Source organism: Moschus berezovskii, chromosome 10 (assembly GCF_049115385.1).
Source record: "Moschus berezovskii isolate FMDL1 chromosome 10, NW_MosBer_1.0, whole genome shotgun sequence".
In the NCBI taxonomy this organism is placed as follows: domain Eukaryota; kingdom Metazoa; phylum Chordata; class Mammalia; order Artiodactyla; family Moschidae; genus Moschus; species Moschus berezovskii.
The window spans coordinates 14,522,832-14,594,920 of NC_142469.1; the positions used below are offsets into that span (position 1 = coordinate 14,522,832).

Here is a 72,089-nt window from a genome sequence, read left to right on the forward strand (position 1 = left end):
ACTCTATGACCTTCGGAGTCTGGTTGCTTTCACTGGCAATATATGGGAAAGTCGTCAGTGTTGTCACCATAGTGAATAGTTCAGTCCCTTTGACTGCTGAACAGGTGACACACCTTGTTCTTCCATTCACAGATGAGGAATCATTTGGGGTGATTCTGAATAGAGGTAGGAGAGGTGTTTGTGTGGACACAAGTTTCCAGCTCTCTTGGGTAAATACCTAGGGGATTTATTTGGGTTGGCCAAACATTCATTCTGGTTGTGGAAAGGCCCAAATGAACTTTTTGCCCAACCCAATGATATTTTCTTCCTCTTTGTGTTTCAGTTTATGTAATTTCTGCTGATCACTCATCAAGTTCACTGATTTTTTGTTAAGTTTACTGACGAGCCCATTGAAGGCATCTATTGTGGTTTCATTTCTGTGGTTTGCATTTCAGTGGGTTGATTCTTATACTTCTCATCTCTCTGCTGACCTGACCCCTCAGATCTTTCATGCTGTCCTCCTCTCCTCTTTGAGATTTTTCACATTACTCAGAGTTATTTTAAATCTCCATCAGGTAGTTCTCACATCTCTTCATACCTGAATCTGGTTCGGTTGATTGCTTTAATTTTTGACAGGGTGTTGTCTGTTCTCAACTTTCTGCATGCCTCATAATTTTTTGTTGAAAGCCAGACACCTTGTTTAGGACTCTTGAGATGAGAAAAATAGCTTTTATGCCTGGAACTTTTGAGAGTCCCTTGGACAGCAAGGAGATCAAACCAGTCAATCCTAAAGGAAATTTACCCTGAATATTCATTAGAAGGACTGATCCTGAAGCTGAAGCTTCAATTCTTAGGCCACCTGATGCGAAGAGCTGACTCACTGGAAAAGACCCTGATGCTGGGAAAGATTGAAGGTGGGAGGAGAAGGGGATGACAGAGGATGAGATGATTGGATGGCATCACTGATTCAATGGGCATGATTTTGAGCAATCTCCAAGAGATAGTGAAGGACAGGGAGGCCTGGCAAGTTGCAATCCATGGGGTTGCAAAGAGTTGGACATGACTGAGCAACTGAACAAAAACAAAAATGCCTGGGAATGTGTGCATTTGTCCTTCTGCTAGAATTTCAGCTGTGTGACTTTGAATTGGGCTTGGATGAGTCTGAGATTCCCTCCTTGGTGTGCCCGCAGGCATCAGACACCTTAGCAACTTCTCATGTTTCCATTGAGGGCAAGTTGCTGATAGTTTTTGCCCAATGTCTTGTTTGCTCACCCTCTGCTCTAGATCCCCATTTGCACTGCCCCTTGGGGAAGGTCTGTCTGCAGCCTCAGGCCCTATTCCAGCAGCAGCTTGTCCCTCAGGTTGTGAGCCTGGTGGTGGGGAAGAAGTTCTTTGCTGTGACGCCTCCGTGTTTGACAGGCACAGTATCTGGGGCTGTGGTGTCCAAAGTGCTCAGCCACATGGTGATCCTTCACCCCAAAGGAGTTCTCGGGCCTTGCCCAGGCTTAGGGTAACTGTCTCCTCCCAGTTTGCAGGGACTTCCCCAGTCTTAGTGCTGAAAACCTCATGTCTGTCCAAGGTGAACTGAAACTAGGGGTGGAAGGATTATTTTCTGTTCCTTTTCTCAGCTGCAACAGTTTTTCACACACATCCTATGGGTGACAACATTTGATGTCTGACTCTCTTGGGGATTCCCTGGTGGCTCAGATGGTAAAGAATCTGCCTGCCAATGCAGGAGACTGGGGTTTGATCCTTGGGTCAGGAAGATCCCCTGGAAAAGGGAATGGCTACCCACCCAGTGTTCTTGCCTGGAGAATCCCATGGACAGAGGAGTCTGGAGGGCTACAGTTCATGGGATTGCAAAGAGTTGGACACAGCTGAGCGAGTAACACTTCACACTTAGACCTTAAGGCTTTTGTCGCCCAGGCAAGATGAGGGTGAAAGGTCCTGGAAGGGTGGATTTACTCCTCCAGCAGAGACTGCTGTTCTGGTTGTCAGAACTCCATGACCAGGGCGCTTTCTCAGTCCCCTCTGAGGTCTGTGGAGAAGAACCTGTAAAGATGCACACCCTCTTCCACTCGCAGTTTTCAGAGGCTCCATGTCACTCACCAGCTCACGCTCAGCCTGTACCAGTTTTCTGACTGGTCTGGCTGAGGGTCTGGTTGTGTCTGCCCTGGAGAAGCAATGGCCATGGCTCACCCCTCCAGGAGAAGCCTGTCAGTCCCTAGGTTTGGGGCTCGTTGGTGGCCTGCAACCTCAGCTCTCAGATGGGCTCTAGAAAAGTGCTGGACTTGCAGTCGTTTTGACAGTTTTATTTTTTATCATGAGTGCTGAAGAAGTGACATTCTTTTAAGTGCTCTACATCCCTGAGCCAAATCTTTGATTTGTAACAGTTGTACTAATACAAAAATTTCAGTTGCACACACACTGCATGCACCACAGACTCCACTCACTCAGTTCATCATGGCCGTGGGTTGGCGAGTGGGCTCGTAGTTGGCCTCCATCAGGCATGTCCATCTTGAAGCAGGCAGGTTTGGCTGTAGTTTCACTGGATTATCCTGAAAAAGAGTCCTATCCATGTCTCTTTTACATGCGAACCAGGAAGACTGTGGATGGTTCTTTGGCATCTAGAAAACAGTCACCATGGTGATGGCCTCTCTCTCAGTACATCAGGACCTGTTTTTTCTGCCACAAATTCGATTTATATTGTTTATTTAGCTTTTTAGTCGCTGCAGTAGATTAATTCAAATGTATTCAATAAATACATACTGAATGTCTTACACAGAGAAAGGTGTATTAGAGATATGAAGTATATATTGAGTTTTTCTGGAAAATCTTTTGGGGATCAAGGGTGATATTTTGTGATTTTCAACTCTGTGCAAGTCTCTGTATTGGGAAGACTTGTAGAAGAAAATTCATATAGATTTTTCTGCTATCTGTATCACCTGGTACTAAATATATTCATTTTTTAAATAGCAAAACATTCTAAATAACCTAAATAACAATTGAGATGGCACTAGAATTATATGTAGGCACAAAATTTAAGTTTTCATTATTTTATTGCTATTAAAATTCTGTTAAACTAACATACCATAAAAATAACTCTTTTGCTATACATCTCTGTGTATTTTAATTCGTGTTTTTGTGTGTGTGCATAGTCATATCTGACTCTTTGTGACCTCATGGACTGTAGCCGGCCAGGTTTCTCTGTCCAAGGGATTTTTCCCAGAAAGAATGCTGGAGAGGGTTTCCACTTCTTTCTCCAGGAGATCTTGCCAACACAATGATCAAATTGGTATCTCCTGGGTCTTCTGCATTTCAGGCAGATTCTTTACCACTGAGTTACCAGGGAAGCCCTAATACATGTATAGATTCAAATAACCACTAACCCAATCAAGACAGAGAACGGTTCTATAATTGACAGAATTTCTCTAATATTAACACAATCTCTACTCACTACTTCCCTCACCCCTAGCCCCTGCAGCTCCTCATCTGTTCTTCCTCCCTGTGAAAACAGGGAAAAAGTTATTGATCGCTCAGTTGTGTCTGACTCCTTGCAACCCCGTGGACTGTAGCCCGCCAGGCTCCTCTGTCCACAAAATTCTCCAGGCAAGAATACTGGAGTGGGTTGCCATTCCCTTCTCCAGGGGATCTGTCCAACCCAGGGATCGAATCAGCATCTGTTATGTCTTTTGCAATGGCACATGGGTTCTCTACCACACACAATGGAATATTACTCATTGTGGAGTAATTCACAATGGAATATTCATAAAAATGAATGAAATTAGCTCATTTGAAGAGACGTGTATGGACCTAGAGACTACCATACAGAGTGAAGTAAGTCAGAAAAAAAGAGAAACAAATATTGCATATTTTTGCATGTAAGTGGACTCTGAAAAAATTGTTATAGACAATCTTATTTACAAATAAATAGACACAGATGTAAAGAACAAAGGTATGGATACCAAAGGGGAAAGGGTGGGGTGGGATGAACTGAGAGATTGAGATAGTCATATTTACACTACTGATACCATGTATAAAATAGGTAACTAGTGAGAAACTACTGGATAGCGCAAGAAACTCTGTCGACTCAGTGTTCTGTGGTGACCTAAATGGGAAGGAAATCCAGAAAAGAGGGGATAAATATTCACATATAGCTGATTCACTTTGCTATACAGTAGAAACTAATGCAATGTTATAAAGCAACTATACTCCAATAAAATTTTTAAAAGATTGGTGATTATGATTAAAGTTGCTAGCTTTTTTTTTTTTTTTCCTGTGAATATAAGTGTTTATTTCCCTAGGTTAAATGGGATTGCTGGATCATATGGTAAGTGTGTTTTTAACTTGATAAGAAACTGCCAGCTTGTTTCAGAGTATCAGTCATTTTGGATCTCCATCAACAATATGTGAGAGTTCCAGCTGCCCTGTATCCTCATCAATACTTGGTATTGTTAGTGTTTTTGCTTTATTGTTTTTTTGCTACTTTCCCAAGTAGGTAGGTGGCTTCCCAGGTGGCACTGGTGGTAAAGAACCCACCTGCCAATGCAGGAGTTATAAGAGAAATGGGTTCGATCCCTGGGTCAGGAAGATCCCCTGGAGAAGGGCATGGCAACTCATTCCAGTATTCTTGCCTGGAGAGTCTCTGGACAGAGGAGCCTGGTGGACTATGGTCCATAGGGTCACAAAGAGTCGGACCTGACTGAAGTGATTTAGCACATATGCATGCATGTAGTGATATCATATTGTAATTTTATTTTTATTTTTTTTAATTTTTATTTTTATTGGAGGCTAATTATTTTACAATATTATATTGGTTGGTTTTATCATACATTGACATGAATCCGCCCCGGGTGTACATGAGTTCCCCTCCCCGAACCCCTCTCCCACCTCCCTCCTCCCCTTATCCTCCCTCTGGGTCATCCCCGCATACCAGCCCCGAGCGTCCTGTAACATGCATCGACCCTGAACTGGCGATTCGTTTCACATAGGATAATATACATGTTTCAATGCCATTCTCCCAAACCATCCCACCCTCACCCTCTCCCACAGAGTCCCAAAGACTGTTCTATACATCTGAGTCTCTTTTGCTGTCTTGTATACAAGGTTATCATATGCATCTTTCTAAATTCCATATACATGCGTTAGTATATTGTATTGGTGTTTTTCTTTCTGGCTTACTTCACTCTGTATATTAGGCTCTAGTTTCATCCACCTAATTAGAACTGGTTCAAAAGCATTCTTTTTAATGGCTGAGTAATACTCCATTGTGTATATGTACCAAAGCTTTCTTATCCATTCGTCTGCAGATGGACATCTAGGTTGCTTCCATGTCCTGGCTATTATAAACAATGCTGCAATGAACATTGGAGTACATGTGTCTCTTTCAATTCTGGTTTCCTCGGTGTGTATGCCCAGGATTGTGATTGCTGGATCATATGGCAGTTCTATTTCCATTTTTTTGAGGAATCTCCACACTGTTCTCCATAGTGGCTGTACTAGTTTGCATTCCCACCAACAGTGTAAGAGGGTTCCCTTCTCTCCACACCCTCTCCAGCATTTATTGCATGTAGGCTTTTGGATAGCAGCCATTCTGACTGGTGTGAAATGGTATCTCATTGTGGTTTTGATTTGCATTTCTCTGATTATGAGGGATGTTGAGCATTTTTTCATGTGATTGTTAGCCATCTGTATGTCTTCTTTGGAGAAATGTCTGTTTAGTTCTTTGGCCCATTTTTTGATTGGGTCATTTATTTTTGTGGAATTGAGCTGCAGGAGCTGCTTGTATATTTTGGAGATGAATCCTTTGTCAGTTGCTTCATTTGCTATTATTTTCTCCCATTCTGAAGGCTGTCTTTTCACCTTGCTTATAGTTCCCTTTGCTGTGCAGAAGCTTTTGATTTTAATTAGGTCCCATTTGTTTATTTTTGCTTTTATTTCCAATATTCTGGGAGGTGGGTCTTGGAGGATCCTGCTGTGATTTATGTCGGAGAGTGTTTTGCCTACGTTCTCCTCTAGGAGTTTTATAGTTTCTGGTCTTACATTTAGCTCTCTAATCCATTTTGGGGCTTCCCTGGTGGCTCAGAGGTTAAAGCTTCTGCCTCCAATGTGGGAGACCCGGGTTCGATCCCTGGGTCGGGAAGATCCCCTGGAGAAGGAAACGGTAACCCACTCCAGTATTCTTGCCTGGAGAATCCCATAGATGGAAAAGCCTGGTAGGCTACAGTCCACGGGGTTGCATAGAGTCGGACACGACTGAGCGACGGAACAGAACAGAACAGAATCCATTTTGAGTTTATTTTGGTGTATGGTGTTAGGAAGTGTTCTAGTTTCATTCTTTTACAAGTGGCTGATCAGTTTTCCCAGCACCACTTGTTAAAGAGACTGTCTTTTCTCCATTTTATATTCTTGCCTCCTTTGTCAAAGATAAGGTGTCCATAGGTGTGTGGATTTATCTCTGGGGTTTCTATTTTGTTCCATTGATCTATATTTCTGTCTTTATGCCAGTACCATACTGTCTTGATGACTGTGGCTTTGTAGTAGACCCTGAAGTCTGGTAGGTTAATTCCCCCAGTTCCATTCTTCTTCCTCAAGATGGCTTTGGCTATTCGAGGTTTTTTGTATTTCCATACAAATTGTGAGATTATTTGATCTAGTTCTGTGAAAAATATCGTTGGTAACTTGATAGGGATTGCATTGAATGTATAAATTATTTTGGGTAGTATACCCATTTTTACAATATTTATTCTTCCAATCCACGAACACGGTATATTTCTCCATCTATTAGTGTCCTCTTTGATTACTTTCACTAGTGTTTTATAGTTTTCTATGTACAAGTCTTTTGTTTCCTTAGGTAGATATATTCCTAAGTATTTAATTCTTTTTGTTCCAACAGTGAATGGAATAGTTTCCTTAATTTTCTATTCTCTCATTATTAGTGTATAGGAATGCAAGTGATTTCTGTGTGTTGATTTTATATCCTGCAACTTTACTGTATTCATTGATTAGCTCTAGTAGTTTTCTGGTAGTCTTTAGGGTTTTCTGTGTAGAGGATCATGTCATCAGCGAACAGTGAGAGTTTTACTTCTTTTTTTCCAATTTGGATTCCTTTTATGTCTTTTTCTGCTCTGATTGCTGTAGCCAAAACTTCCAGAACTATGTTGAATAGTATTGGTGAGAGTGGGCACCCTTGTCTAATTCCTGACTTTAGGGGAAATGCTTTCAGCTTTTCGCCATTGAGGATAATGTTTGCTGTGGGTTTGTCATATATAGCTTTTATTATGTTGAGGTATGTCCCTTGTATTCCCACTTTCTGGAGGGTTCTTATCATAAATGGATGTTGAATTTTGTCGAAGGCTTTCTCTGCATCTATTGAGATAATCATATGATTTTTATTTTCCAGTTTGTTAATGTGGTGTATTACATTGATTGATTTGTGGATATTGAAGAAACCTTGCATTCCTGGGATAAAGCCCACTTGGTCATGATGTATGATCTTCTTAATGTGTTGTTGGATTCTGATTGCTAGAATTTTGTTCAGGATTTTTGCACCTATGTTCATCAATGATATTGGCCTGTAGTTTTCTTTTTTTTGTGGGATCTTTACCAGGTTTTGGGATTAGGGTGATGGTGGCCTCATAGAATGAGTTTGAAAGTTTCCCTTCCTCAGCAATTTTCTGGAAGAGTTTGAGTAGAATAGGTGTTAACTCTTCTCTAAATTTTTCATAGAATTCAGCTGTGAAGCCGTCTGGACCTGTGCTTTTGTTTGCTGGAAGATTTCTGATTACTTCCTCTAGTTCTGTGCTTGTGATGGGTCTATTCAGATTTTCTATTTCTTCCTGGTTCAGTTTTGGAAAGTTGAACTTTTCTAGGAATTTGTCCATTTCTTCCAGGTTATTCATTTTATTGCCATATAATTGCTGATAGTATTCTCTAATAATCCTTTGTATTTCTGTGTTGTCGGTTGTAATCTCTCCATTTTCATTTCTAATTTTATTGATTTGGTTCTTCTCCCTTTGTTTCTTGATGAGTCTGGCTAGTGGTTTGTCAATTTTATTTACCTTCTCAAAGAACCAGCTTTTGGTTTTGTTGATTTTTGCTAAGGTCTCTTTTGTTTCTTTTGCATTTATCTCTGCCCTAATTTTTACGATTTCTTTCCTTCTACTAATCCTGGGGTTCTTCATTTCTTCCTTTTCTGGTTTTGTTAGATGTTGAGTTAAGTTATTTAGTTGACTTTTTTCTTGTTTCTTGAGGTGTGCCTGTATTGCTATGAACTTCCCCCTTAGCACTGCTTTTACAGTGTCCCAGAGGTTTTGGGTTGTTGTGTTTTCATTTTCATTCATTTCTATGCATATTTTGATTTCTTAACTGTGGAACATTCTTAAAGAGATGGGAATACCAGACCACCTGACCTGCCTCTTGAGAAACCTGTATGCAGGTCAGGAAGCAAGAGTTAGAACTGGACATGGATCAACAGACTGGTTCCAAATAGGAAAAGAGAACAAGGTTGTGTATTGTTACCCTGCTTATTTAATTTATATGCAGAGTAAATCATGAGGAACGCTGGGCTGGAGGAAGCACAAGCTGGAATCAAATTGCCAGGAGAAAGATCAATAACCTAAGATATGCAGATGACACCACCCTTATGGCAGAAAGTGAAGAGGAACTCAAAAGCCTCTTGATGAAAGTGAATGAGGAGAGTGAAAAGTTTGGCTTGAAGCTCAACATTCAGAAAACGAAGATCATGGCATCTGGTCCCATCACGTCATGGGAAATAGATGGGGAAACAGTGGAAACAGTGTCAGACTTTATTTTTTTGGGCTCCAAAATCACTGCGGATGCTGATTGCAGCCAGGAAATTAAAAGACACTTACTCCTTGGAAGGAAAGTTATGACCAACCTAGATAGCATATTAAAAAGCAGAGACATTACTTTGCCAACAAAGGTCCGTCTAGTCAAGGCTATGGTTTTTCCCGTGGTCATGTATGGATGTGAGAGTTGGACTGTGAAGAAAGCTGATGGCCGAAGAATTGATGCTTTTGAACTGTGGTGTTGGAGAAGACTCTTGAGAGTCCCTTGGACTGCAAGGAGATCCAACCAGTCCATTCTAAAGGAGATCAGTCCTGGGTGTTCATTGGAAGGACTGATGCTAAAGCTGAAACCTCATGGTTCATTGGAAGGACTGATGCTAAAGCTGAAACCTCATGGGATGAGTTGACTCACTGGAAAAGAGTCTGATGCTAGGAGGAATTGGGGGTGGGAGGAGACGGGGACGACAGAGAATGAGATGGCTGGATGGCATCACCGACTCGATGGACATGAGTTTGAGTGAACTCCGGGAGTTGGTGATGGACAGGGAGGCCTGGCGTGCTGTGATTCATGGGGTCGCAATGAGTTGGACATGACTGAGCGACTGAACTGAACTGAATTGATGATTTCTTCATTTTTCAGCAGCGTGTTTTTCAGCCTCCATATTTTGGCATTTTTAATGGTTTTCTCCCGTAATTGAGATCTAATCTTACTGCATTGTGGTCAGAAAAGATGCTTGGAATGATTTCAATTTTTTTTAAATTTACTAAGGATAGGTTTATGGCCCAGGATGTCATCTATCCTGGAAAAGGTTCCATGTGCACTTGAGAAAAAGATGAAATTCGTTGTTTTGGGGTGAAATGTCCTATAGAGATCTATTAGGTCTAACTGGTCTATTTTTTCATTTAAAGTTTGTATTTCCTTGTTAATTTTCTGTTTAGTTTATCTATCCATAGATGTAAGTGGGGTATAAAAATCTCCCACTATTATTGCATTGTTGTTAATTTCCCCTTTCATACTTGTTAGTAATTGTCTTACATATTGCGGTGCTCCTATGTTGGGTGTATAAATATTTATAATTGTTATATCTTCTTCTTGGATTGATCCTTTGATCATTATGTAGTTTCCTTCTTTGTCTCTTTTCACAGCCTTTGTTTTAAAGTCTATTTTATCTTGATATGAGTATTGCTACTCCTGCTTTCTTTTGGTCTCTATTTGCATGGAATATCTTTTTCCAGCCCTTCACTTTCAGTCTGTATGTGTCCCTCGTTTTGAGGTGGGTCTCTTGCAGACAACATAAATGAGGGTCTTGTTTTTGTATCCATTCAGCCAGCCTTTGTCTTTTGGTTGGGGCATTCAACCCATTTTTGTTTAAGGTAATTACTGATAAGTATGATCCCATTGCCATTTTCTTTATTGTTTTGGGTTCGAGTTTATACACCCTTTCTGTGTTTCCTGTCTAGAGAAGATCCTTTAGCATTTGTTGGAGAACTGGTTTGGTGATGCTGAATTCTCTCAGCTTTGCCTTGTCTGTAAAGCTTTTGGTTTCTCCTTCATATTTGAATGAGATCCTTGGTGGGTACAGTAATCTGGGCTGTAGGTTATTTTCTTTCATCACTTTAAGTATGTCTTGCCATTCCCTCCTGGCCTGAAGAGTTTCTGTTGAAAGATCAGCTGTTATCCTTATGGGGATCCCCTTGTGTGTTATTTGCTGCTTTTCCCTTGCTGCTTTTAATATTTGTTCTTTGTGTTTGATCTTTGTTAATTTGATTAATATGTGTCTAGGAGTATTTCTCCTTGGGTTTATCCTGTTGGGGACTCTCTGGGTTTCTTGGACTTGGGTGATTATTTCTTTCCCCATTTTAGGGAAGTTTTCAACTTTTATCTCTTCAAGTATTCTCTCATGGTCTTTCTTTTTGTCTTCTTCTTCTGGGACTCCTATGATTCGAATGTTGGAGCATTTAACATTGTCCCAGAGGTCTCTAATATTTTCCTCATTTTTTTAATTCGTTTTTCTTTTTTCCTCTCTGTTTCATTTATTTCTACAATTCTATCTTCTAACTCGCTTATCCTGTCTTCTGCCTCTGTTATTCTACTGTTTGTTCCCTCCAGAGTGTTTCTGATCTCATCTATTGCATTATTCATTGTATATTGCCTCTTTTTATTTCCTCTAAGTCCTTATTAAACCTTTCTTCCATCTTCTCAATCCTTTTCTCCAGGTTATTTATCTGTAACTCCATTTTGCTTTCAAGATTTTGAATCATTTTCACCATCAAAATTCAAAATTCTTTATCAGGTAGATTCCCTATATCTTCCTCTTTTGTTTGTGTTGGTGGGCATTTAGCATTTATCTTGTTCCTTTATTTGCTGGGTATTTCTCTACCTCTTCTTCTTGCTTATATTGCTTTGCTTGGGGTGGCCTTTCCCTCTTCTGGCCGTTTGTGGAATTCTCTTTATTATGTAGTTTCCTCGCTGTGTGTGGGGCTGGACGGGCAACTTGTCAAATTTCCCTGGTTAGGGAAGCTTGTGTCGGTGTTCTGGTGGGTGGAGCTGGATTTCTTCTCTCTGGAGTGCAATGTAGTGTCCAGTAATGAGTTATGAGATGTCAGTGGGTTTGGAGTGACTTTGGGCAGCCTGTATATTGAAACTCAAGGCTAGTTTCCTGTGTTGCTGGAGAATTTGCGTGGTATGTCTTGCTCTGGAACTTGTTGACCCTTGGGTGGTGCTTGGTTTTAGTGTAGGTATGGAGGCGTTTGATGAGCTCCTATCAGTTAATGTTCCCTGGAGTCAGGAGTTCTCTGGTGTTCTCAGGATTCGGGCTTCAGCCTCTTGCCTCTGGTTTTTGGTCTTTTTCTTGGAGTAGTCTCTAGACTTCTCTTTCTGTCATTTCCAAGGTGGTTCCCTCTGTTTTAGCTTCTGTTTGCTGGTCTCGTCAGTGTCTAATTTCCGCCCTGATACTAGGGGGCGGGTGGACACTTTTTAAGGCTCAGTTGTTCAGTCCTGTTCTGGGAAGGGAGGAATGCTGCAGACAAATATCTCTGGCGTCTGTGGGGAGTGCTCGCAGCGTCTCGGCCACACTGGGTTTGCCCCCGCTCACAGAGCGTGTGTTGTCCCAGTCTACACTGCACAGGCTCTAGGTTGCTCTGCCGGAAACTGTCCGAGGCCGGCGCTGGGTTTTATGCACTTCCCAGGTCTGAGTGTCTCAAGTTCAGTTTCTTGGGTACTCCACAAAGGCACAGACTTGGCTGGGCCTGCGTTTTGTGCCTTCCCTGGTCCGAGCAGCTCAGGTGACCAGGTGTTTGGCGAGTGCGGTCGCTGCGACTTATCGCCTCCCCAGTCCCTGCCACTGGGTTTTCCGGGTGTACAACCGGCGCACGTTCTCAGTTGGATATCGACCGGCCTGAGCCCAAGAAGTCTTGATTAGCAATAAGCCTGCCTGCAGTTTGTATCGGATGCCTTTCTGGGGCCGCTGTTGCCCCCTCTGGCTCTGGCTGACCTCCCTGCCTGTCTCAGCGGGGGATGGGGGATGGGCTGACTGCAGCCGGCTCGCTCTGCTCAGCCCTTTGTTCTGTGAGCGGGACTGGTGGAGTTTTAGGTTAGAGCTTTCTGCCTTTTCGTGGGGAAGCTATTCCAGTCTGCTTTGCTATCCCCTGTTAGATCTCTCAGATTGTTCTCACGGCATTCAAGCCCAGTCCTCTCTCTAAGCAGTTCAGCCGGCTCCTCCCTGCCCAGACCCCGCTTGCTAATGGCGTATGCAGGCGTCTGCGCTGCTTCTCCGCTGGGAGTTACCTTTTGGCGGGTAATCTGTGGGTTTTAATTGTTTCTTTTTCCTCCCAGTTATGTGTCCCTCTGAGGCTCCAAGGCTCGCCACAGATTCATCAGTGAGAGTGTTTCCTGGTGTTTGGAAACTTCCCTCTTTTTAAAGCCTCCCTTCCCAGGGTGGAGCTCCATCCCTACCTCTTTTGTCTCTCTTTTTATCTTTTATGTTTTTTCCTACCTTCTTTCGAAGACAATGGGCTGCTTTTCTGGGTGCCTGATGTCCTCTGCCAGCATTCAGAAGTTGTTTTGTGGACTTTACTCCGCGTTCAAATGTTCTTTTGATGAATTTGTCGGGGAGAGAGTGGTCTTGCCGTCCTATTCCTCTGCCATCTTGTTCCTCCCCCCATATTGTAATTTTAATTTGCATTTTCATAAATGGCTAATGTTATGGGACATTTTTTCATGTGCTCATATGTCTTTTGGCCATCTGTATATTTTCTCTGGTGAAGTGCCTGTTCAAGTATTTTGCCCATTTAAAAAATTGTGGTTCTTTTCTTATTGTTTAATTTTGAAGGTTCTTTATGTATCCTGTCAGTTCAGTTCAGTTCAGTCGCTCTGTCGTGTCCAACTCTTTGTGACCCCATGAATCACAGCACGCCAGGCCTCCCTGTCCATCACCAACTCCTGGAGTTCACTCAAACTCATGTCCATCGAGTCGGTGATGCCATCCAGCCACCTCATTCTTTGTCGTCCCCTTCTCTCCTGCCCACAATCCCTCCCAGAATCAGAGTCTTTTCCAGTGAGTCAACTCGTTGCATTAAGTGGCCAAAGTATTGGAGCTTCAGCTTTAGCATCAGTCCTTCCAGTGAACACCCAGGACTGATCTCCTTCAGAATGTACTGGTTGGATCTCCTTGCAGTCCAAGGGACTCTCAAGAGTCTTCTCCAGCACCACAGTTCAAAAGCATCCTGTAGACAAGTAATTTTTTGATATACAATTTGCTAACATTTCCCCCAATCTGTAGCTTGTCTCTTAATTCTCCTAACAGAATCATTTTCAGAGTAAAGTTTTAAATTTTGATCAAAAATGATTTATGGCTTTTGAAAAGGTTTATGAATTGTGCTTTTGGTTTCACACCTGAAAGTTCATTGACTAACCCAAGGAATCCATGAGAAGACAGATGGGCCAGATCTCTCAGCTTGAAGAGAGATGAAGACAGGTCAACAAAGTCAAGAGCCCATCTTAGCCAGATGGGCAGGGAATAAGGATCTTTAAATGGATTCTCAGGGATGATTATCCTGGCAATGATAAACTCCATGGGTTAGAAGAAGGGGAGTGTGTAGAACGGTAAAGAGCAACTGCTGCTGCTGTTGCTGCTAAGTCAATTCAGTCGTGTCCATCTCTGTGCGACCCCATTGACGGCAGCCCACCAGGCTCTGCCATCCCTGGGATTCTCCAAGCGAGAACACTGGAGTGGGTTGCCATTTCCTTCTCCAATGCATGAAAGTGAAAAGTGAAAGTGAAGTCGCTCAGTCATGGCTGACTCTTATCGACCCCATGCAACTGAGAGACTATTAAATCCGGGCTTGCAGGGTCTGTGGCTTAAACTAGCATTGTGACAATAGGTCATGGAAATGTAAATGAATAGATGGGTAGGGCAACCATTTTAAAGTGGAAAATGAACCCAATATGAAGATTTATCAGTATGAGAAATAAGCATGAAGAACTAATCAAGTGTGAGGCCAAGATTTTTAACTTGGGTGAGAAGTTGAGACAGTCTGTGGTTTCAGAAAAGAAAGGTCATGAGTTTGGATTAGGATGTCTTGAACAGGGCTTGTGGGTCATTCATCTTTTTGTCCAGCCCCTAATACAGCACCTGATACTCAACATTTGTTCTTCAGATAAATGTCCCTGAGAACTTGAGATGGTGGAAAGTATCCCACAGGATTATGTTCTCATCATTCAAAGGTACAGAAGTATAGGATGGCCTTGGGGTCTGGAGACATAGCAGTCATGCGTAATATATCAGTTAGGGTATTGTGATACACACAGTGACATGAATTACATATTCATTACATTGCTCCTCTTGAGAAGTACACGTTCAGTGCAAATGGCAGTGAATGTGGCACAAAATGTAGACTTTTCATCAATGCATGTGTACCTGTGATACCTCTCCCTAGATTGGTGTCTCTGGTGTTCATAAACAAACCTGTAACTTACTCAGGAAGAAGTGATTGGTAGAGTTCAACTTGTGAAAAAGTTTTAAAAAATTAAATAACCAGGTTTCTTTCTCTACTTTTGAAACAACAATAGAACCCTCATGAGAAGACAAAGGTGAAGGTATAGAATAGTGACCCTCAGCAGAGAGGTCAGATTTTTAGAGCTGATATTGTGACAGCTGATGACTTTCTCAAGGGAGTCCATATAAGGAGAAAAGAGTCAGAGGCCAAGGAAAGGTTGGGAGGTGGTGTGAGGAGAGCCTGGACAGTGGGGATCCTGAACATGGGTAAAGATGGAGCAGGTCACACCGTGGTCACTGCAGCAAGCAGAATGACTTGTCACAGAGATTTCAAAGCTTATGCAGTAACGTCTTCCAGTTTCAGTGGAGTGGTGGGGGATGGAATACCGCGTTGGAGGGAGTGAATCATGAGGAAGTGGAAACATGTAGATCACTTGGCATTTGTGGAGGACTTTGGTAGTGAATGGAAGGTGAAGACTGGGATAGTATCCACAGCAGCATCTGCTTAAGTTTAGGACTTTTTTTGAAGCTAAGGAAGACCTGTGTGTGTGTGTGTGTGTGTGTGTGTGTGTGTGTGTGAGAGAGAGAGAGAGAGACAGAGAGAGAGAGAGAGAGAAGCACACTCCAGGAAAGAGGGAGAGACTGACAACCTCGGAAGAAGAGTGGGAGGAATTAAATCAAGGTCCCCTAGGAGTTGGCAGGAAGGAGATTGCAGCATTCTATTTTCTACCTCAATCTTCACCTCTGTCTTTGTAACCAAACTGTAAAACTGTTAGAGCATTTACATTCTTCTGAAGGACTACTGAAATACTCTAGGATATAACTGACTTAATAAGTGGAATTAACACTTCAAGATCGATTTCCTCTATTAAGTTTACCCAGGTTTGCTTCTTCTCACCTTAAAAGAGTTCATGTAATATTCTGTCACTATCAATTAATATTCTTTGAGAAACTCCTGTATCAGGGGTTAAAGACAGTGCAGACTGACTGGTGTCTACTATAAACTCCTGGGAATGACATTTTACTTATTACGGTAGAACTTTGAAAATGTTGTCTTAGGAATTATTCCATATAGATTTCCATGACTCCAAAGTGCAAGCCCAGAAATCTATTACACTCTGAGTTTTTTTTGTTGTTGTCATTCCTTCTATCTTACAAAACATAAAAGAAGAAATTAGAGAAGAAAGTTTCCACTTAAATGGATTGCTAGATGAAGTGCTACATGAATAGGAGGTTAGTCACAACCAATGATTTGTGTCATTACTTTGGGAAGAAAAATGACAAGATGGCATAATAATTATTTCAAAGTTAAAAAATACATTTAAAAATATTTGGCAGTTGTGGTTCATTGGTCCTTGGGGTCAGACTGGGCTCTGTGATCCCTCCAAGGATTTCTGAACGATCAAACCTATAGCAAGACACATTAAATGTTTATGCCTCATTTAATTTTTGTTACACTTCTGAAACTCAAAACAAAATCACCCGTTTCTGTGTTTTGTAATGGCAAAGATATCATGTCATTACAATCACATTGCATGAATGTATTGTAGTGAAGGTAATGACTGACTGTTGAAATCCATGAACTGCTGCTGCTGCTGCTAAGTCACTTCAGTCGTGTCCGACTCTGTGTGACCCCATAGACGGAAGCCCATCAGGCTCCCCCGTCCCTGGGATTCTCCAGGCAAGAACACTGGAGTGGGTTGCCATAAGAGTTCCCAAAGAGAAAGAGACCACTGAGCTATCTTTGTATTAATACTCTATTTGTTAACAAGTTTTGATGAAAGTCATAGATATCAGTTTGAAGGAACATGCTGTTACTGGGTTAGGTTGGTTTGTTCATTAACCTAAAAATTCATCAGAGAGCATTTAAAAGTGCCTTTAATATGTCACCTACTGTGAAGGGCTCTGAGGAAGAAAAATATCAACCCATTGTAATTTGCTGCCTTTTATTAGAAATAATACCTGGGGCAACAATGGCATATCTTCAAGAACTTATAAACTGAGCTTTCCTCTGAGAACTACATTTTGATTCAGCATTAAATAGTTTGGGGTTGAAATGAGCAATTACCACAAAGACAAGGACATCTGAGGGAGCCTATCCCACAGAAACAAAGACTTCTGAGGGAGCCTGTCCCAGTCAAGGTGTTCACATACACAAGAAAGCTGACAGCCAGCCTGTCAGGAGCTGAAAACTGAGGCAGTCATGACCGCCGCCCCCAGGAGTCCTGCTCTTTCCCAGCCACCCTGGAGCTCCCCAAACCCAGCAGCTGGCAGGGCAAGGGGACTCCAGCCCTCCTGTGGGCATTCAGCTTGGCTAGAGCCTGTTTGAATGGGTCCTTAGAGACTTCCCTGGTGGTGCTAGTGGTAAAGAACCCACCTGCCAAGGCAGGGGACACAAGAGATGTGGGTTGGATCCCTGGCTTGGAAAGATCCCCTGGAGGAGGAAATGGCAATGCATTCCAGTATTCTTGCCTGGAGAAACCCATGAACAGAGAAGCCTGGCAGGCTACAGTCCATAGGGTTGCAAAGGGTCAGACACGACTGAAGCCACTTAGCACGTGCACATTGGAGACTTGGAATAGCCTCCCTGAATAATGCAAGCTATGAACAGTGGATCACTTGATCACTGATGGATCTGCAGATAGAACCAGAGTCCCAGAGGCACAGGGGGCCTAACAGAACAGTGCCTGGATTAGAAGGTGTCCCGCCGTGCCCCCATCACACACAAGAAGAGGCTTCAGACTTTGAATCCAATACACAGTGTCCCTGTCCTGATTCATGCTTACTCCGTCAAGTGCTGGCTGCTTAGACCGAGTGGCCTCAACAACAGACTCTTATTTCTCACAGTTATAGGGGCTAATATGTCTGAGATTAAGGTGTGATTTGAAACCTGGTGAGGGTCTACTTCCTGATTTATAGGCTTCCATCTTTTACTGTGTCCTCATGTAATAGAAGGCGCCAGAGAGCCTTCTGGGGTCTCCTTTAGAAGGGCACTAGTCTCTTTCCTAACAGCTCCACCCTCAGGCCCTAATCAGCCCCCAATACCCACCCCCCCACAGTATCATCACATTAGGGGACGAATGTCCACCTACGAATTCTGAGAGGCACTCACCGGGCCCGGTGGGCAGACACCGGTATATACTAGGAACTGTCAGTTACGGTTGCGAGAACGAAGACCAGGCCTCCTGGGTTTAGGGACTAATCTCTTGAGAGCCCTGGAAATGAGCAAATGCCCTCAAGCGAGGTCGACTGGGTGATGCTGACAAGAGATTCTGGGCCTGGGCTGAGGGGGGCATCTCAGACTTGCAGACGCTGCCTGTTCCCCCTCGCCCATTCCTGGGAAGTTCTCACAGTAAGAGCCAATCGACCTTTCTGATCATCTCAGCCTGCTGACTGCGAACAAGAGACGGGGATGAAACCCGCAGAGCAGGTGGAAACCAGGGTGCAGGCAGGAAGAAGAACCAGGCTGTTGACCTCACTCTGTTCCTCTGCCACTAACACTTTTGGGGGAGAAAAATTCTACACCAACAGCCTCAACTTCCTTTCTTTTTTCTATGGTCTGTTTTCACCACTCTGCAGAGACTGCTCTCACTGAAGTCACCATCTGCCAAATTCAACTACCCCATCTCCACTTTCTTGTGACGTTTCCTCTGCCTGTGATGTCAGCCTTGAGAGCCAGAATGAACGTTTCCATCAGGGTCTATTGCAGAGCACAGTGACTGACTCCCAGAAAGCTTGAAACACATTTGACTGAAAGAGTGAATGATTGTTACTGAAGAAGGAAAGACAAGCATCACCTCTTCTCTGGACTCCCATAGCATTTTGCTTAAGACCTTCTGTGGTCACTTACGCCTCATCTGTGTTCCCAAGGGGTGTAGAGCATCCACTGGCTCCTGGCCTAGCACAGGGCTTGGCATATAATAGATGCTCAGGAAAAGTCTGCGGCATAAATGAAGCTGGGAACTGGTGTGACTCAGCAACGGTGCTCCATTTACTCCAGTGATTTGTAATAAATCACCCCAGGACATAGTGACTTAAAACAATAATCACTTATTATTTTTCCTTGTGGTTCCTGCTTTGCCAAGAGTCCAGGAAGGCTCGCTCACACACTGACAAGTCTGTGCTGCCTCTTGGCTGGGGTCCCTTGTTCCCCTCCTTGTAGGCCTCTCCATAGGGCTGCTTAAGCATCATTAGGACCTGACAGGTGGCCTCCTCCAGGCAAGTGCTACAGGTCAGGGTGCAAGCCCCAGTGCCTCTTGTGACCTAGCCTCAGGAGTCCCATGCTATCCTGTCCCCATATGTTACTGACTGCACATGGCCAGTCCTCATCCGGCATGGGAGGAGACTTTGCAGGAGACCGAATATCAAGAAGCGACGATCATCAGAGCGTCTTGGAAACTGGGCTGAGTACACGATTAGCCATTGGGAAACAAAGTTTCAAATTGAGACAAAGTTACTCCCTAGGCATTCATCTAAAGGCGGTTGTGATCTCTGAAGCCTGGAAGAAACTTGTGGCTCTCTGTGAAGAGATGGCCATCTGGATGGAGGGGACCTTGCCACCAACACCCAGGCCCAAGTTCTCTTCCCATGGAGTTGCGAACAGTCTAGGAGAAGTGACTCTTTAACCTCACAAACAGCACAGCCATCTCCTGGGAGGCCAGTCTGCAGTCTGGGGTCGGTGAAGACTTGAAGACAACTCGTCTTTGGGCAGAAGCGAGACTTGGTTCCTCTGCTGTACTGAGGCTGCCTTCAAGACCTGGCCTAGACTGGATGCCTGTCTCCGGGTCTCCCTGAGCCTCTCTAGCATGTCCCTGGGCTCAGTGACAGCACCGCTGCTGGTTCTGCTGTGTCCTCCAGGGGCATCTGTGCTTTGAGAAGCCTGGAGGAGACCCACTCCTACAGCATGCCTCGGGGAGTCTTTTCACAAGACGAACAGGAACTGTCAAAGAGAGGGCAGAAACTGAGGAACCCACAAGAATCGCATATTCCCCGGCTGTGCGTTTAATAACAAGCATCCTTTGGAGCTGGTGAACAGTCCACAATGTGTTTACATACCCATTTCTCACTGTCACTGTACTGTTTTTAGGTGATCAGACAAATTTAAAGGGCTACAAACAAGAATTATATAAAATAATAACAAATACTTCAGTTCAGTCGCTCAGTCGTGTCCGACTCTCTACGACACCACGAATCATAGCACGCCAGGCCTCCCTGTCCATCACCAACTCCCGGAGTTCACTCAAACTCATGTCCATCGAGTCGGTGATGCCATCCAGCCATCTCATTCTCTGTCGTCCCCGTCTCCTCCCACCCTCAATCCCTCCCAGCATCAGACTATTTTCCAGTGAGTCAACTCGTCGTATGAGGTGGCCAAAGTATTGCAGTTTCAGCTTTAGCATCAGTCCTTCCAATGAACACCCAGGACTGATCTCCTTTAGAATGGACTGGTTGGATCTCCTTGCAGTCCAAGGGACTCTCAAGAGTCTTCTCCAATACCACAGTTCAAAAGCATCAATTCTTCAGTGACCAGCTTTCTTCACAGTCCAACTCTCACATCCATACATGACCACGGGAAAAACCATAGCCTTGACTAGACGGACCTTGGTTGGCAAAGTAATGTCTCTGCTTTTTAATATGCTATCTAGGTTGGTCATAACTTTCCTTCCAAGGAGTAAGCGTCTTTTAATTTCCTGGCTGCAATCAACATCCGCAGTGATTTTGGAGCCCAAAAAATAAAGTCTGACACTGTTTCCACTGTTTCCCCATCTATTTCCCATGAAGTGATGGGACCAGATGCCATGATCTTCGTTTTCTGAATGTTGAGCTTCAAGCCAACCTTTTCACTCTCCTCTTGAGTTCCTCTTCACTTTCTGCCAAAAGGGTGGTGTCATCTGCATATCTGAGGTTATTGATATTTCTCCCGGCAATCTTGATTCCAGCTTGTGCTTCTCCCAGCCCAGAGTTCCTCATGATGTACTCTGCATATAAATTAAATAAGCAGGGTGACAATATACAACCTTCACGTACTCCTTTTCCTATTTAATTTTCCAAATACTTAATGGTAATAATTGGAAAAAGGAAATGTGGAGCTACATATCTATTTTTAGTCACAGAAAATAAAAAATAACTTCGGAGATGATAGGCAAAATTTCTTTTCCTTTTTTGATTGAAGTACTATATTTAATAGCTTTTATGCAAATTTTCTTTAAAATTTTTGAATGTTTTGTTTTCTTAAAGTGTGGCTAGAAAAGATCTTTTCATTTCTATTTTCAGTACAGTGTCTGAAATGAAAACCCAAAGTATAGGTCTAAAAGCTGTTGACTTGTTCAACTAAAGACTCCAATCACTGTTATTGAACAAATGGTATTACTTTTTAAATTTAAACATGACTCTAATTTTAGTCTACAAGCTGAATTTATTTGCATATTCATGCAAATGATGATTTACTACAAATTCTTATCAGGTTAATTTCAACCTGCCTCCACTGATATCTTATTATACACTAATTAAACACTCATAAATTCTATGAACATTTACTTTTGCTTTATTAATTATTTTCATGTGATTGAACAGAGGGCTTTAAGCTATGAAAATACTCAGTACTGTATATGGATCTAGACTTGGCCTTTGAATTGTAAACTGTTTCTTAGAAATAAATGAGTCCTTTAAAAATGTTAAACTTCTCTTTTAGCAAACCACCATATTGCATGAATTGTAGAATATACAGTTCTTCACATCTAAATATCTCTGGAATAAGATGCATCATAGAATCTGTTGCTTCTTAGACTCCTTGAATACGTTGTGTTCATACTTTGGGATTTTAGCCAAACACTCCAGCGGCCTGAAAATGGCTGCAGAGGACGCGTGATGGACACAGCCAGGGCAGCTGACTTCCCAGGTCTACCAAGGATGTCAGTTGCTTCTCCCTGCACTGTCCCCCGCCCAGGGACTGAACCCAGTTCTCCTGCATCTCAGGCAGATCCTTTACCATCTGAGCCACCAGGGAAGATTTTTTCCTCTTAAAACAATATACCAAAAAAGTGTCCCCTTGGAAATAATGGCAATGGAGTTGCTTCTGTTAAAAGAGAGTGATTTTATTTTTTATAACTTTTTTTTTTTTTTTCTCCATGGGTGTTCAATTCCCAAGAGCTACTGAGACATTAACTCCTGAGGTTGGATAAAATGGAATTTGGTCTGCCTTTTCCTTTTATTTGAAAAGCTTTTCAAGGAAATGTATAACAATAAACCTTCTCTATTAAAGTCCCTAAGACACAATTCACTATTAAAAAAAAATATGGCACATATGTCTTGGATTCTAGTCAAAAAAGTTTAGATCTTGAAGTAGTGGGTCCTCCCGATTGTTGCCCCGCCCTTCAAGGACATGGCTGAAACCATGACAAGGTGCAAAACAGCTACCCTGGAACATGGCTGTAGTATCTGGAGAGCTTAGGATAGCTTCTGGGTGCAGGGGGTCAGAAGTTATGTCATGGCCATCATGACAGTAGTTTCTGCTCATTGCATGTATGTTTATTTAATTACTGAACTCAATACTCTTTGAAGATTCACTGGGTGAATACTGATTAGAGTTAATATACATCTATTAAAAATTAATATGTGCATGGCAGTGGGTGTTGAATTTTTTCCTATGAAACAAAGACATGCTTCTTTGGTGTCAGTGAAGGAATGTTAAATACTGTCAAAGGTAGGAATAATGAAAAAGTTTAGGTTTTCAGGTAGGGTAATTCCTGTGTGCAGAACCTAAAAGATGAGAGACCTCCAGAATTAAACTTCCTTAAACACATGTATTGGACACAATGTGATCAAGCATTGCTTCCAAACTTACTTTTAAAAATCACTACTTAAGGTTTTTGGCAACAGTTCATGTAAATTACATTCTTTAGAAAATATACTGCACAATGGCACAAAATCTACAGCCCCATAAAAACTGATACATTTGCCAAAAGGCGGTGGAAAAGGTAAAGACTTAATTGCAGCAGTTACATATACAAATATATACAGGCTTTTACAGATTTTTTCATTTGCCATCATTTGTGTAATAGGCTACTGCAAAATTCAGTGACTTTAAATAGTATTCCCTTTACTGTTTTTCCTATTTTGAGGGTCAGGAATTTGAGGAAGACTCTGCTGGGTGGTTCCTTTGCTCCACATGGCATCAGTGGAGGTCACTAAGAGGTCAGCAGGCAGATGGGCAAGTCTGGAGGATCCAATAAAACCCAGAAGGCTGCAGCAGGGAACCCTGGAAGGTATGACCCCCAGCTGGCACTGGTGGCCAGAAGACAGACAGTGGTCTCAAGGGAGAAGAACTTTTAAAATGACAGTTCAGGGCTACACAAGAGTAGGTTCCCAAGGCCTCAGGGGAAGATGCAAGGTTCCTTATTTCTTAACCTTGTAAATTCCAGATATTCTGGAAAACCCTCGATATTCTGTTTTTCAAAGCAAGCCATTGGGGTCAGCCTTGATTCAAAAGTTGGAGAGTTAGACTGTACCTCTCAGTGGGAGGAGAGCAAAGAACATCAGGACAATTCTAACTTACACACATCTAAACCATTTGCTGGAGCACCTGGGCACAGCAACTGGCACTAAACTTTCTTTTCTAGGATGCCCACAGCTGGAAGGACACCATTTACTTCTGCACCATGTTCTGGTCCTCTGACAATGGAAGACGGCCAAACTCCCAGATCTGACCATCTGGAGTCCCGTGTCCTAGTGCGGCCCATCTTTTCTTCACTAAGCCCTATGGCTAACAAGTCTTTTTAAGTCTCCGGTCTGTTTGTGTGTCTATTACTAATTAGTTTCAGATCACTCATGGATCATAGTAAGTCAGGGCTACAAGGGACAGGGAAGAGACAATCGGGTCCTATTTTACAGAGGAGGAAATTTAGCTTTAAAGTAGCTGTGTGACCTGGACAAGGTCAGAAACTGATTAGGGGCGGAGCTGCAGTTGCAATGCTTGAAGAGAAGCCATCCTGACTTATCCGTGGAATGGGTATCCTATTCGCCTCTTCTCGCCCTAGGAGCCGTCCATCATTCTTGATGCAGTCTCCTATTACATCACGAAACATTTAGAAAGAAACTGTTTATTTCAAGCACAGAAATTTAGTCTAATACATTGGACTTGTTTTGTTTTCAGTCCACGGTCAGCAGACGGGGGTTCCACAGGTGCAAGCGTGGCCGCCTGTAGTCAGAAGGCCATGATAGAAAGTTAACAGGAGCCACGCGTTCTATCAGATCTTGCTGTTTTACCTTTGAAAGTGAAAGTGAAAGTGAAAGCGGCTCAGTGGTGTTCGACTCTTTGCAACCCCAGTCCATGGGATTCTCCAGGCCAGAATACCTGGAGTGGGTAGCCTTTCCCTCTCCCAACCCAGGGATCGAATCCAGATCTCCCGCATTGCGGGCAGATTCTCTACCAGCTGAGCCACCAGGCAAGCCCGCTTTAATTACTTCTATGACACCCTTTCCCTGGCTGTCCCTCCCATTTCAGAACAGCCAAGGGGTCAAGGTTCCTGAGTTTTTATTCTATCCCGAGCACCGATGCAGAGTGGGTATTAGCGAAACCATGCAGGGATGCATGTGAGCGTCTGGTGGTTCTCGCTGCTTTTGCTGCCCGGATGAGGTGACTACAGCTTTGACTTTCTGTGTCCGCGGCGCCGCGAGTGGCTGCCCAGACGCAGTTCCCGTAGGTTTTCTGTGGATGTGCTGCCCGGTCCCCAGCAGCTGCGAATTCTTGCCGCGGCCAATCCATCTTTCCCTCCAGAACCGGCCGGGAGAGGAGGCGGGGTGCGGACGGGAGTCGCCCGCAGACGGCGACACCTCCTCGGACCCCGGTCCAAGCCCGGGGCGGGTCGGAGGCCGAGGGCAGAGGGCCTTCCGAGGGGCAGCGCGGCGGGAGCGGCGCGCGCCGGGCCGGGAGGCGGGAGCGATGGGCGGGCTCGGGCGCGGGCGGCGGCCCCGGGGCCGCGGGCTCCTCCCCGCCCTGCGCCCGCCGCTCGCCGCGCGCAGGCAGAGCGGGCCGGGCGCCGAGGTGCCGCCCAGCGCCCCGGCCGCGGCCCTGCCCGGGCCCTAGCGCCGCCGCCAGCCGGAGCCCGGAGCCGGCGCCCCGCAGCCCCGCCGCGCCCCGCGCCCGCCTCTCCGATGGGCAACCTGCTCGGCGGGGTCAGCGTGCGCGAGCCCACCACCGTGGAGGACTGCGACTCCACCTGGCAGACGGACTCGGAGCCCGAGCTCGAGGAGCCGGGGCCGGGCGGCGGCGAGGGCCCGGGGCGGGAGCCCGCGCAGCCCCCAGAGTCCGCGGAGCCCCAGGAGCCCTCGGAGCCAGCCGGCGGCCGGCCCCGAGCCGGGCCCGCGCCGGAGCCGGACGCCGAGGCGGCGGGCGCCGAGCAGGTAGGCGGCCGCCGGGGCCTCGGCCCGGGGTGGGGCGGGGGGGCGGCCGCGGGCGACCCCCGAGCGCAGGGCCCGGGCGCGGGCGCGGCGGCTCGTCCTGCTGCGGCCGCCCCGGGACCCAGGCCCTGCGCGCGGGGGTCGCCCCGGGCCGCCCGCGGACGGCCTGGGGCCTGTGCGCGGGCACCGGCCGGAGGGTCCCCCCCGGGCAGAACCCAACTTGGAGGAGTGTCTTCTCAGCCTCCGCAGCGCAGCCGGGTGATGGAAGGCGGGGTGGGGGTAACCTGCCTGAGAATAGAGGATGGTGAAAACCGGTCAAGTGCGTGTTATTGGTTAAAAAAAAAATCACCCAGAATGAGGTGGGGGCAGCGAGCCCTCTCCCTGCAGCGGAGTCTCCAGCCTTTAGGAATCTCTGGAAGGTCCCCATCCGACGTGAAAATGCCAGAGTTCCATGTCAGGCCTTCTGACCCGGGAGTTCAGGGCATGCTCCAAACATCTTTTTTTTCACCCAAAAGACTTGTTGATCCAGATATGCTGAAGTCATCTGCCTACTTCAGTTCGGAGGAGAGGTTAGTAACCCTTCTAACCTCTGATGGACTGAAAAATCAGGAAACTTTGGAAGGGAGGACCTGCATGGCCAAGCCTCTAAAGTGCGCCTGAGGACCTGCATGGCCAAGCCTCTAAAGAGCGCCTGGCTCAGCTCTAACAGGTCAGGGGTACTGGGTCAGGCCCTCCTCCTCAGCCCTGAGGGGAAGAGGGTGGGAAGTGGAGACTAAGGTCTCTTGGCTCTAGCATAGGAATCAGCAGGTATATTTTACAGGAAGGCTGCCTCATCCATCTTGACAATCATCTGTTTGGGTCAGCAGCAAACTGTGCAGGCTCTGTGCTATACACATGTTCTTTCCAACTGCAATTTTGGGAGTGGAGGGTGGTGGCAGCTGCTCTTTTGAACTCCCGTTTTGGAGAAAACTGAGGCCTAGAAAGAGAAGTTTGCCCAGGATCATCCAGGGAGAGAGAGTTGCAGACCCAAGTCTGCCTGTCACCTGAGGCAGAACCCGAGACCTGATTGTCTCTTTGCCCCTGCTGCTGGTCGTTTTGCCTTGCGAATTCATTGTTTTTCCCTTCCACTTGTATCTCAATGAAGACGTTTGGGATGTCAAAAAAACAAAAACAAAAACAAAACACCTGCTCAGATTCAGTCCAACTAACCTGGTCCATCTATATGAAACAGTTTTATAATTCATGTTTCAATCAGTTAATCACAACCCCAGTAAATGGTAGATGGCTTCAATCTTTTCTTTTCCCCTTTAATGATTAATTTTTCTTGTCAGGATCACCATGTAATGTCTACTCTTTAATGCTGCTTTTAAATGTCCACCTTACCTGCTCCCTACTCCCCACGGTCATTTGCAAGAACTAATGGACCTTTAAAGTCTAACCCAGTCTACTTTTTAGACTGCTAAAAAGTAGAAAAACTACTTTTCACCAGCTCTGTTGCTGTATTCCTAGTCCAAGTGAATATTTGACAAATGACGGTGCCATTAACCAAGACGGGGAAGTCTGAGGTAGCGAGCAGCATCAGAGGTTGAATCAAGAATCCTTGAGTTCAATATCCTATAAGACATCCGAGGGGAGTTGATGAGTAGTTCATTATGATTGAAGCCTCAGTCCAGGACTGGAATCGTCAGCATGTAAAAATGGAGGTATTTAAAGTCATGGGAAGATCTGGGGTCATCACGGAGCATGAGAAATGTGTACAGGCCCTGGGCACTGCTCCATGGAGACCATGTTAGGGAGAGAAGTCAAAGATGAGGCTGCCCAGGGGCGGCCAGTGAGATGGAGCAGAAGCAAACCGGGGCAGGTATGGCATGTCACGGTGTTTCAGAAGGAGAGATGTCAGCTGGCCCAGTGCTGCTAGGAAGTCACCTGGGTGGAGCACTGGGAAAGCTGCTCAGTGAGACGGGAATGTGTTAGGTGATGTTCATAAAAGCCATTTTGATGGCCTGCAGAGGATGATCGCCTGATTGGGGTGGGTTGTGAGAGAAGGAGACAGGCAGGGACTATGGGCAACTCTCTGGGGATGTTTTGCTATAAACAGGAGCAGAGCTATGGATCTGTCATTGAGGGGAGTTTGGGTCAGTCCCAGTTGATGCATGTTTAAGATTAGAGATGCTACAGCTTGTTTGCTGAAGGCAATGACCCGTAAGACAGGGAAATTTTGGGGACATGGGAATTAGTGATAAAACATTAAGGAACAAAATCTGTGGCTGAGCAGGTGAAAGGGAGTGGGGAGGAGAGCCTGGAGGAGCAGGAAGGGGAGGGATTACGGATGATGCTGGCAGGCTGGCGCATTTACAGCCTGGAGGAGGCAGGCGTTCTCAGCATAACCCTGGGAAATATAGGTAGGGCGTGAGTCATTCTTCTCATTTCGCAGATGATCAAATGAAGATGCAGTTAAAAGCCTCACATGTCAGCAGCAGAGTTAAAGAGTCAGCCCGAGTGTCCTGACTCCTAGTTTTGAATTGTTGATATTCCACCATGGTTTCTATGACAGTCCTTCGCATTGGGTGGAGCTGAAATTGATTCAGACCCAATTAGTCAGACTTGGAGCCTCCAGCCTGGGGTTCTCTGTCTGGCCCTATCGCTGGGCTCTGGGCGATAGTTATTGAACTTTACTTTAAGCCTGGGTTCCCTTGTTTCTAAGATGGAAGTACTCCTGATGGCCTGCCAGGTGGGTTATAAGAATCAAATGAAATAATATATGTGCCTGGTAAGTGGAAAAGTGCTTTCTGTATGCTTCTGGGATGATGAATCATGGGGTTGTAGCATAGGCTAAAGAGATCCAGAAACCTGCTAGGCAGAGCTATTTTGAAACGTGTGTTGAGGACCAGAATATAAGCTTTTCCTTGCTTATGTAAGGAGCAGCTATTGTTAAACATCAGCTAGTTTGGAGTTGAAGTAAGCCGCTCTGTTCTTGTAGTAATAGTGAGATCATGCCGGTTCAGAAACTGCGTGGAGGATGCCGGACTGTCAACACCAGTGGGGGCGGGGCAGATGAGGAAAGGTGGGCAAACCTCTTAATGAATATTCAGACTTCAGCTTTGTCATCTGTTTCATCTTCCTCAGCAGTCTCTTTGCCCTTCTGCGTGACTCGACCCAAAGCACATTCTTGTATATTATGATAACACGTGGAGTTAAGAGCATGCAAACTGATTATATTGACTTCTATCTTATCCTTTAAAAATTGCCGTGGGGCTGGGAATTTTGTTTAGAATTTTAGAAGTGTAGGTAAACTACCACATATAGGTTACTACAGTGTGAAGTTCATTCCAGCTGAGAATTATACTACTTTGTGTGTATATGTTTGAAATCTGCTACCTTCGAAAAGAGAATGGCTACCCACCCCAGTATTCTTGCCTGGAAAATTCCATGGACAGAGGAGTCGAACAGGCTACAGTCCAAGGGATCGCAAAGAGTTGGACACGACTGAGTGACTAACACATACACACACACACACCCCTTATATCATATTGTATTATCACTGAATTAACCAAAGGTTACTCATGCCTTTGTGTGTCTGTTATATACTGTGAAGGATGGAGTTTAGAAAGCTATTTAGTTTGTTTTAAAAGCCCCCTTTCCCTTCACAAATATTATTTGACTTCCAAGTACAGCTAAACGTTGCAAGATTGATGACAATCTCCTTTGTAGGATTGATTTATTATCTTAACACTTTTCATGTTATGTAAAATTTTTTAAAATAAGTTTTGTCATAAAATCACTTGTCTAACCTCTGGTCTTGAATTCATTGTAAATTCTGTTTCTAATAGATACTGATCCATAATATTTGGCTTCTGTAGGCTTTTGGTAAATAATAAAGTTTTTTATTTAGTAAAACACCTCAGAACAAATGTTACTGGCTTCAAGTCAGGAAATGAGAGAGCCAACAAATGTTGCTAGTAAGCATTATTAAAAGGACATTTAAAATATCTTCACTCAATGGATAGCTGGATACTGTTCAGCCTTTCTTTATGTGTGCTTGTTATTTCAAGTTTGTTCTGAAAATTCCTCAGTGAAAATGTCTTGCTTCAAAATGTAAACAGAATTTCCCCTTTTATTTTAGGGGACTGATTCCAATGAAGCACCTGCCAAGCCAAAGAGAAGTTTTTATGCTGCGAGGGATTTGTACAAATACCGACACCAGTACCCAGTAAGACTACGGAATGACTTTTTCTAAACTGTGAAATATTTCCCTTCTGTTTCTGTTATTTTACGGTGCCAACGAGCAAATGTACGAGGAAGGTCCTTGTGCCTTTTTTATATGTCCATGTGCTGAGATTGATTTATTTTTTCCTTTAGCAGAACTTCAAAGATATCCGCTATCAAAATGACTTGAGCAATCTTCGCTTTTATAAGAATAAAATTCCATTTAAGCCCGATGGTGAGTAATCCACTACCTGGTAGAAAGCAAACTTTAAATAGTAGTAGCAGCACCAGCTATTCTTTGTTTGCTCCCTGCTCGGTCCATTCTCAGCGTGTTGGTTCGTCGTCTGGCTTGACTCTGCCCTGCAGTCCGTTGTGTCCCCAGAGTCTAGGCCCTTGAGCTGTGAGCATCCACTCAGTAGATTCTGGAGGAGTAACCTGAGGGTTATCAATTCCTTCCCACAACCTGTTTACAGTGTTCACTCCTATCTGGAAGGTAGTGGGGGCCATTTTTGTGAGAGGAAAAAAGGAGATTTCTAGAACCTTAGGGTATCAGATTATTAAGAAACATTAGGGAAGAATGAATTCAGTTTCCACAGTTTAAAGATGAAGTCGCAGGATCTTGATGCTGGAATGACTGGTTGGTTGGTTCATTCCATCATAGACTTGGGTCTCGGTTCCAGAATTTAGTGTTCCTTTCACTGTGCCATACCCCAAAAGTCTTTAGAACAGGATTGAATGCAATGTTTCTATTGGGATCATCTTCCCTGTTGGTTTTCAGATTCAAGGTCAGGAAGCTAGAGGAGCCCCACTTCAGCGTCTCAGTATCCGAGGGAGGGAACTATGCATACTGCAGGTCTCCACACAACTCTGTCAGATAAGCCCGCCCTCCACAGCTCTGCAGGTGCCTTCCTAGGGTCTTTTCTAAACCTGCAGCAAGCGGGTGTAGTCCCCATGGTACCTATGCCTGACTGCCCCCGGCACCAGACTGTGGTTCAGGGTGGACATCCTCACTTTATCCAGGTCAAGCCGGAAAGATGGCTGCTCTCCATAGAGCCCTTGTCTCTGTGAGGTGACCAGATGGCCCTGGCTGCGGCTCTTTGATCTCAGTGGAAACTGAGCCAAATTCATAGCAGGGTGAATCAGGGAATGAGGGTCATGGGTTGCAAAGCAGAACCAAGTTAGTTCTTGATGAACTAACTGCCTGAAGAAATGCCTAAGGAATTCCCTACATTGTACACTGGCAGACAAACCAGTTGGGAAGTAGGGTGTATTGCTGACATGGCCTGATCCGCTTGACTTTAGTTATTTTCTGGTGTCCCAGAAGTCTGCCCTGATTTGGAAGGAACCTTCTAGGTGAAAATGCTCTGCTGTATTTACTAATGGTGGAAACTGCTTTATATACTAATTGAAATGAGATTAATTAATTGGTTTTTTAGGACCTGGGGTAAGAAAAACTTTTGAAGAAATGCAGTGGTAGATTGTTAATTTGACTCTGATGTGACTTTGATAAAATTTACCCAAAGGGATGCCTTCAAATACTGAACACATTGAAGATAGAGATAATGACAATGTTTAATTTTTTTTTAATATATTTCTAACAGTGAATTTATTTTTGAGGTAGTAATTTAGAGCAATAACTTAAAGCAATGAATTTTTTTTTTTTTTGGTAATCTTTATCACAAAATTTATTTGGAAATCTTATAAGACTAGTGGGGGTCAGAAGTTGTAGGTATGGCCACATAAAATGTTATTCTAGTTTATTATATAAATTACATTAATTCACACTTTCCTCCCCAGTATGCACGAACACACACACACCACACTTGTTAGTAAGCATAAACCTGCAATGACATGTATTGGGTTGACCAAAAGTTTGTTATGTTTTAAGTACAAATAAAAGGACTATTTTTCATTTTCATGAAGAACTGTATGGAAAAACAGATTCCCTAACTGAACGAACTTTTTGGGCAGCCCAGTATTTTACTTATTAAGTAGGAGGAAGGGTAGATGGAAGGGAAAACAAATGGGAAATCATAGGGGTAAATGTTTTCAATAGGCTGAGGATTAATTAGCAACGTTTTACCAAAAACCTTGAGTGTGAGGTTCTCTGATATAAACTGGTGACCTCTGGAGGAAACAGTTGGAGAAGGCAATGGCAAGCCACTCCAGTACCCTTGCCTAGAAAATCCCATGGATGGAGGAGCCTGGTAGGCTGCAGTCCGTGGGGTCACTATGGGTCGGACACGACTGAGCGACTTCACTTTCACTCATTGGAGAAGGAAATGGCAACCCACTCCCGTGTTCTTGCCTGGAGAATCCCAGGGATGGGGGAGCCTGATGGGCTTCCGTCTATGGGGTCACACAGAGTCAGACACGACTGAAGTGACTCACCAGCAGCAGCAGCAGCAGCAGGAGGAAACAGTAGTGAGATGAACTATGTTTAGAATGGTATTATGTTGTTGTGTCTTTGTCTGTAAAATTGACTAAGTGGCTGCAGTCAATTGTGAGGACCTAGCCAGATTTGGGAAGCAGAATTTTGCCCGAATAAGTTCTTCTAGGAGAAGGACAGAACGTAGTGAAGAAGAGGGCTTACGTTTCAGGATCATAAAGACCTGTGTTCCACTCCTGGTTTTGCTGGTGTGTGACTGAGCCGATCTCACTGTTTCCTCAGTAGTAAAGCAGGAGGAGCAGTGCTCCAGAAATGCTGGGTGGAGACAGTGCTGGGCAGATTCAGCGGGCTGGCTGCACTGCGGGCCAGTCCTGCCGCTAGGAAGCACTCACCACCTTTGCCTTTGCTTTTGCTTTCCTCCCTTTCCTTACCCTTTTCCGACCTTTCTCTGTATTCTCTCCCTCCCACCTTGGACCCCTTCCTTCCTTTTTGCCTGGGATACATTTCATTTTTATTTGGTCTAGTATTTAAAGAACTCAGTGGCCCTCAAGGGCAGAGGCTGGCCAACATTCTTTGTACAGGGCCATTGAGTAAATATCCTCAGCTCTGTGGGCCATACCATATCTGTTGCAATTACTCAGCTCCACTGTTTAAATACATAATACATGAATGGATATGCATGGCTGTGTTCCAATAAAGCTTTATTTATAAAACAGATGGCAGGCCATAGTTTGCCAGTTTCTACTTTGGAGTAACTGTCCAGTAGAGTTTTCTGCGATTTGAGGTACCATGATTTTTCTTTTCAGTTAGGCTTATTTCACCACTGAGTCTGTGGCATAGGGTTTTCACCTTATAAAGGCATTGCTCTTGTGTGCTGTTATTATGTTTTAAAAAGTTTTAGCACAAAGCTTAAGTGATGCAGTCTCAAACTGCCTTCAATTATGTTCTGACACCTGGTTCATGTTCTGAATCTTTCCTCTTCAGGTGTTTACATTGAAGAAGTTCTCAATAAGTGGAAAGGGGACTACGAGAAGCTGGAACACAACCACACCTACATCCAATGGTCAGTCAGTCGCCTGCTCTCTCTTGAACCGTGACCTGTTTAATCATGTGTGCTTCCCAGAGAACACTAATATACAAATATTGTTTCTCTAAAACATAGGCTTTTCCCCCTGAGAGAACAAGGCTTGAACTTTTATGCTAAAGAACTAACTACCTATGAAATTGAGGTGAGGCAAGCTGATTTCTTTTCAAGTGAGTTAGCCAAAGTAATGTTGCCGTTTGATGGCCCTGGTAACTCTGAGTCACTCTACCGAATTTTTCTTTTTTCATTAGGAATTCAAGAAAACAAAGGAAGCAATTAGAAGATTCCTCCTGGCTTATAAAATGATGTTAGAGTTTTTTGGAATAAAGCTGATAGATAAAACTGGAAATGTTGCCCGGGCTGTTAACTGGCAGGAAAGGTTTCAGCATCTGAATGAGTAAGTAGAGCCCCTGCAGCGAGTCCCCAAGGCACGGGTTTTCTCTGGGTTGGAATTGTCTATGGCACATAGAATTAGGACTTTCCTGGTGGCTCAGGTGGTAAAGCGTCAACCTACAATGCGGAGACCCGGGTTCAATCCCTGGGGCGGGAAGATCTCCTGGAGGAGGAAATGGCAACCCACTCCAGTATTCTTGCCTGGAAAATCCCATGGACAGAGGAACCTAGTAGGCTACGGTCCATGGAGTCGCAAAGAGTCGGACATGACTGAGCGACTTCACTGTGGCACACAGAGCCACAAGTAGATGGACCCATAGATTTGAATTCAAAAGCTCATCTGAAATGCACTTTATTACCTGTTCTATATTCTAAAGCAAAACGAAGTAACAACAACAACAGCAAAAAAAAAGAACAATATTCCAGGTAGAAATATGGCTGCTTGGTTCTGGAACTGTTTATTCCTGCAGCCACTCTACTACCCACAGCCAAGTGTAACCTCACTCCCTGTTTATACCTTATACAAATGTTTCTCAGCATTTGTGGTTGTTGTCTGTATACACTTTTCTAGACCCCTCTCCTAGGCTGTATGCTTCTGGTAGCTTGGTCTGCTTCTCAGGCACTGTGCCTTCTTAGATCAAGTCCATAATAAAGCCTGTGACATATACTGTAAGTCCCCTACATATGAACCTTCAAGCTGTGAGCTTTCAAAGGTGCAAACGTGCGTTCACATGTCCCATGTTGTAAGTTAGTTCATGGGTCTGGTGTAGATTGTCCCGTGTGTGCATCCTCTACAAGTGGCGGTGCTTTTGTGTACTTTACTTAACAGTACTGTATAGAGTACAGCAGTACAGTATCTTTATTTCAAGCCCAGGAGATCTGGAGGCAAGTATAAAAGCAGCAGTGGTGTAGGTGGTATTTTTCAAGGTACTGTACTATAAGATTAAAAATGTTTTCTTTATTTTTTGTGTTTTTTTTATGTTCTACTTGTGTGAAAAGTTTTATAAACCTATTACAGTACAGTGTTAGTGATGGACAGGGAGGCCTGGCGTGCTGTGATTCATGGGGTCGTGGAGAGTCGGACACGACTGAGCGACTGAACTGAACTATATATCCAATTATGTTCGTTGGATATCTAGGCTAACTTTGTTGGACTTCCAAACAAAATGGACTTAAAACATGCTCTTGGAGTGAACTCATGTGTATGTAGGGGACTTACTGAAAAAACCACTTTATAAGACTTGAGAGGTACTCATACATTTTAGAAAGAGAGAAAATTAGAATCATCACCTTATAGGTCAAAATCAGAAGCCCATTTTTGGTTAATAAATCCAAACACCTGTGAAGAAAATTTTAGCAGTTTATCTGGAACTGATTTTCTGTATTCTTTTGCTTGGATGTTTATAACTTTCATTAATACTTATATCCGAATTTAAAAAATTATCTTCATTGCATGCAAACTGGCCTTTTTTTTTCTTCTTAATTATAGGGTGACTTATGAGCACTGGAGTATAAAACCAACAACTTTAAAACATTTTTAGCACATTATAATTAGCTGAATGGGGCAAATACCAAGAGAAAAAAATTAAAACTAACCTAAGAAATATGTCTTTGCCCCAAACAGCATTTTGTACATTGATTAATTTTTGGTGTGTATTTTTCTACAACTTCAATCTTGCTTTGTTAAAATGAGTAGAAGGATTAATGTTCAAGCCTTCTATTTACTTTATTCTTTATAATCAACACTATTAAAATGGTGACTTGTAGTAAAACACTCAAGATGTGGGCATAAAACTTTATGAGCTTGACTAGAAGACCTGTTAACTCATAACTCAAGTTAAATTTGATTTATACAGAGCACTTTGGAGAAGGACATGGCAACCCACTCCAGCATTCTTGCCTGGGGGATTCCATGGATGCAGAAGCCTGGTGGGCTACAGTCCATGGAGTCACAAAGAGTCGGGCATGATTTAGCGACTAAGTGACGACAGAGCACTTACACTGAAGTGATGCAGAGAGCTCTCCCGGACAGAGTTTCTGGCACTTGTGTCATACCCTCAGAGACAGCTGTGTGCGGGTAGTCTCTTGACCTGAAGATGGCAAGAGTCAACCTTAGAAGAGGATCTGATGATGTCTCATCTTCCGTGTGCTCACGAATGCTATTTGAGAGAACCTCCATTTCCAACTTGACTTTTTTTTTGTCTGCCTAAATCCTCCCTGGGGTTTGTCTCCACCACTCTTAATTGGTGGTTGGAAGCAGAAGGCTTTCGTTAAATGAGTTTCTGGCTTGTGACTCGGAGGGGAGCCTGACTGTTACCTGACCCTTCCCGCCCTGTCCTGCTTCCTTCTTCCCACCACCAGTTTTCCTTTCCATGGGTACTGCATACAGCTTTTTTGTGTATTTTAATCTGCATAGCATCTTGAGTCTTTTAGAGTAAGCAGGGGATTCAGCGTGTTTATAGTAGTCCAGCAGAGAAAAATATTAAAAGAAAGTCAAGTGAAATAAAGTTTAGTGAACAAGCGACCATGACTAAAAGAGGTGAAATATTTCAGCCTTTCTCACTGCCCTCACCTCTGTCTGCAAGCTCAGCTTCTCTCTTTTATCTGCTCTGCCACCCCAGAGTCTATTCACAGTATTAGGATAGTGGAGGTGTTTTGTATTTCTTGGTGACATTTGTTTCAAATCATACTGAAACATCCAGTTTCTTTCTTGTATAGTTCTGTTCCATAATCCTGATCTTTATTCACTTTAACCCAAGTGTTTGTCCTTTTCTACTGTTATTTTAAATTGGAGAATGTGTTGATAGAGAAAATTTTATCTTGGTCATTCATCTTGGATATGTGAAACTGAGCGGCTTGCAAATATAGTAAATTTTGTTGTGTCATATAATTCCTCTTTGGGATTTTTAAAGGAAAATATTGTTCCATTTTACCATGTCTCTCTTTGTCATAGACTTAGAAAGCAGACATTGGGATTTCACTACCAAGTTATTAGACTATGTAGCAAAAGTGAAAGTGTTAGTCACTTAGTTGTGTCTGACTCTTTGCGACCTCATGGACTGCAGCCTGCCAAGCTCTTCTATCCATGGAATTCTTCAGGCAAGAATACTGGAATGCGCAGTCATGCCCTTCTACAGGGGATCTTCCAGACCCAGGGATTGAACCTGGGTCTCCCTCATTGTAGGCAGATTCTTTACCGTCTGAGCCACCAGGGATGCCAGACTATGTGGATGCTACCCTAACTACTAGGTTGGTCCTGCTGCTGATGGCACCTTGTCTTAATTTCACTCAAATTGTTATTGTCTCAAAAGACTGGTACTTGATTCATAAAACTGAAGCATTATCTGTGCTGTTTTATCCGTTGGCCTTCAAAGAGTTGAATATTAAGAGAACACTACTTTGGTAAACATCCAGAAAAATGGAAACACTGAAAACTATTGTAGTTGTCTTTTCCAATGTTTGGTGAGCCTGAATCGCTGAGGGTTTGTTTAGTTTGGTCCAAACTAACTCTCAGACTATAAGGTCACGGAACAAGGTCCTTCCACTCCTCAAATAATTCAGTGTCCTTCTCCACTCCTCCCAGATAAGTTGCTAATTATTCCTAATACCAAGCATTTGTGGAAGCTAAGGCAGGTATATGTGATGCTTGTAGAAAGTTCAATGCCTGAGGTGTAAAGAGGTTTAGGGAAGTTAGGAATAAGTGGTGTTTGTGGGGCAGTATTGGGTGACTAACTCACCTGGGCTGTTGATGACACGTGATGAATACATGGACCTGAGGATTCCTTTTGGACACAGCCAGGTATTTGTAATAAAGCAACTCTTGGCTGAATGAGGTCAGGGAGGTGAGATTATGAATTGTGACAGAATAGGTTTGTAAGGCTTTCATCTGATAATGGCCTTAGTTTTCAGACAAAGAAGATAATTAGTGCAATCTAGGGAAAGAAGCATCTTTGGAATCAATGGCATTAAAAGCAAAATTGTCAGTTCTGTGATAGGGAAAGATGAGGCGAGAGAGGTCATAGATGGAAAAGAGTTGGGGAGATTATGTTATGATAGGTACCGGTGTGGTGCTCCTTAGTATACCAGTACCAACATTTATATGATTAAATAGTGTCTAATATTTAAGTTTTGCATTCTCAGCTTATGGGTCAGCTCGTTTGATTCTTACAAGCTCAGGGAGGTGTGGGCCCTTTTTCCCATCTGCAGACAGGGATGCTGAGCCTTTGAGATGCCATCATTTCATGCAGCTGCAGGTGCAGAGCCAGGATGTGAGTTCAGTTCTGACTCCGAAGCCCATGCTCTCTGCTGTGCTAAATAAGTCAGTCTTGCATCCTTTGTCAGAATTGTTGTGGCCAGGTAGAATGGCTTTTGCTGCTTTCCTTCTGAGTTGGTTCTTATGGTGGAGTCTGCAGACCAGCTGACTCTGGAAATCGTACATTCGGCTGGTAGCTAATGCCCAGCACTGGTTACTTGCGACAGGAATGATACCTTTGTGTAGTCAATATTCATCCTCACTGTATTTTATAAATAATATTCAACATCCGTGGGGATACATTTTGAATCTAAATGTTTTTCAAATGTGAAGAATTAACAAACCAGGGATAATTTATTTTATATACTTGAGTTTTATATAGATTGGCATTACACTGAGGTCCAGAGGTTTAATACCTTCTGTTTTATGCTTCTTCATGGAGTCTAATGCGCCTTTTAGCAAAGTCATTACAAGGCATGTTTTCATGATTTACAGTTCCATCAAAAGTACTTTCCCAGTGGTTTTCATTCCCAGGCTTCTTTCCCAAATAATTTTCTTCCTTCATTTTATTCAACCTGCTTCCAGGTCTCAGCACAACTATTTGAGGATCACTCGTATTCTGAAAAGCCTCGGCGAGCTTGGATATGAAAGTTTTAAATCTCCTCTTGTAAAATTTATCCTTCATGAGGCTCTGGTGGAAAATACTATTCCCAATATTAAACAGAGCGCGCTGGAATATTTCGTGTACACAATCAGAGACAGAAGGGAGAGGAGAAAGCTCCTACGGTTTGCCCAGAAACATTACACGCCCTCGGAGAATTTTATCTGGGGACCCCCGAGGAAGGCACAGCCCGAGGGCAGCAAAGCCCAGAAGCCCCCCGGCCCGCCCACCGCAGGGCAGCACGGCCAGACGTCTATGCACAAAAAACCCAAAGACTCCAAAAACGCCTCCTCAGCCGCGCATGGAATCAGCAAAGCAGCTGAAGACAAAAAAGTGGCCGCTAAGGAGTCAGGAGAGGAGACGGACAAGCCCAGTGCGGAGCCAGGAAGCGAGGCCTCCCAGCCCGGAGACCCGGAGCAGAACGGGGTTGCGGACAGTTCCAGTACTCGGGCAGAGAAGACAGTTACTCACCCCGAGGAGCAAAAGGAGAGTGCGTGTCCCTCTGAGAAGGATGAAGCGGGTGACAACCGGAGCCAAGACGGTGGAAGCCCGGGCGATGCGGGTTCCCTGGATGACGCCGCGGTGCCCTGAATTATCAGGCGGCCAGACGCCGGCGACCCCGGGAGCGGAGGCTGCGGCGGGTCCTGAGCAGCAGAGGCCGCGGTTCCCAGCGCAGCGGGCTGCTGCCGAGTCCTGGGGTCAGCGCTTAGTTGTCACCTGGTTTTTAGTCTGGATGGCTGTGAATTTAATATTTAAAAAGAAGTCTGAAGACGAGACCCAATGAATGAGTGTATCCTGTAACACTTTGGGCATGTGAGTTTTCGCATCCCGTACACAATTCCTTTTAAATTATTTTCAGTGTATCTGGAAGTAATCATGGAGTGTTTGATATAGCTGCGATGGGCATCAGTTCTTGGAGTGGTCCGTACTATACCTGGAGGAAATTGAGAGGATGATTTCATTATGTGGCTACACCTTTGCCAGATTTAAAGGTTCCTATGTTTAAGCTGCAAGAAAAAATTTGGTCCTCCTTGAGGTTTTCAGAAAGGAATTTGGATTTTTTTTTTTTTTTTAACAGCACCTCAGCGTGTTTACTTTCAGGTTCTGGTAAGGAGGATGGATGTTCTTGGAGACTTGGAGTCGCCCCTCCCCTGCTTGTCAGTCCCGCTGTCTTTCCTATCCTCTCTCTCCACCCTCTGCCTCACTGTCATCAGCCACCCATGTCGGCCGGCACATGCATTTTAGTGTTGACATCTAGACATTCAGATGGTCTCCTGCAGTGACGTTTGAACGGGACGGAAGGGCCTGTCAACTGTACGATTTCAAGAATTTGCTTTGTTTAAAAAAATAAACATGTTTTTCTGTATTAATGTGCTTAAAAACAAAGTTTGATGCAAAAGTCCAAGAAGAAAATCTTGCCTTTTATGGCTGTTCTGTGTAAATTTGGTGCTTGTGTCTGAATGCAAATGACTAAATAATTTAAAAATAAGAGAAGAAATTATTCATTTTTAAAACGCATGCATTTTGTACTGGCAACAAGGCAGTGGTCCCTGAAACCATGAATATCTCAGTGTTATGTGGACTATGAAGTTCATATTGCTTAGCCCACAGGGTATCTTTAAAAAAAAAAAATACAATTTGCTGCATCTCAGTTGTCAGACCTTGAAATTGAGAGTAGATTTGACATTCCATGTATTCAGTTTTAGTAAGCACAGAATGTGTCAAAATTGGGTAAGAGCAAATAGCTTTATTTCCTATAATATTGTTACTAATTATTATTACACATTAGAAAACAAGCACTGTGGTGAAAACTTCAGCATACTTACAAATATAGTGAAAGTAATTAATAGACCTTTTTTTTTTTTAAACTTAATTTCATTTAGAAAGAAATTGCCTCGGCTTTTAAGGAAAGATCTATTCATTTAACCCCCAAAGAATTTTTACTGTTTTTACTATGTCCTGTTTTTTAATCACATCATATCATCTTCTGTTACCTTTTTTGATCAGAGGATTTTTAGCAGAGGATTTCTAGAAAATAAACGCACCAATAGTATGCTTTTAGAAGGATTTTATTGCCTTGAAATTTACATAAAACATCACTTTCTCAAATCTGACTTATTTTTTATGAATGTTAGTAATGTGTTATATATGTATTCCAATAAATATAGAATATTTTTTCATTATAATTTCTCATAATACACCAGTTTTATGTTTCTTCTATTTTTTGAAGTGAGCATTAGGATTTGGGAAACAATTCTGCTTTTGGATTTCAGTTTCTTATTTTACTTTAATGGCCCCATTCTTTCTTTAATGGCCTCATCAAGCTCAATAAGCAATTTTGCAGGGTTAGGGCATGAGAGTAGGTTGTCACATTGGGCTGACTTGTAGAAATATAATACATTGGAAATATCTTACCAATTTTGCATACATGATAAAGTGTTCACACCACTTTCTAAGTACATAATGTACAAAATGTACAAAATTTTGTGATCATATATTAAAATATTAATAAGCAGCAGACTGATACTAAAATGGGTATAATCTGAATTACTTAGAAGCTAGTAGTATATCAGAGCCCTTAGAAGTGAAAATGTTTCATTCAATAATTTAACTTTTAGAATATTCCTAATTAGGGATTTGATTAGATTGTACCATTTAATCTGAGAATATTTAGTCCCAAGGGGAAAACTGCCTGGCTTCCATTTAAAATAGTGGCCTTTTTCTACCATGCTGGTTTTGAAAGGTATATTCACGTGTAACAGTGTCAGTTCTACATTTAATCTGTAAATAACTTATGAGAGAATTCTTCAGTGGAAAGAAGTCAGAGAGTGCCATTCCTTTTGCAGATAAAAATTATAAACACCTAAATTTTTTTTCTACTAAGAATATTTTGTACATTTAGTAGTTTTAAAATAAGATCTATAGGTGTGTCTTTATGTGTGTGCTAGACATGAAGCAACCCTCTGGGTTTGACTCTGATGTGTTGTATTTTAAAAAACTACTATGTGCTTGCAGAAATGTACTGAGAAGCTATTATAAAAATGCGGTGGAGCATGGCCAAATAGCTAGAAACTATTGAATTTTTGCAATTCTATAGACTTTATCATTGTACCATGGATTGTGAGGATACTCAGTATTGGCTATTGATAAAATATTACTTTGCGTTTCATGGCAAATAGATGTTATACTGCTTGGTTAGTCTAGTATATTTCTAATATTTTGTGCATTCATATCCCAAAGGAGATAATATATGTGAAAATATTTTGAAATACTATAAAGTGATATATAATGATAAGATATATTTCTGTACAGTAGAGAAAAAGTTTATAACAAGTTTAAGAATATTATACCATTATACATTCTCATGCTCAATCTTATAAGAAAGGTAAAAGAATAATGACAACTGAAAATATGTCTGCTTTCTCTAAGTCAGGTCCAGTTCTTAGTTCAAAATTATATGATATAGCTTTATTTTGAATTTTAGTTGTGATAAAAATTGCTTTTTTTCAGCTTCAAGGAGAAAACAGAACTTATAACTCAGGAGTTAGCAGAGAAGTTCCAAGATTTTTTTTTTTTTGCCAAGTCTTAAAAATATAAATGTTATGTTTACATAATTATCTACTTTGTTTCTAGTTTTTATACTTTAATCTGACAGAAGGAATGAGCTGGTGAAAAAGGAAAACAATACAGTGTTACATCTGAGTCACTCTTTAAAAAATCATTTTAGTAAGTAAACATCCATATCAAAGTGGTCAAAAATTGATTGACCCAATGGAGAGACAGTATTTGGTTAATTGTTTAAAGTTAAATTTCCCTAGTTTATAGTATAGTTATGGTTGATTTTTAATCTATAGAGCAACTAAATCAACCCTTTTATTTTGTCTTCCTATAATTGAGGCTCTTATAAAAGCTTTATTTTCTAACCTGAGGAAAGGACAGTCTTGATCTTGTTTGGTTCTAATTGCATCTGTGGGCTCTCAAGTTTATTTGGGGTGAGTGGGGATTCTTTGTTATAGGAATAATTTTGAAGATTTCTATTTTGTTTCCCACTTTAAAAATATCCATTTTGTTTTCTTCTGGGGGCATTTCTGTTAAATGTAAGGTAAGCTGGAGTTAGACACACTGGAAATCATTTCAAATGTAGGTGTAGTTGGCATGGGTTAGTAGAATATAGAAAGTTAGGGGTGAACATGTGTTGCTGTCTTTTACCTCTGAATTCTGTTTGTTCCACGAGCAGATCTGTGTGGGTATCTCTAGGGTAACAGTGAGTACACCCTGCCTCCTTCCATGTTCCAGCCCACCCAGCAGACTGTGCTGGGGGACAGACTGTATTTTAGAAATTCCTAATCACTGAAGTTGATAATAATATAGCTATAAATGAATGAATGCCTGGGGGTGTCCAGATGTGCCTTAACTAATGTGATCAGGCTTTATTCAGACATTTAAATTTTTACTCCATTATAAAATCTTGCCATAAGGAACATTCCAAACCATGAAGATCAGTCATTTTAGTGAAATTTACTTTGGTTGGTGCTTTTTCATTTTGGAGATACTTCCATTTGTATCAATAACATCAGTTCAAAAGTGAGTGTACTAGCCACAGTGTTCAAACATGTGTTATATTTGACAAAAGGCCTTTATAGTAAGAAAGATTAGCTACATGGTTACATTTATTTATGCTTCTCAATTTTGCTACATGCTGTAATTTTCAGTATAAACATATCTCAGTTTCTACAAGTAATCTGTCTTTTATTTTTAGATGCAGATGGATGTAGAAAATGGAATTAGAGAAATGATTTAAAAGTTTAATTCCAATAGATATTTGGAGGAATCTGAAATTAATTTGGACTTTTATGCTGTAGTTTTATTAGAAACATTTAAACAGTACTGTTCTTGCTTTTTACCTTAGGTTGGAGAAAATATTTTTTGGCATCTGTTTTTTTTCTTCTTTTGTTGAGAAATTTATTGTTTTAGTTATTTGTGAGAAATGGTTTCTTAATATGTTTGTTTCCTTGAATTAGCGTGTTTGTGTGGAGGATACAATTAACTGCTTTACTTTATGGTCCAAACTCTGCCTGGAAGTTGAGTTCAGAGAAGGGGAGGTGGCTGAGAACCAGAGAAGGCATCTGGGTGAAGGGGAGCCGACCCTGGGTGCAGCCCCTCCAGTGGAGGAAGGGTTCCTGGAACCTCCTCTGAGTGACCAGGGTCTCACTCTATGATTGCTGACTTCTGAGGAGTGAGGGCCACCTGGGACTCCATGACTCCATACACTGTTTCAGTGGGTATCAGTTATCATAAAAATACCTGTAGTAGTTCATTCGCCACCATTTTGTAGTTGTTTAGAAAATTGTGAGCAATTGGACACCTGCTGTGTAGATTACAGCTAAATGCATCTCAGGAAACATTGAAATGCCAGTTATGCCTACCCCTCCCCCCCAATTCAAAACTTCTGATCTCCAATCAAATATTGCTTGGGTTGTTCTTTCAGAGGTCTCTGTATACAAGTCTTCATAAAATGGTTCAATGTAAAGATGAAATGAAAGGGAAAAGGCACCAGTGCTGTCTTGTTATTCTGAAAGACCTTTATATATATATATATATAAATCAGAAACCTTATATATTTTAATATGTAAAATACATGGAAGTTATAAAGTTTATCCTATTTTCATTTTTAAGTTATAATGGAGTTTGTGGAACAGTTAACATTAACTAGAGAGATTAGTTGTGTAATAAGCTCTGGTCCTAAGAAACATCCAAGTTCTGCACTCAACTGCTCAGATGAACACCTTTGTCAGTGCTGCTGGGTTCAGTGTCAGGTGGAGGAGAGGAAAACACGATCGAAACACAAAATTAGAAGCTAGAGACTCCCTGCTGAAACGAAGATGTAACCGATTGTAGGTCTGTGCAGTGCCAGAATGGCCGCAGTGAGGACGAGATGAGGCAGGGTCTGCAGAGTTTTCCAGCGGGGACGTGCCCCGAGTTACACGTGCCGAGGGGATCAGTGCCTGTCTGGAAACAGTCCCATTCCCGCTCTCCTTTGAAGCCTGAATTCTGCTTACTGCACGGTAGACTGAGACTTTGGACAGACTAAGAGAAATAATCACGTGACCCGGAACCAGGTTTAATTCCTCTGAGGGTACTTTTACTCAGTTAAGTGGAGGGGCTGGCTGTAGACCCAAGGAAGAGAGGCAATTATAGGTTGCTTATGGCAAAGTCCCAGTGACTCCCGAACCATCACAATGAAGAGCAACAACCTGGACCAAGCGTTAGGTCCTTTTGCAAGCCTTTTGTTTTCCTCTTTGTAAAAAGTTGGTTTGCTTGTCTCCTCAGTGAGCTGTCCACTGTTCTTTTGTGCAAACTGATTAAGACAGATGGCCAGCCGGGTCCAGTCACCATTTCAGTTGGGAAACTTTAGTGCCCTTTGTAGTTTGAGTATTTCAGGAGGATGGGCATGATTCTCAGAAAGACAGGTGCTTTCCTTCCGGTGTGAGCTCTGTCTCTTCCGCAGCTGTGGGCCTTCCACCACGCGCGTCATCTGCAGGATGAATTATAGAATGCTGTGCCTGTCTGTGCGCACCAATACCATGTCTCTGTGGTAGGAGCTGTAACCAGTTTCTGGATATGTCTGGTACTATGAAACACTTATTTTATAATCCTGTAACTGTATGGCAGTGTTATGCCAAAAATGTATAAAGAGCAATAGTTTCTCTTGTTACTGCTGTGTTTAAAAAGATCGTTTCTGAAACTATATATGTTTAGAGTCCCTCTAATTATTTTTAATAACTAGTGCCAAATATACATCCTGTAAAATGACTAAAAGCCACTTCATCTTGGTTAACATTCTAGCCTTATGTTAGAGTACATTATGTTGATTTTGCATGATTAAACTATTTTTAAAGAGCTGGAACAAATGACTTTGCTGTTTTTCTATGATTAGACTTTCTTGTGGTTATTGTATGAGATCAACATTATTCCCATTTTATCCTCTAAAATAAATGTTGTGTTTTGCAGGGTGAAATCTTATTTACACAGGCAGTTATTTTTGTCAGGGATGATTGGAGGGCAGCTCACATGTGTTATATGTGAGCTGGCTGTTTATGGCTCTCTTTCACTTTTCTCTAATACAAACGTTTAAAAGTATTTTTAATATAAATGAGTGCAACATGAATACGGATGGAACAGATATTTTTCACTTTAGTAGGGCTAGTCTTTTAGCAACATTTTATTATTATTATTATTAAGAAAAATGCAGCTGTGAGGTGCAAGTGGGGAGGCTGCTCAAGATGCCACAGGACAGTGGGGTTGAAGGTGAGGAAAAGCATTACCTTGGAGTGTGGCTGTGTGGATCTGCAGAGGCAGGTGAAGAGTGGATGACAGAACAAAGAATAAACTGTGGTTAAGATTGAAATTAGGGCTTCCGTGGTGGCTCAGACGGTAAAGGATCTGCCTGCAATGCAGAAGACCCAGGTTCAATCCCTGGGTTGGAAAGACCCCCTGGAGAAGGGAATGGCAACCCACGCCAGTGTTCTTGCCTGGAGGACTCCATGGACAGAGGAGACTGGTGAGCTACAGTCCACCGGGTCTCAGAGTCAGACACAACTGAGTGACTAACACTTTCACTTTAAAGAATGAAATTGGAATGAAATCACATTGTGCATAAATGAGAAACTCAGCGAGAGAAGAGGAACAGATCACAGCTGCAATGGTGAACGAGCAGGATTGTAACTGCCTGACCTTGGGATGAATTGTTCAGGGAGAGAGCAAGGCCCACAGGCAATTACCGTCCTGAGGGAGGAAGGGACATGTTCTGGCAGAAAATAGTTTTGCTTTTCCCCAAAGGTCAAAGTCAGAAGGCAATCTTACGAGGATAGAGATTCTCAGCAGAGTGACAGCGTCAGGATGGAGTCTGCATTTCCTCGAGATGTAAGATCTAGTATGGGAGAAAGTTCACAGAAGAGATTTATAATAAAACACGTTCCTTATTTTAATCCTCACATGCACACAGAGCAGGAGAGTTTGGTGTCCAGGGGCAGAAGGAAACCTCAGCCAGGGGAAATGTGATGATAGGCAGGGTGTCCTCTCACAGCTGAGTTTAGGCCCCTGGATTGTGACTCACTGAAGAGTCAGGCTGATTACAGGGAGCACAGAAGGATGATCCTCTCCTTAGGATTATCCCCATGAATATGTGGGATTAATCAGAAGAGTATTTTTTAAATAGGTTACCTACGGGAGAGATTAGAGAGCCAGTGTGGACCTGACTTCACACAGGAAGGCTGCATTTATTAATTTTGCTCTAATAGTTAGCATCCCACTATTTTTATAACCTTAGTATATGTTCAGCATGACCAAGGAATATACAAATATGTTCTTCTCAAGTGGAGTAAAACTTATTTTATTGGGATTCAAATAGCTTGCTTGTTCTACTCTCAGCTTGAGAAACGGAAGAGGTTAGAGGGAGAAGAAATAAACAGCCAAGTGGTGGATGATGTGAACCACATAAGGCCTGAAAGCTCACCTTAGGACCCTGAGGGTGTCTGAGATCCCTGAGTGGAAGATTTGACTCTTGCCGGGAAGGGAAGTTCAAGGAAAAGCCCCAAAGGAGGAAAATGTAAAGGCAAGGAGGCAGTTTGCTTACTGGGGAAAGCTGACTTGGAGGCCAGATGGACTTGGGTCCCTATGGCAACATTGTCAAAGTTGGCTGTGTGGCTTTGCATGGGTCATGTGAATCCTTGAGGTCTCTGGTCTCCATCGGTAACAATGTCTACTTTGTGAGTTTCTTGGGAGGATTAGAGTGTAGCTGAAATTCCAGGGACATGTTCAAGACACTTCTGTATAGCAACTGCTAGCGTTCTAGAAAAAATCTAAATGTGTGATCACTACAGACATTGTGCAGCATTTATCTCAATGGAAATCATCTGACCTAATCTATGTTTCCCAAGTTCATAGGTCAAAATAAACATTGTAAGCTTTGCTTGTTATTTTAATGTAATTCTTACTATAAAAGCTACCAAGTATGGAATGGATGATTTTATTTTAGACACACTGATACTGACAGGATAGAAACATCCCCTTATTGTGAATATAACAAGTGTACAAAATAGCCCTTTATTACTCACTGAATAACTTTCAACTGGTTTCCCTTCTCTGCCAAGAAACAACTGGCATTTGGGGCAGAGCTGAAGCCTTTTGGTCAGGATTAGGAGATGATCTGAATTTATTTTAGGACACTAAAATAAATTGATTGTTACTGAAGGCAGGAAATTTTAATTTAAAATCCTCCAAATAGACATTTGCTTCATATCTTAGTAGAAGGCCATTTAACAGTTAACTCTATTTAAAAATGTGTCTGTAATCAATTCTATGAACTTGGTGGCCTTCTTGCCATTGTTTTCTGACAAACAGAACCGGGAGGATGAATCTTCTGCTAAATAAATACTCATCTTTTAAAATTCTAACCTGTAGGTATCTTTACACTGTGAAGTTAAAATGGGGTCACTAGAGTTACAGGGTTGCAGTCTTGTTCAACCATTAATCCTTTCAGAATGCACCCCCCTCCACACACACACACACTGTAAATAAGATAGGAAGTGAGTTATCATTGACATCATTAGAAGTTGGACATTTCCTTTTATCCTCTAGCATTCATTTCAACCGATCACCCCTCATGCTATCTGTTTCCACATCCAGAAATGAGAAGGGGCATTTCAGACTCTTGTAATTGACAGTGAGTGTGGCTGCTAATGTCATAGACAGTGTAGAAGGGACAGACTGTCTTCCTTCAGATGCTGCAGGTGCAAGAGTTCAGGGGGCGCCCAAGCCCCAGGCTCTCAGTTCCGTGTGTTTGCCCTTGAACCTGTGAGTGCCCTTTGAGAGTCAGAGGGATGCAAAAGCGTCAGCCTGGACAGTGGGGCCAGTGTGTGCAGTGCTGTCATCCAAGGCTAGGGTCCTGTCTGAGAAGGAGGCTTTCTCACCACCCCGGGCACTTGCTGCTAGCCGGCATTCACGCTGACCGGCTCTGAAGCTGGGGCAAAGGTTTCCATTTGGGAAGAACCCACAGTGCACTCTGCAGCTGACTCCCACGTGTGCCTCTCTGTACAAGCTGCTCCTCAGAACTCATGCTGGGGTGATGCAGAGCTGGGTAGCCTTTATGTTCCCTGATATTCCTAATCCCATTGAATGGCATCACCTGATCCCCTCAACAAACTGGAAACTAGGAGCTGTGTCAGAATTTGCATTCATAAAATTATCTGGTTTGATAGTGGGCTTCCCTGGCAGCTCAGTGGTAAAGAATCTGTCTGCAGTACAGGAGACATAAGAGATGTGGGTTTGATCCCTGGGTCAGAAAGATCTCCTGGAGGAGGAAATGGCAACTCACTCCAGTATTCCTGCTGGCAAACCCCACAGACAGAGGAGCTTGGTGGGCTACAGTCTATAGGGGCTGCAAATAGTGGGACACGGCTGAGTGACAGCAAACACACACCGGTTTGATGAGAAATTCTGTTGATTCTCCTTCTGGAATTTGTCTCCCACCCAGCCCTTTGTTTGCACCCTTGTCGCCTCTATAGGCTTTGATCCTGAGAGAATGCAGGCTTCCCAAGATGCCACAGTGTGTAAACACTCAATGAACAGGCACTGAATAGAAAGACAGTTAGCAGTGACATCTTGGAACAAGATGCATAAACTGTGGTAGAGCTATTACTGGATCCATTTCTGAAATAAGATGTCTTCCACAAGACAAACAGCTTTCAAAATAAATCACTTGTATGACAGTACAAAGATTAATATTGAAACATTTCCTAAGTATTTAATGCTTTGACAAGCCTAGATCATAATTTTTTTCTTCCTGGTTTCTTGGGTCACTTAGTAACAAATGTCATTAACTGGTTTTAAACTGATTTAACAGAAGTTCCAAATCTAAGGTTTAAAAAAAGAAAGGGAAGTACGTGGCCCTACTTGTCCTGTTTGGTTTGAACTTTGAGATAAGATGGAGTCATTTAAAAATCACATTTTGTGGATTAGCAGACTACCTGTTTCCGTGCCTGGCTGAGTTGGACGCGTGGAAATAAGTGTGAGTGAGACATGGAAGTATTCCTGTAAGAAAAGCATCTGGAGCATTTGGCAGAATAAAGGCAATCCCTTGGCAGTTCACAGCAGAGCTCACTTTTTCTCTCTGTTTTACATTTCAGACCAAAATTCTAATTGACATTAAAGGCTACACTTTAAGAAGTGGCTTTTCCCCTTAATGTTTAATTTTCTGATTGTATTGCTTCTGTGATGTGAGTTTTTCTTTTTCCTCCATGTTAACAACCAAATTGAAACTAAGAACTCACTTATCTAAAGATTTCATTAAATGGAAATGTTATGGAACTCTTCAGCGGTGGAGTAAGTTGTCACCCAAATTCCTTTAACCTTCAGAACATGTGTTTACAAGCCTAAGAAAGGCTTGAGTATGTTATATACTCAGAAAAGCGTCTCAGCTGAACTTGATTTTGCAAAGAGGGTGGTTCCTTGTTTTGTTTGTCCTTTTTCAGCTTATTATAGTGAAACTCGAATTCTGAAATTGTTATGAAGTTACAAAATCATTCGCAGTACAATCAGATGTGTAGAGAAGATGGAGCATCGATTTCTTCCTAGCTTATCCGAACTTCTTCATGAGTCCCACCTCACTGATTGATGGGGATGTTGTAGGCTTGCCAACTGGAGCTATCTTTGTCACTCTTGTTCATATTCCTGTGTGTGCTGCCAAGTCACTTCAGTTGTGTCTGACTCTTTGCAACCCTATGGATTGTACTTTTGGTTTAAACATTCCAACTCTCCAAAACCTGAATCATAGATGGAGTGACAGCCTCTTTAGAATGACCCTATTTGTTTTGGTAAAGCACTAGTCATTTTTTATACCCCCCTCTCTTTTCTTGCTCAAGAAGGCTCTGTGGGGCGTTGAGGTGGTCTCACTGGACATTTTTGACAGCAGAGAACAGGTGAGAAGATGCCTGGGGTATCCTCTGGGTGCCCCTGTGGAGTGGCAGCCTAGGCTGCTGCTGAGTTGGTAACCGCTGACGCTCATGGCCTCAGCTGGGGATTTGAACCTAGGCCAGGGGTGCTGGTGATGGAGGTGACAGGCTTCAGTGTGGAGCAGTAGCCGCACCATTTAGGTTCCAAACCTCCTCGGGCTGTGGACATGCCGTCTCCCCTGGGCTCTCCTGGTCAACAGGAAACCAGAAGTACTGATGGGGGCTGCTTTCCTGCTCACCTTCTGTGGTCATCTCAGCCTTGGTGGAAGCAGCTGCTGGGAGCATCTCCTGGAGGCTCAGCCCACAGAGGTCACCCAGGAGGGGAACCTGCCTGGACTCCAGCTTCTTTATACATCTCTGATGTTTCCAAAGACTCTGATCTGAGTTGAAAAGATTACTCATGTGATACTCGAAAGAGGAAAGACTATTACCTCTGTAATAACAGGGACATTTTGGGGGGTAAAATCTAGAGTTGGAATAGAATTTAGAAGCATGGAGTCCAACATCTGCATTTTCTTTTAAAGAAACAGGTTGTTTTTTAAAAAAAGAAAGAAAGAAAGAAAGGAATAGGTTTAAAGATTTTTCCTTTGATTTTGTGACAATCTGATTTGGTAGCTCCCAACCCCAGCTCTGTGCACTTTTGTGATGCACGGCTGCTGTTTCTGTATGTATGGGTTCCTAAATAGATGCAGGTTGGAACACTTGTGAAACTACAGGCTAGAGTCTCCCTTTTTACTCACCTATGGTTGAATTCAGTTCAGTAGCTCAGTCATGTCCGACTCTTTGCTACCCCATGAACTGCAGTGCGCCAGGCTTCCCTGTCCATCACCAACTCTCAGAGCTTGCTCAAACTCATGTCCATCAAGTCAGTGATGCCATCCAATCATCTCATCCTCTGTTGTCCCCTTCTTGTCTTGCCTTCAATCTTCCCCAGCATCAGGGTCTTTTCAAATGAGTCAGTTGCTCCCATCAGGTGGCCAAAGTATTAGAGTTTCCGCTTCAGCATCAGTCCTTCTAATGAATATTCAGGACTGATTTCCTTCAGGATAGACTGGTTTAAGCCTTTTGCAGCCCAAGGGACTCTCATGAGGCTTCTCAACACCACAGTTCAAAAGCATCAATTCTTCAGTGCTCAGCTTTCTTTATAGTCCAACTCTCACATCCATACATGACTACTGGAAAAGCCACAACTTTGACTGGACAGACCTTTGTCAGCAAAGTAATGTCTCTGGTTTTTAACATGCTGTCTAGGTTGGTCATAACTTTCCTTCCAAGGAGCAAGTGTCTTTTAATTTCATGGCTGCACTCACCATCTGCAATGATTTTGGAGCCCCCAAAATAAAGTCTCTCACTGTTTCCATTGTTTCCCCATCTATTTGCCATGAAGTGATAGGACCGGATGCCATGATCTTCATTTTTTGAATGTTGAGTTTTAAACCAACTTTTTCACTTGATTTAATTAAATATTTTGCTTTTAGAGGCAGCTATGTGTGAGAGAGCTGGTTCTGTGATTTGAGTCCCGTTTCCACAGTTGGCCATGTGACCTTGGGCATGCCACTAGGCTCCATGAGCTCCAGTTTCTTTGTAAGATGGGACGTAATATTATTGACCTTGGAGGAGTCTGAAGTTATAGAATTGCAATGTTTATTTCTGAAACAGAGCAGTTAATATAATTGTCATTGGTATTTCTTAAATATTTGTGGCTTCTGGGTTTTTCTTTGAAAGCCCAAAATTTAAAAGAGAGAAAGAGGGAAGGAAAGAAGAAAGGGAAGGAAAACAAACAAACAAACACATAACCAGGTCTCCATATAACATTTCAGATTGCTGTCTGCATTGTCTCTAGGATTGGTTTCATGATTTGATAATAACACCTAATCCTTCTTTATCTAATTTGATGGTTAAGAGGAAAACTTTGATATTACAAAAGAAGCACTGTGTAAGTTAGTGTGGTATTGTTATGTTTGTAATATAATTCTTTCAAGAATCTTGAATAATCTACTTTTTAAATGAAGGAAAATCTATAAATTGCCCATCAGGTTTGGTGAGAGGAATAAATAATACAATATCTGATGGTTCTTCTTTATCATAGTTTCCTCTTTATCATCACTATTTTTCTGTGGAACGCAAAAAGATGAGTGAGGTGGTTACATTTCCTGAAAGTGTTTTCAAGAGAATTTTGTGCATTTAGGTAAAGTTCTGCTGATAAACATTTCTCTTAATCTTTAGTCTTCTACAAGTGCTCTTTAATTGCACAAATGCCATCACCAATTCAACCTGAAATATGGAAATTCTGCAAAAAGAAATATCTAGCCCTAGGAAAAAAAGTTCAAAGTGTCCAAATCAGATAATTTTTTAGTGGTAACTCCCATTAGATCTGTAGACTGGATAATCCATAAAAGAGCTGCTTTCAGCTTTAAAGACCTAATTACCTTAGTAAGTAGCTTCGTTATTGACATCCACACTTCTCACATCTGCAGTCTCCCTTGATGTGTGTGTATTGACCCTCTGATAAGCGGGGTGGAGTGTGCTTTCATCCAGAGTTCTTTTTCTCTTACGGGCAGGGAATTATCTTGTAACAGAAAAATGCTTCCCACTGGGAATGACCTTTCCCCCAGTACCACCCCTCCTCCACTACCATCAATTTGAAGAAATTGTTATTCTGGGAATTAAGCTAATAAAATTAACAAGTAATGGAAAATTGCCTTCTCCAGTAGACAACTTCTAAGGCAGGCTGTTTGAAATACTGAGGGATAAATTTAACAAAACATGTGTGAAATATATACATTGAAAACTGTAAAAGATTTAGAGAATAAAAAAAGCAATAAAAATAAAGGATATTCTGGGACTAGAAAATTCATATTGTTAAGATGTCATTTCTCCCCAAACTGATCTCTAGATACAATGGAAGCCCCAGGACTTTATGGAAACTGAAACTGATTCTAATGGATATATGGAGATACATTTGTCCTAGAATTGACAAAATAATGCTTAAAAAGAAAAATAAATTTGGAGGACTTCCATTTCCTGATTCTAAAGCCTTCAGTTCAGTTCAGTTCAGTCGCTCAGTCGTGTCCGACTCTCTGTGACCCCATGAATCACAGCACGCCAGGCCTCCCTGTCCATCACCATCTCCCGGAGTTCACTCAAACTTATGTCCACAGAGTCGGTGATGCCATCCAGCCATCTCATTCTCTGTCGTCCCCTTCTCCTCCCGCCCCCAACCTTTCCCAGCATCAGAGTCTTTTCCAGTGAGTCAACTCGTCGCATGAGGTGGCCAGAGTATTGCAGTTTCAGCTTTAGCTTACAGCCTTACATCAGAGCTAAATAATCAAGATTGTGACCTTGGTATAAGGATAAACAAATAGGTTGGTGGAATGAAAAAGGGAGTTAGGAAATAGGCCAACATTTATAGAATCCACTGATCTTTGACAAAAGTGTCAAGGTAATTTGATGAGGAAATAACAGAACTGTCATTAGGTAATGCTGGGACACCTGGATATTGAAATAGAGAGAGAGAAAAAAAGAACCTTGGACACTACTCAGACTGTACACAAAAATGAACTCAAAGTGAATCAGAGGCCTAGAGTAAACTCTAAACTCATAAAACTTCTAGAAGAAAGTGTAGGGATTTTTCGAGATTTGAGGGCAGGCCAAAATTTTGTAGAGAGACCATAACCTTATCCATAAAAAGTTATAAATTGGAATTTATAAGTTTTATTAAAATCAAAACTTTCTGAACTTACAAAGCAACCACTAAGAAAATGAAAACACAAGACACAGATCAGGAGAAAATATCTCCGACACATATACCCAGAAAAGGACATATCCAGAATTCACAGGGAAGAACTCTCTGAAGAACTCTCACAATTTACAAATAAGACAAATGGCAATGAAAAGTGGGCAAGATTTGAATATACACTTCACACACACACACACACACACTTCACACACACACACACACACACACACACACTATGTTGTTGTTGTTCAATCACTCAGTTGTGTCCAAATCTTTGCGAGCCTATGGACTGCAGCACGCCAGGCTTCCCTGTCCTTCACTATCTTCTGGAGCTTTTTCAAACTCATGTCCATTGAGTCAATATGCCATCCAAGCATCTCGTCCTATGTTGTCCCCTTCTCCTCCTACCCTCAATCTTTCCCAGCATCAAGGTCTTTTCCAATGAGTTGACTCTTCAGATCAGCTGGTCAATGTATTGGAACTTCAGCTTCAGCATCATTCCTTCAATGAATATTCAAGATTTCCTTCAGGATTGACTGGTTTCTTCTCCTTGCTGTCCAAGGGACTCTCAACAGTCTCCAGCATCATATTTTGAAAGCATCAGCTCTTCGGTGCTCAGCCTTCTTTATGGTCCAACTCTCAGATCCATGCACGACTACTGGAAAAACCATAGTCTTTGGCTTTGACTTTGACTATATGGATCTTTGATGGCAAAGTAATGTCTCTGCTTTTTAATATGCTATCTAGGTTTATCATAATTTTTCTTCCAAGGAGCAAGTGTCTTTAAATTTTGTGGCTGCAGTCACTGTCCACAGTGATTCTGGAGCCCAAGAAAATAAAGTCTATGACCGTGTCCATTTTTCCCCCATCTATTTGCCATGAAGTGATGGGACCAGATGCCATGATCTTAGTTTTTTGAATGTACACTATATATAGTTTTTTGAATATACACTATATATGTATATGTATACACACACACACACACACACACACACACACATAGTGAGGACAGAAAGATAAATACATGAACACATCATTAATTATTAGCAAAATGCAAATTAAAGCTGCAGTGAAACACTACTGCAAACCTGTGTGTGTGTTAGTCACTCAGTCATGTCTGACTCTTTGCGACCCCATGGATTGGAAGCTGCTAGGCTTCTCTGTCCATGGAATTCTCCAGGCAAGAATACTGGAATGGGTTGCCATTCCTTTCTCCAGGGGATCTTCCTGACCCAGGAAGTGAACCCAGGTCTACCAGAATGTTAAGACTGGAAAATATTGACAATATCAAGTGTTGGAAAGGGTGTGGAGCAACTGGAACTCTCCCACACTGCTGTTGGAATGTTAAATACTATGACAACTTTGGAAAACAGTTTTTCAGTTTCCTGTAAACTTAAACATAAATTTCCATATAAGTCAGGCTTAGGTGTTTACTCAAGAGAAGTGAAAATCTATGCCCACAAAGAGTCATAAACTATGTTCATAACAGCTTTATTTGTAATAGCATCAAGATGGAAAAAACCAAGCATCCACTTACATACAGATGAATGGATAAACAACGTGTGGAATATTCAGAGATCATATTCAGTAATTTAAAAAGAAAAAAACTATATATGCAACAACATTGATGAATCTCAACATTCTGAGCAAAAGAAGTCAGGCAGAAAAGGATATATGAGTATGACTGCATTTCCATGAAGTTTTACAACAGGTGAAACTAAATCCATAATGTCAGGGGTCCAGTCAGCAGCTGCTTGAGTAGAGATAGGAGTTGACTGCAGAGTTAGAAGGGACTTTGGGGGCAGGATGGTGACAGGAATAATCTATCTTTATTTTGGTGATGACTGTACAGATGTATAATTTGCCAAATTTACCAAACTTAAAATTGATGCATCTTATTATATGCAAAATGTAATTTGATAAGGTAAAATAAATAAATGAAATAGACTACCTTCCCAGTTAAAATTAGGAAAAGTGAGCCTAGAAGCCCGTCTAACCTATTTCAAGTTTGAAGGACTGAAAAAAAAATTCAAAAGTGGAAGTATTAGTCACTCAGTCATGTCCAATTCTTTGTAACCTCATGGACTGTAGCCTGTCAGGCTCCTTTGGAATTCTCCAGGCAAGAATCCTAGGGTTAGTCTCCAAAATATACAAGCAGCTCATGCACTCAATACCAGAAAAACAAACAACACAATAAAAAAGTTAGCTGAAGACCTAAATAGAAATTTCTCCAAAGAAGACATACAGATGGCTAACACATGAAAAGATGCTCAACATCACTCATTATTCAGTTCAGTTCAGTTCATTTCAGTCGCTCAGTCGTGTCCGACTCTTTGCGACCCCATGAATCACAGCACGCCAGGCCTCCCTGTCCATCACCATCTCCCGGAGTTCACTCAAACTCATGTCCATCGAGTCGGTGATGCCATCCAGCCATCTCATTCTCTGTCGTCCTCTTCTCCTCCTGCCCCCAATCCTTCCCAGCATCAGAGTCTTTTCCAGTGAGTCAACTCTTCGCATGAGGTGGCCAAAGCATTGGAGTTTCAGCTTTAGCATCAGACCTTCCAATGAACACCCAGGATCGATCTCCTCTAGAATGGACTGGTTGGATCTCCTTGAAGTCCAGGGGACTCTCAAGAGTCTTCTCCAGCACCACAGTTCAAAAGCATCAATTCTTCGGCGATCAGCTTTCCTCACAGTCCAACTCTCACATCCATACATGACCACTGGAAAAACCATAGCCTTGACTAGATGTACCTTTGTTGGAAAAGTAACATCTCTGCTTTTTAATATACTATCTAGGTATTAGAGAAATGCAAATCAAAACTACAAGGAGGTGTCACCTCACACCGGTCAGAAGGGCCATCATCAAAATATCTACAAATAATAAATGATGGAGAGGGTGTGGAGAAAAGGGAACTCTCTTGCATTGCTGGTGGGAATGTAAATTGACACAGCCACTATGGAAGACGGTATGGAGATTCCTTAAAAAGCTAGGAATAAGACCACCATATGACCCAACAATCACATACTGTGCCTGAGAAAAGCATAATTGAAAGAGACATATGTACCCCAATATTCATTGCAACACTGTTTACAATAGCTAGAACATGGAAAGTGCTCCCCTGGTGTCTCAGTGTTTAAGATTCTGCCTGCAATGCAAGAGCCATAGGAGACACCCAAGGAGATCCTTGGGTCAGTAGGATCCCCTGGAGGAGGACATGGTAACTCACTCCAGTATCCTTTCCTTGAGAATTTCATGGACAGAAAAGCATGGGGTGCTACAGTTCATAGGGCTGCAAAGAGTCAGACATGACTGGAACCACTTAGCATGCACACACGCAAGACATGGATGCAACCTAGATGTCCACTCACAGATGAATCGATAAAGAAGCTGTGGTACAGATATACAATGGACAATTACTCAGCCATACGAAGGAATTCATCTGAGTCAGTTCTAGTGGGGTGGATGAACCTGGAGCCTATTGTAGAGATTGAAGTAAGTCAGAAAGAGAAAAACAAGTATCATGTGTTAATGTACAAATATGGAAACTGGAAAGATGGTACTGATGAGCCTATTTGCAGGGTAGCAGTGGAGACATTGACATAGAGAACAGACTTCTGAACACAGTTGGGGAAGGAGAGGGTAGGATGAATGGGGAAAGCAGCATGGAAATATACACACTACCATATGTAAAATAGTCAGCCAGTGGGAATTTGCTGTCTGACTCAGGGAGTCAAACCTGGTGCTCCGTGACAACCTAGAGTGGTGGGAGAGTTTGGGAAGTGGGAGGGAGGTTTAAGAGGGAGGGATCTTATGTATATCTATGGCTGGTTCTTGCTGGTGTATGGCAGAAACCAACACAATATTGTAAAGCAATTATCCTTCAATTAAAAAAAAAAGAGTACCGGAGTGGGTGAGTGCGTGCTAAGTCACTTCAGTCAAGTCCAACTCTTTGCTGTCCCATGGACTGCAGCTCTCCCCACTCCTCTTTCCCAGGTATTCTCCAGGCGAGAATACTAAAGTGAGTTGCCATACCTTCCTCCAGGGGATCTTCCAACCCAAGGATCGAATCGAGTCTCTTATGGCTCCTGCATTGCAGACAGATTCTTTGCCATCTGATCCATCAGGGAAGTGAGGGGGATAGTAATTTTCTCTCCATCAGTACCCTCTTCATATCCAGGACACTCCTGCACCCTTCCCAGGGTTTCTGATTTACTGCCTGTCGTAGCTTACAAAATAGTTAAATATCTTTACAAACATCAAATCAAATGGCTAACATTAAAATGTGTTTCTTGTTATTTTCAATTTCAAATGTTTTTTGTTCTGTCTTCGAAAGTGTTATATTTGTGGCTTCAGCATTTTTTGATTAATGGCATTTCCAGTATAAATGATTGGATCATGTTTAACATAAGGCAAAGAATTTCTTGAATTTCTTCTTTGATCATTTCTTTCATGTCTGTCTTGTCCTAGCTTCCTAACTAGTTTCTAACTAGTATTCCTACCCCCCACAAACTGGAGAACAATTATTCCAAAGAAGTTCTTGCACTTTTGCAAAATTTTGAGGGCCCACAACAGATTTCCCAACCAGGGAATCCGGCAAAGGGACTGAGAGCCACCAGGGAATTTGACTTTGAAGGCCAGTGGGATTTAATCTTCTCCTGTGAGAAATTCAAAATTACAACTTGCTGCTGAACAACTATCAACAAGAGAATGTTGGAGCCCACCAAAAAAAGATACCCCACATCCAAGGGCAAAGTAGAAGCCCCAGCAAGATGGTAGGAGGGGCAAAATCGTGTTTAGAATTAAACACCATACCTGCCAGAGACGCTTGGGGGGGCTCAAACAAAAACTTGTGCCCACCAGGACTCAGAGACACCACTACTGAGCCAGACCTATTTGAGTCTCCCGTGGAGGTTCGGGTCAGCAGTGGCCAGCTATGGGGACAGGGGCTCTGGGCGCAGTTACCTGGGTCACGGAACCTGTGGCATAGGCCCTCTTGGAGGAGGTTGCCATTAAGCCCACCACAGAGCCGCCGAGCAGATGGCCCACAAACTGCAGAACAATTATATCAAAGAAATTCTCACACTGTTAAGAAGTTCTAGGACCCACAACAGATTTTCCAACCTGGGGATCTGGCAAAGGGACTGAGAACCCCCAGGGAATTTGACTTTGGAGGCAAGTGGGATTTGATTGCAGAACTAACTTACACAGGACTAGGGAAACAGATTCTTGAAGGGCACAAACAAAACCTTGTGTGCACACCAGGACTCAGGAGAAAGGAGCAATGACCCCACAAGAAACTGAACCAGACTTTCCTGTGACTGTCCAGGAGTCTCTGGTGAAGGTGTGGGTCTGCAGTGGCCTGCTGCAGGGTCGGGGCACTGAGTGTTGCAGTGCCTGCACAGCACCTTTTGAAGGAGGTCCCCATTGTCTTAATCACCTCCACCATAGTTTGTTCTCAGGTCAAACAACAGGGAAGGAACACAGCCCTGCCCATCAACAGAAAATTGGACTAAAGATTTACTGAGCACAACTCCGCCCATCAGAACAAGACCCAGTTTCCCCCATAGTCAGTCTGTCAAGAAGCTTCCATCAGCCTCTTATCCTTATCTGTCAGAGGGCTGACAGAATGAAAACCACAATCGCAGAAAACTAATCAAACTGATCACATGGACCACAGCTTTGTCTAACTCAATCAAACTATGAGCCATGCCATGTAGGACCACCCAAGATGGATGGGTCATGGTGGAGAGTTCTGACAAAATGTGGTCCACTGGAGAAGGCAATGGCAAACCACTTCAGTATTCTTTCCTTGAGAATCCTATGAACAGTATGAAAAGGCAAAAAGATATGACACTGAAAGATGAACTGCCTGTCAGTAGGTGCCCAATATGCTACTGGAGGTGAGTGGAGAAATAACTCCAGAAAGAATGAAGAGACAGAGTCAAAGGGAAAACACCCAGTTGTGGATGTGACTGGTGATGGAAGTAAAGTCCAATGCTATATAGAGAAATATTGCATAGGAACTTGGAATGTTAGGTCCATGAATCAAGATAAGTTAGAAGTGGTCAAACGGGAGATGGCAAGAGTGAACTTCGACATTTTAGGAATCAGTGAACTAAAATGGACTGGAATGGGTGAATTTAATTCAGATGACCATTATATCTACTACTGTGGGCAAGAATCCCTGAAAAGAAATGGAATAGACCATTTGCAGTCAACAAAAGAATCTGAAATGCAGTACTTGGATGCAATCTCAAAAATGACAGCATGATCTCTGTTCGTTTCCAAGGCAAACCATTCAATATTACAGTAATCCAAGCCTATGCCCCAACCAGTAATGCTGAAGAAGCTGAAGCTGAATGGTTCTATGAGACCTACAAGACATTCTAGAACTAGCACCAAAAAAAGATACCCTTTCCATCATAGGACGTGGAATGGAAAAGTAGGAAGGAAGTCAAGAGATAACTAGAGTAACAGGCAAGTTTGGCTTTGGAGTACAAAATGAAGCAGGGCAAAGTCTAACAGAGTTTATCCAGGAGACTACTGGTCACAGAAAACACCTTCTTCCAACAAGACAAGAGAAGACCCTACACATGGACATCACTAGATGGTCAATACTGAAATCAGATTGATTATGTTCTTTGTAGCCAAAGATGGAGAAGCTCTACACAGTCAGCAAAAACAAGACCTGGAGCTGACTGTGGCTCAGATCATGAACTCCTTATTGCCAAATTCAGACTTAAATTGAAGAAAATAGGGAAAACCACGAGACCATTCAGGTATAACCTGAATCATATCCCTTACGATTGTACAGTGGAAGTGACAAATAGATTCAAGGGATTATATCTGATAGAGTGCCTGAAGAACTATGGATTGAGGTTCATAACATTGTACAGTAGGCAGTGATTAAAAGCATCCCCAAGAAAAAGAAATGCAAAAAGGCAAAATGGTTGTCTGAAGAGGCCTTACAAATAGCTGAGTAAAGAAGAGAAGCTAAAGGCAAAGGAGAAAAGGAAAGATATACACATCTGAATGCAGAGTTCCAAAGAATAGCAAGGAGAGATAAGAAAGCCTTCCTCAGTGATCAATGCAAAGCAATAGAGGAAAATAATAGAATGGGAAAGACTAGAGATCTCTTCAAGAAAATTAGAGATACCAAGGGAATATTTCATGCAAAGATGGGCTCAATAAAGGACAGAAATGGTATGGACCTAACAGAAGCAGAAGAAAAGGTGGCAAGAATACACAGGAGAGCTATACTAAAAGATCTTCATGACCCAGATAACCACGATGGTGTGATCACTCACCTAGAGCCAGACATTTTGGAGTGCAAGCTCAAGTGGGTCTTAGGAAGCATCACTATGAACAAAGTTAGAGGAGGTGATGGAATTCCAGTTGAGCTATTCCAAATTCTAGAAGATAATGATGTTAGAGTGCTGCATTCAATATACCAGCAAATTTTGAAAACTCAACAGTGGTCACAGGACTGGAAAAGTTTAGTTTTCACTCCAATCCCAAAGAAAGGCAATGCCAAAGAATGTTCAAACTACCACACAATTGCACTTATCTCACATGCTAGCAAAGTAATGCTCAAAATTCTCCAAACTAGGCTTCAACGGTATGTGAACCAAGAAATTCCAGATGTTCAAGCTAGATTTAGGAAAGGCAGAGGAACCAGGAGATCAAATTGCCAAAAGCCATTGGATCATAGAAAATGCAGGAGAATTCCAGAAAAACATCTTCTACTTCATTAACTATGCTAAAGCCTTTGACTTTGTGTATCTCAACAAACTTTGAAAAATTCTTTAAGTGATGGAAATACCAGACCACCTGACCTGCTTCCTGAGAAATCTGTATAGAAGTCAAGCAGCAACAGTTAGAACCAGACAAGCAACAAGAGACTGGTTTCAAATTGGGAAAGGAGTATGTCAAGGCTGTACATTGTCACCCAGTTTATTTAACTTGTATGCAGAGTACATCATGCAAAATGTTGGACTGGATGAAACACAAGGTGGAATCAAGCACAAGCTGGAATAAAGATTGCTCAGATATGCAGATGACACAATCCTAATGGCAGAAAGTGAAGAGGAACAAAAGAAACTCTTGATGAAAGTGAAACAGGAGAGTGAAAAAACTGGCTTAAAACTCAACATTCAAAAAGCTAAAATCATGGCATCTTGTCCCATCTCTTCATGGTACGTAGATGGGGAAACAATGGAAACAGTGATAGACTTTATTTTCTGGGCTCCAAAATCACTGCAGATGACGACTGTAGCATGAAATTAAAAGACACTTGCTCCTTGGAAGAAAAGCTATGACCAACTTAGACAGCATATTAAAAAGCAGAGACATTACTTTGCTGACAAAGGTCTGTCTAGTTCAAAGCTATGGTTTTTCCAGTAGTCATGTATGGATATGAGAGTTGGACCATAAAGAAAGATGAGCCCCGAAGAACTGATGCTTTTGAGAAGACTCTTGAGAATCCCTTGGACTGCAAGGAGATCCAACCAGTCCATCCTAAAGGAAATCAGTCCTGAATATTCATTGGAAGGATTGATGATGAAACTGAAGCTTCAGTACTTTGGCCACCTGATGCAGGGAACTGACTCATTGGAAAAGACCCTAATGTTGGGAAAGATTGAAGATGGGAGAAAGGGACGACAGAGGATGAGATGGTTGGATGGCATCATCGACTCAATGGACATGAATTTGTGGGAGTTCTGAGTGTTGGTGACGGACAGGGAAGCCTGGTGTGCTGCAGTCCAGGGGTTTGCAAAGAGATAGACACGACTGAGAGACTAAACTGAACTGAACTGAAACGAAACCTACCCTGACTCCAGTCTACAAACCACCATGTGAATAATCCTTCTGAAGTCTTTCCTTGATCAGATCACCACTGCCTCACTTCTCAGAGGATTTCACTTTGCTCCCTGCATAACACCAGACTCATTTGTTTTCTAGTCTGGGTCCTGGCTATCTTGCCTAACTGACCATGCACTGCTTCCCTGTGATGGCATATTCTAGCTGAATCTGACCCTGAGTCATTCCTTTTCATCTCCTCTGCCTCTGTCCTTTACACTTGGGACATTTCCCCTCTGACCTGGCCTTCCACACTAGCTTGGAGGTCCCTCCTCCACCATTGCACAAGTCGGATGTGACTCCACCTCCCAGAGCATGTTCCTTCCTCCTGCAGCTGCTCCTTTGTTTGCCCATGAACTCCTAGAGGCTCAGGCTCTGTCTCCAGCATCTTTGTTTTTCCAACAGCACTGGCTTTGCGCTCTAGTAGGAAGAATACACCAATTGAATGAACCTGTGGAATCTTGTGGGTTCTGATGGCTGAGAAATAGTGGAGTGACGACCAGTCTTCTCTCCCCCATTCCTTGCTCCATTACCTTTGCCACAAGGGTGCTGGACAATTCTCCCACAGGACTTTTTAACTGTCTCCAAGAGAAGGAAAAGAAGAGCACACAGCCCCAGACACTCAGAATTGAGTTCAAGAAGGTAGTGGAACTTGCTAGGGGAGCCATCCTGGCAAAAGATGAGCTTAGATGTGTTTTCTACTTCTAGCCTCATAAGGTGGTAGAGCAAATGGACCGTAAAGTCCCCTATGGGTCCTGTGACTCTTTGCTAGATCTTTTTATATATACACTTATTTTTCCTTTCTAAATGGAGCTCGTCTGGAGCCTTACAGAGTATTTTGCATATGATCAGTATTTTTAATATGGGTCTCAAACTCTTCTGTGTTTAAGGAATGCTTTCACAAAACAGAATTTTGGATGGCACTTTCCCCACCTGTGGACTCACTGGCACACTCCTGACGTCACCCTCCAACATCATGATGCTGTTTGGGAAGAACTGTGTTCATCTTGATCAGCCTGCTCATGCCTTTGCGCGTTCCAGTATGAATTCGGTCTGTCTCAGCTTTGGTACGACTTTCTCAACCTCACACCAGATTGTACGTTGTCAACGTTATATCTGACAAATTTTACTAGAAAGTGTATTGGCTTGGAGGCAGCAAAAATACATTTCTTGGGTGGATAAAAATGTGATCATTTGCCTATGACATGACACACATGAGGATAGATGCTACTTTTAAAAGATTAAAGTTAAGATAAGGGGACCAAACAAGCACTGTGGGTGATGAAGGCTGTTGCGTGTCCTCCGGAATGCATTCTCCCTTGTTCCCTGGCATGGTTCAGTCAGTCTCAAGTCCCAGACGCCTTGCCAACCCATAAGTCTAGCAGGGACTGGGCCCCTCCGGGTGAGAGGCAGGGGACGTGGCCTTGGGCACTTGGGTCTGTGCTCTCTGCCTTTCCTGAGCTGGAACTTCCAAAGGCCCACCACCCTGCTTCCAACACACAGTGAGGTCCACGCCTCAGAGCAGAGGTGGCAAACTTTTGCTAGAAAGGGCCAAATGGTAAATATTTCCAGCTTTGCCACCAGACAGTCTTTGGCTCATGTGAAAGCACCTGAAGAAGATACATAAACAGATAGGCATGACTGGATTCAAATAAAACATTCTTTACAAAAGCACGTGGCAAGCCGGATCAGGCTCACACACCTGAAGTTTTCCAACTCCTGCCTTACAGTGGAGACTATGGATAGAAAGAGGTGCCTGGATGAGGGCCTGGGGCTGCCCACAGACCAGAGGCCTCACCTCTGGGCACCGTTTCCCCACCCAGCATGTGAGCGGACTTGCTCCCTCTTCTCAGGCTCACTTCACAAGGAGAAGGAGACTTCAGCTGGGCTCTAGCCTCCGGAGATGGACTCGTCACCACCTCTTACTTCTCCCAAAGTGAAACTGAAAAGTTACTCAGTCGTGTCAGACTCTTTGCGACCCCATACAGTCCATGGAGTTCTCCAGGCCAGAATACTGAAGTGGGTAGCCTTTCCCTTCTCCCAACCCAGGGATCGAACCCAGGGGATCGTCCCTGCCCAGGGATCGAACCCAGGTCTCCCGCATTGCAGGCAGAACCAGCTGAGCCACAAGAAAAGCCCAAGGAGGTTCTCCCAAGGAGATTCTTACTTCTCCCAAGGAGGTTCTAAGTGACTCCTTCCTCTCTATTTCATTTACAGAAGAGAGACTAGTGTTCTCAAATGCCACCTGTCCACCTGGCCTTTTGTCTTATACTTTCTTGAAACTAAGACACGGGTTCCAGTGGCTGCTCTGATGTCTCTCCAACTTCCTGGGGAGCAGAGTCATGTCTAGATATAACACGTGAAGGAGGTAAAAATCTTGGGAGGGGGGGTGGGATTTTCCGGTCCCTCCTCCATCCAAAGGCCTCTGTACCTTCCTATGATGTCTCTTCTATATTCTAGCCTTGGATCGGTGCCTTTTCCCAGCTTTAAGTTAAAGGGATAGCTCATAAAACATTTCCCCATTTGATTTGTTTTTGTTTTGCTTTTTCCAATCATAAACTCTATGAACTTTAGGGAAAATCTGGAAAATAGAAAGCTGAAAACTTGCGCATAGTGCAACTCCCACACATAATCATGGTTGACAATTCTGGTGTATTTTCTATTTGTTTTTGGTTTGTTTCATTCTGTGTTTTCAGTGGCTAAGTTGAATCTGACCCTTGGGCAACCCCGTGGACTATAGCCTGCCAGGCTTCTCTGTCCATGGAATTTCCCAGGCAGGAACACTGGAGTGGGTTGCCATTCCTGCTCCAGAGGATCTTCCTGACCCAGAGACTGAAACTGCATCTCCTACACTGCAGGTGGATTCTTTACCGCTGAGCCACCAGAGAAGCCCTTTGGGTTTGTTTTTAAGCATAATTTAAGAAAACTATTCAGAATCAAAAGGGATGAAAGTCAATTATTAAAGAAATTGGAATTGGTGAATAACACACAGCCATGTTCAGATATTTCTCCCTGAGGGCTTGATGGAAGGGGTAACATTTCAGTTTGGTCTTAGATTTTAGAAAGCATTATGAAGAAGAGAGAATAAGGAAAAAATCCTATGATAAAAGAAAAAAGCATAGAAGCATTAAAGTATACACGCATATGAATAATTTAATGGCCAGCCGTGGTCTTGAGAAATCTATTAAATTTTGTGCTCCAATTTGTTTATGCATTGGGGATAGTCATATTTGCCTTTTTATCATCTTAGAAAATGGAATGTGCTAAGATAATCCATTTTCAAGTACTTCAAACACTTCAAAGGAAAGGCATCTAAAAATCTACAGCATAGTTGAGGTATCAGATTTTCATGATTCTTACTATTATGATTTTATTCACTATAATAATATAACATAATCCTCCTGGTCATTGTTATGAAAAATTTGCAATAAAAGGGTATTGCAAGTGTTTAATAAATACTTGTTTTATTATCCAGGCTTTTATTCATAAGGAAAATCTATTAGAAAACCATACCTACTCTAGGTTAAATGAGAATAATACTACAATTTTTCTTTTTGTTTCTGGATGTTTCTGACTGTGATTGTACTGTCTCACAATAACATTTAAAGATAATTTTCAATTTTAATCATGATTAATTTGGCTCTCTCAAAATCAGGCTGTGTGTTGTTCAAGCACCACTTTTCAGTGTCATGAAAATAGAGCACTACTGTGTGTTCAAAAATAAACATTTCCTTTGCAGACACTTGCAAATAGTTCAGGGTATGTGTTAATATGACAGCAGTAATATTTCAGGTATTTCTGCTTACCTTGTGAAAAACATAGCATCTAAAAAGCAGGGTAACAGAGAGAAAAAAATGACAAGTAATCTTAAATCCTCACATGAATACTTGGAAATGTCAGATATTTACCCATTATAATCTTGAGTTCCCCATGTTTTATGTGAGGAGCATTATAGCTTATATAAAATGTCATATAAAATTTTACAGGATTATATCCAAACTTTATATTGTATTCTAACGTTCACATGGGTTAAATAAAAATCTACTTGTTTAGACCCACACGGGAGTAATCTCACTTTTATTTTGCAGTTTCAATTTTATAGTTTTATTAATCAAAAATAGGTTTATTTTGAAAACAAACTATAATTTAGGTGTGACATGTGTGGAAATAAATTCAAGCATACAGGAAACATCCTAGTTCTTATGGCATTTAAATCAAATTGAAAAGACTGACTCCAATGTTTTCAGACTTCCAGGAACGCTGTGGAGGCCCCAGATTCCCTTTGGGTCCTTCTCCCAAAGAAAGTTTTCTGGGCCCTGCTCCACAGCAAGTGGGGTGGCAGCCAGCACCTAGGACACCTCCTGGTAACCAGTGACCGCAAATTGTCCTGAGTCTCACTGCGTTTTCCAGGGTCGCTGGGTCATGGTGTGCTCCATGTCCATCTGCACAGAGGGCTGGATGGCCCACAAGGGACTGAAGGTCTGCGTGCTCATGGGCCCTGGCTGGCACAGGCTGGGCCGAGGCCCCATCCACACAGAAGCCTGCTGCTTTTGAACAAAAGCTTCTCCTGTGGACTAGCAGGCCTTCTTTCTCCAGCACGTCCTCCTCCTGCACTTCTTCCTCTGGTGCTTCCTCCTTCCTCCATTTCTTTCTCTTGCACTTCCTCTCCTGCATGTCTTCATTTTGGCCTTTTTTCTTCCTCTCAAGCACTTCTTGTCCAGCACTTCCTTCTACGCACTTCCTTTTCCCCATCCTTCCTCCTCCCCACAATTCCTCTCCAGCACTCCCTGTCCGGCACTTCCTCCTGTGCACTTCCTCTCCTGGCACTTTCTCCTCCCTGCCCTTCCTCCTTCCCACATGGCCAGGGAGCCCAGACTCAGAGGCTGCCCTGCATAGCCCTCTGTCAGGTCCTCTTCCCCTACCCAGGAAGGAAGTCTCTTCTCTAAGTGGCCACTTTTCACGAGCACTGTTCCTTTCATTCTCCTCAGGGACCCCCAGCACAATCTCTTTTTGAGGATCTAGAACTTTGCAAAAGAGTGAGAAGGCCTTTGGATACTGGCTTTGGCTCTCTGCCCACCTAAGCATAGAAGCCCTCATGGTGAGGGGTTGCCAGGCCTGACTGCCAGCGTGGGACAGGGGACAGGGGTAAACTAAGATGGTGTCATGTCAAATGCCCACCACACAGGTATCATGGGGCAGTGCCCAGGGATAATGTTCATGATCTGCTGTTCCTCTTGCTTTAAAGGAGGAGGAACCGGGTTTTTGTCAGACCGTTTGTATTGAATGTGAGGTGCTGTCAAGGGTAAGAAGGATAGGGCTGCTTCTCCTGCTAAGTCACTTCAGTCATGTCCGACTCTGTGCAACACCATAGACAGCAGCCCACCAGGCTCCCCCGTCCCTGGGATTCTCCAGGCAAGAACAGTGGAGTGGGTTGCCATTTCCTTTTCCAATGCATGAAAGTGAAAAGTGAAAGTGAAGTCTCTCAGTCGTGTCCAACTCTTAGCGACCCCATGGACTGCAGCCCACCAGGCTCCTCTGTCTATGGGATTTTCCAGGCAAGAGTACTGGAGTGGGGTGCCATTGCCTTCTCTGGAGGATGGGGAGAGAGCCCCAAAGTCATAAAGGCTAGAAGAAAGGCAGGAAGAGTCCAGTGATGAGAGCAGAGGGGGAGTCCTGAGGAAGAAGGGGAGGCTGGCCGGATGATGGGGTTGGGAGAGGCTGCCCCAAGTGTCCTGCAGGACGTCCTGCTGTGCAATGTGAGTCCTGATTCTCTATCTCCTCTTTGAGAGATTTTCCAGGCTTTGGGGGTGAGGTTTGTTATTTGTAGGTCGTATCACTATGCTGAGACTGTCCTCCAGGGTGATTCTGTACTGTTGCCAAGCAGTGAGCTCTACCTCACAGCCACAGGAAAGGCTGGGTTAGAGAGTAAGTCAGAGATGAGCTAAAATCCCCTTATGAGGATGGCTGCAATTAAAAAATGGAAAGTACCAAGTGTTGGTTGAGTTGTGGAGGAACTGGAATGCCTCTTCACTAACAACAGGATGTAAGTTGGTGTAACCACTTTGGAAAGCCAGTTGTCAGTAGCTGTTAAAGAGAACACACGTATACCTTGTGGCCCAGCACTTGAATGCTTAGGTGGATGCCCAATAGAAGTGCACACATGTACACCAAAGCACATAGACTATTCATAACAGTCTCAGACTGCCCATCAAACTGCCACTCAAAGTCATAAGCAAGTGGTGGTGTGTTTATAAACTGGGATTCCATATAGTGATGATCAGGAACCATTTATAACTACACAAAGCAAGAGAGCTGATTCTCATGAGCAGAATACTAAATGAAATAAGTCGGATATGAAAGATTATATCCTCTGTGACTCTATCCTATAGAGACAAATACAGGCAAAACCATGTCAGTGGGGTTCCAAGTTGGGGTGGCTGTTATCATCGTGGAGAGGATGGTGACAGGAAGGAAGTGCAAAATGTTGCCCATGTTTTATTTCTTTATCTGGGTGCTGTTTGCAGTTTTTGAAAATATAGCAATCCATATAGTTATTATGTGTGCATTTTTCCTTATGTTTCTCATACTTCAATAAAAAGGTAAAGCCAAAAAAATTAAACTTTGCTGCATTTTAAATATTGACTTTTAATCAAGACTGTAGTTCTAATAAAAATATTGAATAAGGATAGAATTGAATATGAAATCATTTTGTATCCATCAGCCCCTCATAGAAAGAACTGAAAAACGTTATTAGTGGAGATAAAAAGAACTGAAAAATGTCATTAGTGGAGGAACTTGGGGAGTGGAATTTATTCTCAAAGAGAGTCGGCATCAGAAATTGGCTGACATTTTTGTTTCTCCCACAGCAGTGCAAAGATAAAGACAAAAATTAAATGAGATCATGTTGTAGATGACAAACAGAGCCTTGCATGCAGTGTGCATGCTAAGTCGCTTCAGTCATGTTCAACTCTTTGTGACCCTATGGACTGTAGCCCACCAGGCTCCTCTGTCCATGGGATTCTCCAGGCGAGAACACTGAAGTGGGTTGCCATTTCCTTCTCCAGGGTTACATACAGTAACACTGAGAAAGTGGAGCTGTTTCTGTTTCTAAGGGCTTTAACTGTGTGGTCCAAGCAGAGAGGCACACATTGACCAAGATAACATCTCCCAGGTAGGCTTACTGATGTTGCCCACCTTGATCCATCTCTAGCTTCAGTGTGTCTTGGGGCCCCAGTGTGGTCTGCTGCAAAGATTTTGTTCTTAAGGACTCTAGATGAGCACCTAGTGTTGGCCCACACTTCTGGAGTGTTTCGTGCCAGCTGTTGGTCAGAGTGGAGCTGATTGGAAGGAGGGGAAGCTGGTGCAAATCACTAGGAGCTAGTGGTCTGGAAAGCTGGACTAGGGTGTGTGGATGTTATAAATGCAAGTCTTAGATACATATTTTAAGTTGGATGACCCTGTTGATGGGGTCTTTGTTTGTTTGGGTTCCCAACCTTAGGTAGTATTGTATTCTTCCACAGAGGAGGAAAAGTCATAGAAAGGTTAAGTAATTTGCTCATTGTCACAAGGGTAATCAGGGGCTTAGCCAGGATCTGAACCAAGGGTCTAAGATGTTAGCAATGAAACCATGCTGTTGAGCAACGGTTCATGTTTATGTCACCGAGTCCAGACAGAACAGAATGGCTCAGCCACAATTCAAAGACAGAAGGGTCCAGATGTTAGAGATTAATCCAGACAGTAGACGATGTCTAGCTCGAGGAGTCTTGGAAATCTCTTAAATATTTTGCTGGAAGGTTTTGTAACAAATTAATAAAGAGGAATCTCAATTAAATAGAGTGGGGAGACCAGCAGGGGGCGCTCTCACACCCTGTGATGATCACATAGCCCATCAAGTAGGAGAAAGACTCCTCTTTCCTAGCTGGGACTCATTGCTTAAGCTCTCGTACCTTCCTTTCCTCTCTATTAAAGGTTTCATCTTCCCTTACTGGGAATTAGAGGAGGGACCTTCAAGCTACTCATCATAGTTTCAGACCTTGAATTGCAATTCTCTGCTGATCTCGATTAAACCCATGTTCACTGGAGAAATACCTGGCAGTCTCTTTGTTTCAGGTCAAGAGTTTCCTCCCCTGGAGGAGGAAATGGCAACCTACTCCAGTATTTTAGCTGGGAAAATTCCATGGGTAGAGGAGCCTGGTGGGCTATGGTCCATAGGGTCGCAAAAGAGTCAGACACGACTGACTGTATACACATGCACACATGCAAGTTTCAAACATAATTAAAGTTTATTTAAAAGTCTAAAATAGTTTCTTACAAACAAGAAAAGGCTCCAACATAATCAACTGGATACACATTAATAGCAAATGGTCATTTAAGCTCTTCTATATTATTAAACGTTTTAAATCAATATTGTGAGATAATACACTTAAATTACCAAAATTTTTTTTTGCATTTCTTAGTCAAGTATTATATTTTTCTGTCAAGAAACATTTAAAATGCATTTCTTTTCTATTAGTGGAATTTCATGAGCCTGTTAAGTGCCATGGGGAAGTAATCAAGTCCCATTATGAACCCAACACCAATTTCAAAGCAGCTTACCCACTGTACCAGCAGCTGTGCACTTTTTAACTCACAGTTGAACTTGTAAAATCCCTTTGTTTTCATTTCGAGTCTGCTTCTTTGATGTAAGTTAGTTGCTTTGGCAGGATTTGGGTCCTGCTGGGGTTTACACAACTGGGACCAGCACTCACTCCTCCAGGGGGCTGGCATGGCGTAGATGGTGTGCATGGTGCCTGGGAGTGAAGCTTAGTGTTCCCTGGCAGACAACTGGCTCTCTCTTTGCTTCTGGGGCTCCTGTGGGCTTTTATAGATCACTCAGGCTTGGGTGGGGAGTTATTTCAGTGACTGAGAGCATGGCTGCAGGCCCCCACCGGCCTCATTCTCTGGCAGAGTGCTAGCCAAGAGGCACGGTTCCTTGACCATCAGTGCTGAAGTTGGGCCTCAAGGAAATCTCCAGTTTAGTCTTTTCTCCCAATCCTGACCCTGAATCCAGGTCAAGGGACCCTGGTGGCTGGCAAAGGCAACACTAATGAAGGGAAACCAGAAGCTTGTCCATGGCTCCCCCAGTGAGCCCATGAGGATCTGAGTAATGACCCTGAGAAAATCTGGACTCACCTGCTGTAGCATTGCCTAATATCCTTAGTTGAGTGTCACTCGAAGAATTGATAGGAACAGTTTCAACATGGGACATCTCAGCCCAGACAGGGCCAGACTACCTTCTGAAGAAGGGCTCGGTCACTCCCTGTTGC

At 42.8% G+C, this 72,089-nt stretch overlaps 1 protein-coding gene across 2 annotated transcripts; it reads left to right on the forward strand.

Annotated features, from left to right (window-relative positions):
• The first annotated feature begins 24,796 nt into the window (after positions 1-24,796).
• On the forward strand, positions 24,797-44,625 carry OGFRL1 (opioid growth factor receptor like 1). 2 transcript variants are annotated; one of them, XM_055433176.2, is made up of 7 exons: positions 24,797-25,186; positions 29,307-29,393; positions 29,543-29,624; positions 32,763-32,841; positions 32,941-33,007; positions 33,114-33,259; positions 38,093-44,625. In XM_055433176.2, exons 1-7 carry the CDS (start codon positions 24,938-24,940, stop codon positions 38,757-38,759), a joined length of 1,377 nt encoding a protein of 458 aa, XP_055289151.2. In that variant the 5' UTR covers positions 24,797-24,937; the 3' UTR covers positions 38,760-44,625. The 2 variants fall into 2 exon arrangements, with proteins under 2 accessions (XP_055289151.2, XP_055289152.2); XM_055433177.2 differs by having other exon boundaries at positions 29,546-29,624.
• Positions 44,626-72,089: the final 27,464 nt, after the last annotated feature.

What these genes read in the sequence shown, in the direction of transcription:
- OGFRL1 (XM_055433176.2), top strand. Translation starts at nt 24,938, where the DNA reads ATGGGCAACCTGCTCGGCGGGGTCAGCGTGCGCGAGCCCACCACCGTG. An exon ending in AATACCGACACCAGTACCCA is followed by an intron (nt 29,394 to 29,542) that starts GTAAGACTACGG and finishes TTTTTCCTTTAG; the next exon opens with CAGAACTTCAAAGATATCCG. An exon ending in AATTCCATTTAAGCCCGATG is followed by an intron (nt 29,625 to 32,762) that starts GTGAGTAATCCA and finishes TTTCCTCTTCAG; the next exon opens with GTGTTTACATTGAAGAAGTT.